The following is a 63,113-nucleotide window of genomic DNA, read 5'->3' on the forward strand; positions in this document are numbered from 1 at the left end:
TTGCAAGCAAAGGGTTCTCGCACGTTTTCGTCCTCGTCGAGGACAAAGAGGTACCTTGTTGTATCTATTTGTTATTATAATAATAATAATATAATATTCTGTTCTGTCACTGTCGTTTCCCCTCCTGAAAGTTCTATATTCTGTATGCGATTTTGTCTCTTTTTTCCCCCATCAAATATTCAGATAAGTTTTTAGAGTATTTTATTGATGGGGTGGCTATTCTTATGTCTTTCTTTTTGAGGGGTCTCTTTTTTTATTAGTTTGTTGATTTTCCTCTGTTTCCTTTCAGGGTAAAAGGTCAACGAATTTTGCATTGGTGAGGACTGGGCTGAGCTTATAAACTGGAGTTCAAGCAATGTTGGGTGTGAAACGTAGTGGGTTTAGTTTCTCTTCCTGTTTTCTTCATCTAGCTGAATGGCATCCTTTAAAATAACAGTGTTAAGCAGGGCTTGAAGCCCTTCTTTTTCTTTCGTATCAGGTACTATCTTCTTATTAAATCATTAAAAGTAGCGAGTACAATCTTATTTTGTGCCCTGATCCATGAAATTCTGGCAATCTGATTTAGCCTTAAACTGTTTGATGAAATCATACTTATTAGGATATGTGCTTTGGCCGTTTGAGGTGAATCAGATTAGTGCTGTGTATTTAGATTGGTGAGTGCTGTAGTTTGCAAAATGATCAGTTTCTGTAATTGTTTTGGGATAATCAAGAAAGGAAAAAATGAAAGGGCTAAGCAAAGTGTAAAAAAAATTTTCTCACGGGGACTGTTGCGTGGAGAAACAGATGATTTCTCATATAGTGGTGAGTTTACTAGTAACACCACCAGTGGAGATGAAAGTGACAGCCAGCCTCGAGCCAACCGATCGGAGGAAATTTTGAACTTGAGAGCAGAGAAGGACATGGCTTGTAGGCGGGTACCTGTTAAGGAGACCAACAAACTTGTTCGTGAAGAGGTGATTCATAATTGTGTGGATAGCTGCCTTTTTAGTTTTTTCTGTAATGTTGCTTTCAACGTATAGTCAAGCATCTTCAAGACTAAGTGTGCTAGTGAATGGTTGAGTTCAATAATGCTGAAACATGCGTTCACGCAAAATTTATCTGATCTTTTTAAGTAAAAGAATTCTTATCAATCTTTGATGAAGTGACACATGACAAATAAAGATTTTTTTTTTAAAATACTATTTTTACCACTTTTGGTAGTCTTGACATTAAGCTGAGGTTGAAACTTTGTAACCCTTTTGAGTAATTCCTTTCTTGATAAAATGATGTTGTTTGATCCATATAGCCAACCCCACCTACTGGGGCACGGCTTTGTTGTTGTTGTTGGCTTCTTCATTGATGGTAGTTTCTTTCTTCTTAGTTTTGTTTGTTGTTTGTTCTATGTTTCTTAGATTTTCAGAGTAACAGTTTTATATCCTGTCCATTATATATAGAGTTGAATTGCATGTTATTTGTGTTTGTCCAAACCCGTCTGAAATATGGTTAGTTATTTGATTTCTCAATTGTATTGCATGTCTCTTTTGCCAGTTTATGTCAATTGCTTTATTCTAATTATATTGTCCTTTCAGGATGAAGATGGGAACAAAATGATCAATGAGTATGTTCGGGAGTACAGGATTGGTTCAGGTAGTTATGGCAAAGTGGTAAGTGTGATGTTTGTGGAATTTTGATTTTTATGTTCTCAGTCAATAGTTCAATACAGCTTTTCTGAGCCTTTCCATTGTAAATATTGCAGGTTCTATATCGAAGTATTGTAGATGGAAAGCATTATGCAATTAAGGTAAGGATACCCTTTGGTATGGGCTGGCAGATTATTTCATGGTAACAAATATAGCTGGTTCTTTGAGGAGGAAATGGGAACTGGTCATTGTAGAGGGTAGTGTGTTGTAGATAGTTAGCTACACTAGCTAGTTTGACTCTGAAATTCCAGACTCTTTTATTAGGAGAATAGAAGAACTTATGCAACAACCAAAGGCTCACTGCCATGTGCATATGTACAATAGTATTATCAAGATAAGAGCATAGTTTCTCATTTATTGAGGTTGAATCTTTTTGAACTGCAGTCCTTTCATAAGTCCCATTTGCTGAAGCTTCGAGTTGCAGGCTCTGAGACCGCCATGTCTGACGTTCTGCGTGAGGTACATTTTTATACAGAAGAAGCATTCATATAGTCAGTTTTAGAAAATATATAGTTTTTCTTTTGCAAATGCTTTACCTTTTATATTAACAAATTCCCCCCTTTTCCCACAATTTTGTGTGCGTTTTTTCCATGATTGTGAATTTCTGGTTCGTTACATCCAATGACTTGATTGTTACAGCTTTTCTTTACTGTCCTGCAGTAAGTTAAAATGTTCATATTCATTATTTTCAGGTACTTATTATGAAAATGGTGGAACATCCTAATATAGTCAATCTCATTGAGGTGATTGATGACCCAGAATCAGATTGCTTCTACATGGGTACTCATGACTATTTTCCTTTTGCTTTTGTTACCGGAAATTTTCTTTCATATTTGAGCTTTAAGCTTGAAAATAAGAACTTGTTGACATTGTGTGTTTAATTGCTATTCTTTTCGTATGCAGTGCTAGAATATGTGGAGGGCAAATGGTTTTGTGAGGGTTCAGGTCGTGGTTGTGCCTTGGTGGAAGACACTGTTAGGAAATACTTGCGTGATATAGTATCGGGATTAAGATATCTTCATGATCATGTATGATCTCTCAACAAATCGTTTTTGGTTTATTTTGACTCAACTCCCCCCTGTTCCCCTCTGTTCCTCTCTTTTACTTGTACATTTTTTGCTACTTTGCTTTGGAAGACTATGTTAGTATGATGATTGTTTACCCTTTTTTTGTGTGTGAAAAACAGAATATAATACATTTGGACATCAAACCCGATAATTTGTTGATTACTCGTGAGGGTAAAGTCAAGATAGGGGATTTCAGTGTCAGCCAGGCTTTTGAGGTAATGTAAATTACTGAGCTTAAAGAATTATGATGGTTGAATGATATGAAAGCTGAGAAGTTTACAAGTCTTCGACATTACATTATGTGTGAAAGGTGACTTTGATACTTAAATTTTCTTCTAGCGAAAATATCAGGAGTTATAATGTAAGAATTATGCCTATCTGGGGGGCAGTACATATGAACTCAAAACGACTAATCAGTCATATATTGATGACATTACATGGTTGTTGGATACCCTAGAAAGTAATATTGAAACTTGTACTTGGTTTCACCATGCAGGACAATAATGATATACTTTATCGATCACCTGGCACGCCTGTTTTCTCTGCACCAGAATGTTGTGTAGGTTAGTTTACTTTTCGAGCTTGTAATATACTTAACACTATGGAAGCATATGATCTCATTGCAGTTATGTTGTTGATATAATGTAGGTGGTACGTATCATGGTAAAGCTTCAGACACATGGGCAGTTGGAGTTACTTTGTACTGTATGATAATGGGTGAATACCCATTTCTCGGAAAAACGCTTCCAGATACATATGAAAAAGTACGAATTATTTTTCATTATTCGCCACGTGAATAGATCCTCTCATTTCAAAATTCCACATGCTCTTATCTTAGGCAAATGTTTGCCGTTAATCAGGAACTAGAACATAAAAGCATAGAGCGAATTTTGCATGAAGAGAATCCCCTCTCATTACATACCGAAGTGGATTAATAGGCGCTAATCCAACTTTTTTAAAAGAATTCAATGTAAAGTAGATAGTTAGATATTTGATGCTTCATGTTTTCATCATATACTATAGAATCTCAGCATATTGTTTTCTTCATCCAGATAGTCAATAATCCATTAGTACTCCCGGATGACATTAACCCACAATTAAAGAACTTGATTGAAGGACTACTTTGCAAAGGTACACATGATCATGCATCATTTGTGTTAAATTCCTTTTGTGGGGTTTTAAACCTGTTTAAAGAGAACTACATAATATCCTATTTCAATTAAAATTGTGTGGTTGTGTGGCAGATCCAAAAGCAAGGATGACATTGAATGAAGTTGCAGAGCATAGCTGGGTTATTGGAGATGATGGGCCCATCAGTGAATACTTGTGTTGGTGCAAACAGAAGAGGCTTCTGGTGGAACAAGAACACCACCCTTAGAAGATAGGACCACTATGCTTTTGCCTTCACAGAAAGATAGGATTTTCTTTTTGTACTGTGAAAAGGCCAATATATTGCTAGTATACCCTTTGGACAACATGCATGAACTTTTTGTTATAGAGCAGAGCAAGTTTCCAAGGAATCCTTGTAATTTTAAGTAGCTAATCCTTCTGTTTTGGTACATAATTAATTAATTGTTTATTGAAAGTGATTGATTTTTATGGACACTTATTATACTCAAAAAGACCTATATATAGTGATCCAAACAATCCACACGAAACTTCAACTTTGATTTTGATTATCAAATTTACAAAGCTATTCTGATATGGTCCTTTATTTTTTCTTCCCACGGTTTTTTTCAATTCGATAGGACAAAGATTAATTAGTCGCGTATTAGAGTTTCACTTACAGGGTGTTTTGAAACCTTTTGGAATTCAATTCCAGTGTTTGAAACAAAAATGATTAAATTAGATTAGATAGAATTTAATTCAATTCTATTGTTTTTTCTCAAAATCAATTCCGACTCAAATAGATCCGGTTTGGAATTTTATTTTATTGGGATTTTACTTAAAACTTAAAATGTTTAAAATATCCTTATAATTTAATTACTATTTCTTAACTTTTATCACTCACATTCTTTTAACTTCTTAACTTTTATCACTCACATTCTTTCAACGCCTCTCACTTTTTAACATACTCTCTCTTCTCTTACCACTTTCATTCTCTTTCTTTTTCTTCAAGTCACTTAATATAATGTATAGGTCTACTATATAGATCTAAAAAAATTATCCACATGTATAGATTTTATATGTTTAACCTAGATTAATGATACCAAGCGTTGACTAATACGTCTGAATATTTTAAATGAAGTTGTGTCAATCATAACACTAATAAAAAGTGGCATAATTTTGCTCTATTTTAATTACATAAGTTAGTTGTTATAATTTATCGTTAATAACTAGTTTTATTTTACTTGTTATGTCATTAGACCACTCAACAAGTTGGTTCTTAGTTCATATTTATTTTCTGTTTTTGGTTTATCGTTAGAATCAAATATGAAGAACTATTTAATTTTTTAATTAATAATAATATTTTTTAAATTTAATATTTTTAGATTAATCTAATTTTTGTTTTTTAAAAGAAGTGAACACATTTTAGTTAATAACAAAATTTAGTTAAAAAATTTATTTAATATATAAATATATTTATTATTTAAATATAAAATTATATTAATAAAAAATAAAATTATCTATTATAAATTTTAATTCATTTGATAAATATTCTACTGAAATTTTATTTAATTCTATAATTTTATTAATTTATTCTAAACATTAGAATTCAATTTAATTTTATACTATTAAAAGTTTTAAAATAAGTTATTAAGAGTCTGTTGTTCATCAATAAATTACTGATACATAAAACAAAATTCTCATCAATAAATTGCTTATACATAAAATAAAATTTAAATTCTTAATATTTATTTAAATAGATGAGTAAACTAACCACTTATCAAGTCGGTTAATATGTCCTTTATTATCACAGTGCGTTACTGCCAACCCTGTCTCAAACCCAACTACCCAAGTGCTGCGTCACCAATTCAATTTTCCTTGTGTTAACACTTGCATGCTGAACTCACAGATACGTGTCCTTTTATTCCTTCCCTTTGCATTGCTATCAATTAATTAATTAATTAAATACTATCAAGTTTGCAAGGCAACTTTCAAGTTCTGATTGGGGCAGAGCTACTTAGCTTTGTACTTATTTTTTATTGATATTGATATAACTTTGGATCGAGAACTAAGCAGTTCCCTACTTATTAATTAGAAAGGAAAAGAAAAATGGGCATTGCAAAGCCATTATTCTAATGGGATAATGTATATACTCTCCATTCTTTTTCTATATCTTTAACCTAATTAATGTGTATCTATCTAGATATACATAATATATTATTACATCAATATTTTATGGTAAAAATTCAGGTGAAGTCGACTTCATGTAAAATTGATATCTTGAGAGCTATTAGATAAAAATTTAGTCAAATCAATCAAATCATTTAACAGTTCTCAAATATCAATTTTATGTGAAGTCGACTGCATTTGAGTTTCTACCATATTTTATTTGGGACAACTTTATGCAATTATTTTTTATATGTGGTACTCGAATATAAAAGTACTAATTAAGGAAAAGAAGTATTGTATTGATTTAATGTTATTAAGAGCAGTTATATATAGATAAATGAATTCAAAGTAGAGAATAAATTAAAGTGGTTATTGGTGGCAGTTGCATGAGTTTGTGGTTTTCGTGAACGCGTTGTACTCTTGAAAAGTCATATTCATGCACGCAAAGAGACAAAAGCAGATGCAGTTTTTGGCTGTGTATGTGTTATCATCACCACTCACCCCCTTTAATTTGTTCTCCTCCTCCTTTTGGTTTTTTTGACTTGAAATTTCAACTTCATCGACTAGGTAATGTAACTAACTTCATTCTTCAACTTCTCTACGGCTTTAATTTCTATCTAAGCCAGCCAGTAGAATGCATCAGACGGTGCACGAATCAAATTCTTGTAATTTAATTTTCTTTCATTTTTTGGTGTTAGAAGAAAACGTGCATCTTGGTTTCATAGAAAGTTTCAGTACCATATACAATGCCTTCTTTTTCCCTGCCTCCAACGTATAAGTTTCATACGTGTCACACCGCACACTGTCACATGCAATTAAAAATTATTCGGTGAAAATTTAATTTTACATGAAATTTATAGTTGAGACTTATTAGATGATAATTTAGTCAAATTCATGAGTTTTTATTAAATTATTAACGGTTAGTTATCCATAAAGTAACAAGAATATTCTTTTTTAGTTTAATTTTAATATATTGACAGTATAAAACACAATCGTCCAACTATATTCTTTCTTTTAGATGATTTTTCACGCGATCAATATAAAAAATAGTTATTTTTACTAATATGACATTACATAACTAAATACATATGTAAAATAATTTACATTAACAATGTATCAAAATTAAATTCATCTTATAATTATATTTTTATTTTTGTTTAAATTTTTTAAATAGAGTATTAAATTAGATAGCTTCCATATTTTTAGTATTTACTTAATTATATTATCAAATCAGTAATAATAATATTTACTTTTTATATTGAGGGAATATGATCATAAAAAATTATTAATTCAATTAAATAATTATATATTACATTTATGCTATTATTACATTAAAATCATTTTTCTTTTCATTAAGAAATAAAATTGTAAGGAACAGGAAATAATATCTGACCTTAGCTTGTGCCAGTGGAATCAAGATTGTGTCCACCAATCTTTGAGCTTAATTAACTATTTAAGGTTATCACTGTTGTGCTAAGACCAAGAAAGGATGTGAGTGTTCATTCTTAAGAGAATCATATTAAATGAAGGTTGAAAAATAAATATTTTATATATGTAATAAATATTTTATGCATGTATAAATAGGGTATGATTTGAGGTCATATATACACGAACAATTAATAAAATTTTCTCTTTCTCTTATACTGTTAACACATTTTTTTCTTTCTTTTATATTTCTTTATTTTATATTTGTTACCTCTTCTTTATTTGTTTATTTAGTTATTTTACAATACGTTATTAGTATAAGACTCTGATCAAATTTTAGAAAGACTCCAGATAATAAATTTTCATTATGTTAAAATTCTCTCATCTTGAATTTAATACTCTTGATATATCTAAAAACAATTATTTATCATGGATACTAGATGCTAAAATCCATCTTGATTCAATGGATCTTGAAGATATACCATTAAGGCTGAAAATAATACATGCCAGAAGGATAAAGCCAAAGTCATGATTTTCCTTCGTCGTCATCTTGACGTATGATTGAAAAATGAATATCCCACATTAAAAGATCATGCAGATCTGTGGAAAGACCTTGAAGAAAGGTACAATCATCAAAAGACGGTGATACTTCCTCAAACCCGATATATTAAAGAAAACTTTCTCGACCTTCCATGCCTTGAATGTGCTCCTACAGCAGCAGTATCGAGAAAAAAAGGATTAAAAAAATATATTCTGAGCTAATTTCTTGCCTTCTTGTTGTTGAACGCAACAATGAGTTGCTCTTAAGAAATTATGAAGTGCACCCAACTGGCGCCGTCCCATTTCCTGAAGCAATTGTGGCAAATCATAACCCCAAAAGAGGTAAATGGCAAGATTTTGGAAACAAGAAAAATTATGGAAGGAAAAGGAATTATGTTCACAAGAAAGGATCTCACCAAAAGTGGGATAAAGAAAAAAACAATGGGCAAAATAAATCAACAGAGGATAAGTGTTTCCATTGTGGTGGAAAGAGCCATTGGTCGCGTACTTGTCATACCCCAAGGCACCTAGTCGATCTTTCTCAAGCATCTTTAAAAGGATGATAAATGAAATGAAACAAATTTCCTTTCAAATGATGTTGAAAATTTCACCACTCATTATGATGTGTCTGATTTCTTTAAAGATCCTGAAGGAAATATTGGTCATTTGATCAATGATGGAATAGTTTAATATGTGAGATTGTTAAGTAATCCTGTGAATAAACAATGTAAGAAACTTCTTGTTAAGTTTTATGCATTTGAATTTCAAGTGTGATATATATGAATAATGTTTGATAAAATATTTTTGTTTATGAATTTCAAAATTACTGAATGTGCCAAGATAATAATAACAAATATTTTTAATATATGATGCTATGTACAGTACTTCTTAAAAAAATGATTTTAATTAAGAATATAATTTTACTGTGCATATACTTTTACTCATTTTATTATTATTATTTGTCTTTGAAGAGAATGACAAGGACATATAATGAAGATGTATGTCTTGCGGATAGTGCAAGTCCGCACACCATTCTCAAAAGTGATATATATTTTACCCATCTTGTGCCAAAAAAAGAATATATTAATACTATTATTGGCTCAGACAATGTGATAGAAGGCTCCGGAAGAATTATAATTTTGTTTATCGGAGGAACAAAATTCGTAATAAATAATGCACTATTATCTACCAAGTCTTTGAGAAACTTGTTGAGTTTCAAAGATATTCACTGAAATGGATATCATATTGAAACAATGAATGAGGAAAATCATGAGTACTTATGTATCACAACTCATGATTTAAATAAAAAAAATATATATTAGAAAAGTTACCCTCACTTTCATCTGGGTTGTATTATACCAAGATTAGTGCAATTGAATCACATGCCATTGTAAACCAGAAGTTTAGTAGCCCAAATGAATTCATAACTTGGCACGACCGATTGGGTCATCTAGGAACAACCATGATGCGCAGAATTATTGAAAACTCCCATGGGCATTCACTAAAGAACCAGAAGATTCTTAAATCTAGTGAATTTTGTTGTGCTGCATGTTCTCAAGGAAAGTTAATTTTAAGGCCATCACCAGTAAATATTGGGTTTGAGTCCCCTAAATTCCTAGAAATAATTCAAGGCGATATATGTGGATCTATTCATCTACCATGTGGATCTTTTAGATATTTTATGATCCTAATAGATGCATCTTCGATATGGTCACATGTGTGCTTATTATCTTCTCGGAACCTAGCGTTTGCGAGATTACTTGCTCAAATTATTCTATTAAAAACACAATTTCCAAAAAATCCAATCAAAGCAATTCGTCTTAATAATGCTGGTGAATTTACTTTCCAAGCTTTTGATGTTTATTGTATGGCTAATGGAATAAGTGTTGAACATCCAGTAGCTTATGTTCACATACAAAATAGGTTAGCAGAATGACTTATTAAACGCCTCCAATTAATTGCTAGACCCTTACTTATGAGAACAAATCTCCCAACCTCGGTTTGGGGGCATGCTATTTTACATGCCGCAGCACTTATTCGTTTGAGGCCAACGAGTTACCATTAGTTCTCTCCTATGCAATTAGTTTTTGGCCAACAGCCAAATGTTTTTCATTTAAGAATATTTGGTGTGCAATATATGTTCCCAATGTACTACATTCTCGCACCAAAATGGGATCCAAAGAAAATTGGGGATATATGTTGGATATGATTCTCCCTCTATAATGAGGTATCTTGATATACAAACTGGAGATGTATTTAAAACTCGGTTTGCGGATTGTTATTTTGATGAATCAAAATTTCCAACATTAGGAGGAGAGAATAAGCTTCTTGAAAAGAAACTTAATTGGAATACATCATCCTTGATGCATTTAGATCCTCGATCAGGACAATGTGAACTAGAAGTTCAAAAGATTATACATTTGCAAAGAATAGCAAATGAATTATCTGATGCATTTTCTGATATGAAAAGGATTACTAAATCCTATATACCGGCTGAAAATGCTCCGATTCGAGTTGATGTCACAGTCGGACAAATTGCCACCGAAGCAAATTCACGCCAGAAGCGTGGCAAGCTTGTCGGTTCCAAAGACAAAAATTCTCGAAAAAGAAAAAAGGTAAATACTATTCCTGTTGAAAAATACATAGTAAATACACCTACAGTTGTCCAAAATTTTGATATAATTTTAACGCCAAAAAACGTTCAGGTACCTGAAAATTGTGAAAATGATGAGATCTCGATAAATTATGTCTTTACAGGAGAGAAATGAAACCGAAATAAGACAATTGTCAATGGAATATTTGCATATATTGTGGCATTAAATATCATGCATGATAGTAAGTATCTTGAGCCAAGATCAGTCGAAGAATGTCGATAAGAGGGGGAGACTGTACTCTTTTTTCCTTGGTCAGGTTTTTTTCCCATTGAGTTTTTATTGACAAAGTTTTTAATGAGGCAGTCCTATCACAAAGGATATTGTACTCTTTTTCCTTCACTAAAATTTTTTTCCATTGGGTTTTTCTTTAGTAAAATTTTGACGAGGTATAATTCTAAATGGTCATCTAAAGGGGAGTGTTGTGACAAGAATAAAAGATATGGATGCCCATTTCTAAGAGAATCACATTAAATGAAAGTTGAAACATAAACACTTCATACATGTATAAATAGGGTATGATCTGAGGCCATATACACGAACAATCAATAAAATTCTCTCCTTCTTTTATACTGCTAACACACTCTTCTCTCTCTTTTATATTTTTTTATTTTATATTTGTTACCTATTCCTTATTTGTTTATTTAGTTATTTCACAAAAATCACATAGATTTATCCTCTCTAAAATGTATTGTATTCTAAATCTTAATCTGATTGAATCAGATTAAAACTTTTTAAACTAAAAAAATTATGAAAAAATCTAATCACTTTTGAATCAAAAAAATAATAAGACTCACATATGATAAAAAATAATAAATTTAATGATGATTAATCTTTTTACTTTAGAGAATATTTTCTATTAAAATCAGCTTGGATATCTAATTGTATTAGAGTCACGCACCAAAACAAATCATGACCGTGACAAAATGGTAGTTAATTACATATAGTACACCTTATATATAGCACACATTTGACTATCTAAGTAAGCCATCGATCGTTATCCAACACCAGGTTATCAGCTACTGCAATTTATCCTAAATTTTCAATGAAGTATAATGTATTCTTTTAGGATAAAGTAGTATGCTTTGACTATTTAAATAAATTTGACAAACTTAAATAAATAAATAAACATTTTATTTACCACTTTTAATTTTTTACTTAATTTATAGTTATATTTTATCATAAAATATAAAAATACTACACCATTATTATTAGCAACATCTTAATAATCCACATAAATGTTAAACCAAGGGCAACCCTAGCTAACACTTGCTCTAAGATCAACTTAATTTAGTTAAAACTTGGGGTAAAGTATCCTTCAAAAGTTCAAATTATAAGTTATTGGTTTCCTCAATATTAAATAAAACACGCATAGTACTTAAGCTGATTTCTAATTGATTTTTCAACTAACCTTTCATCTCAAATCTCTTGGAGTGTTTGTGGCCGTTCAAGTCATGAGTGAAATTATTAGTTAAAAATTATTAAATAATTTGATATAATTAATTAAATTATTATCTAACGACTTTTAAATATTAACTTCACACGAGTATTCGCTTTTTTTTATTGACAAATGTGATTAATTATTAACGTCCTTTTACTAACCTGACTAGTAAATCAGTAAGTAAAAATTCAGTTGTAATTAACTTCACGTAAAATTGATAATTGAGAATAATTAAATACTAATTTAATTAAACATGTCAAATCATTTAACGATTCTCTGTTAATTGTACCTAAGTTTTTATCATCAGATTAAATCAGTAACTAGTTTTAGTTAACTATTAGTAACTAATTATTCATACGCTAACTAGGTTTTTTTTTTTTTAAATCCTCAATTTTTATACAGTACAAAAGATAATTAATTATTTTTGAACAATTGAATATTAGCAAAAGATAGTTACGACATGGCAGTTGCAATGCAAGTTGCAAGAACGAAATGCAAGAGGTGTGAAATTAAAATTCAACCGAAATGAATCGACATTCGGCGCATGCAGCACAGAGGAACAATAATTTCAAAATTTGTGGATTTATTTATTAGGGAAAAAAAGAAAGAAAAAAAGAATAAAGTTGTAAGATGCTGGATTGATGTTGACGTGAAAACGAAAGTTGAAGAAAATTAAATGGAAGCATATGAAAACATGAATCATGTGGCGTGCAAACACCATGCTCTAATAACTACATTTAGCAGATAGAGGTTGGTGATAAGATTGTTTAATTGCCATAATTAAGTAGTGATATTTATATTTGACATTTGATTTTGATATATGATATGGGTCTGGGTTTTATTACAATACTAAATTAAATAGATTTTATGACCATATTTGTATATATAGTTTATATGAATGTAATTATTAAACTTTTGTTTTCACTGCTTTTATGGAAAATTTTTTCGTTAATTAATTTTTATTATATTTTTTAGAATTTAATTTTAATATATTGTGTTATATTTACATAAATTCAATCACATAACGTTACGTTAGCAAAAATAATTTTTATATTAATCATAATCATTTAAAATAATAGTTATAATTGCATAAAGGTATAAAACATTTTTCACTGTTACATAAAAATTAAACTCTACTTTCTGATCTCTAACCGTGATGAATTTCTTCTTGACGTGTTTAAGACCCTATCCGATCTAAAGCCTCATTCGAATTTGAAGTATAATTTTTTTAGATTAAATTTCTTATTTTTATTGAGTGTGATTTTTTCAATAAATGCAACCCATGCTTCGAGTAGATCAGATTCGACGCGGTCCAAAATTATATTTTCATTATATTAATTTAGTTACCATGTATTTGAAAGTTACATGTTAAATAATTAAATTTTTTTTATAAAAAATATGAAATTTAATTTTTAATGTATTTATTATGTATTTAATGAAATAAATAATTTAAAAAATTTTAGTTATTAGCTAAACTTTTAAAATATATATTTTACATTGAAATTTACAGTGAAACATTTTTTATTTATATTGCAATTTATATTTTTATATTATACAGATTTTTTTTAAATATTATATAATATCGTTAAATATAATCTTTACATATAAGATTTTATTAGTTCGTTATATAAAATTGTATATGCTAATTATTATGTATCGGGTTAATCGATCAACATGGTTTATTTGATATTAATGATGTATGTGTTAATACACAATTGAAAATTCATTTAGAAATTAAAGGTTTAAAAATTATTTTTAAGTTTCAAATTATAAAAAATCACAATATTCATATTTAGTATAATTTTTAAAATTAATTTATGATTTTTTAAAAAGTTATTTAAAGTATTTATAAAAAAATTAAAAAAATAAATTTGTCTATAATAAAAAACTAATTATCATTTTCTTTTTAAAACAAGATGCATTTTTATGACTAAAAATTAAATACAAAATATTTTATTTATAAATTATTTTTAATATAAGTCTTTATTATATTTTAATTTTTTTTCAAAAGATTTTAGTTAAGTTTTTATTCAAATTGACCTAAGTGTATGTGTAAAATGTTATATTCTCGCCAATGAGTTATAACTCAAATGACATAGTCTTCACATACTCAATTAAGAGGTTGTGAGTTCGAGTCTCCTATATTTGGTAAAAAAAAATAATGTTATATTCTCCGTGGATGAAAATTAAATTTACAAAGCTACATCGTTTGAGGGATTATGTAATATGAAAGATTAATGGAGAAAGATAATTATTGGGTGAATTTGAGCGTGTTATATAAACGATAAGACAAAAAAAAAAAAAAAACCATCATAACTAGTTGTGTGTGCCTATCAGGAGAAGGAAGAAACAAAATAGAAACGGAGGTTCAGATTTTTTTCTTAATAAGGTAGTCGTAGACTGATTCTGTGCTAAAGATTCTCTCCGGCAACACCAATAATAATAAGAAACTGATTCTGTTCCATATTTTCATATTGGAAATTATATTATGCCATAGGAATAAAAGATGAAAACTATTGCTTTCATAATGCGAATGAGACATTACTTTTTTTATTTTCAACTACTTGATAACCGTTACTTTATATTCCTTTCTTTATTAAAAAAAATAAAAAAATAAAGTGTCGTCTTACTCGTTTTTTTGCCAAGGAGAATATAATCCCTGAGTCTATTTTGTCACCTTTTTCAAACCCAATTATTGCATTTCAACATACTAAATAGTAAATAGTAATCATTTTTCATCTATATATATATATTCACGATGAAAATTCAGGTGCAGTCAATTTCACGTGGAATTAATAACTGAGAGTCGTTTGATAAAAAATTAATCAAATTAATCAAATTATTTAACAATTCTTAATTATCAATGCAACTTTACGTGAAGTTAACTACACTTGAGTTTTCACTTATGTTCACATGTAGCTGCCATTTTTTATTTATTTATTTTTTTCACATGTAAATTGCTCTCAGCTTGCGTTATCTTTGCTAATAAAGTAGATGTTGAATTTTCCTAGTTCAATAATATACCAATTAAAAAGAAAAAAAAAAGTGAAATTAAATTATGAATAAAATAAATAATTAATGATGTTATTGGCATGCATTAATCAAGTTGAAAAAACGTGGGAGGAATGGAGGGTAGATGTAAAGCAGAATTTAGGGTTTTCCTTTTCTGAAAGGGAATTGAGTTTGAAGAAAGATTCTTTGGATGTCTACTATCAGCATGGTTGGCAATGGAGTGGATGGAGACTGGAATATAAGAGGAAAGTGATAGCCATCAAAATAAGTCAAACTTTTCGGGCTCATTCATTGGATTCAATTGTTATCTTCTCCTATTCATCTCATTATTTTCCAATTATAATATTATAATTAGTACGATTCTCTCTCTGTAATTTTATTAAAAAAATAAATTTTATAAGAATTTTTTATTTGGTTGAATGTCACAAATTTATACCTTTTAAATTATGAATAATGGCATAAGATTTAAAGTTACAAATTTTGTTGGTTATTAATTTAAGGATTTTATTTTTTTATAGATGATATAAGAATTTAAATCATATTTTTTCGATTTATATGAAAATTTGTTGATATTCCTTTTATATATGGATATGTATTTAGTTATTGCTGCATTAAAATAAATAAATATATTTTACTATGGATCCAATGATATGAATGTTAATGCATGAGTAGCTAGTATACATATTCTTTTGTTTGATTTTTTTTTTTATGGTTTATTATGAATACAATTTTGTTACATAGTGAAAATTAGTAATTTTTATGTGAATATATGTAATAAGGATTCATAATATTATATGATTTATTATATATTGTGTCTTATTATTTTGTTTATTATTTTTGTGTTAAATAAACATTTGATTTTGTTATATAAAAAAATTAGTAATAATTTGAATTATAATACCTATTTATTTTATAATAAATAGGTTGAATATTATGTTATTAAAGTAGTATTTTTTGTGAAAATTGATTTATTTTAGAACTTATGAATATTGTGACATATAATTCATGTGAATATTAATCAACTAGTTCGCTTAAACAAGTGTCGAGGGTTCGAATTCCACCTTGTGCATGTAACAATAATCTATTGTCCAACAACAAACCCTTAAATGAAGCTCAGTACCGCGACGAATTAGTTTTTGACTTGCCAGATTAAGGAATACTGTGGAAAACAAAAAAAAAGTATTAATCTACTCGAAAGAAGGTTTATATTTGACAAAATTATATATACGTATTAACCGTAAATATATGTTTAGGTAACTAGTTAAAAATAAATCAATGCTTATTATTTATGTGAACAATAATAACTTTAAAGGAAGTTTATTGTTTACTACTTTAGTCAAATAATAAACATTGAACATTATGCTTATATTCTATTTAATTATATAATCACTAATTGGCCCAAAAATTGTTGGTATTAATTGATAAAAAATAAATGCATTAATAAAATATGTATAATTTCTAAATTTTCATGTAAATTAGGAGTCGATCTAAAAATAGACTTATTGTTTGACAGAATTTTATTGATAATATTTAGTAAGCCGCAAAAGAATTTGTGTACATAGTTTATGCAAGTGGATTGGCCTAAATGAAGTTTTATACTTAACCAAATTACATGTGTATTTGTGATAGAGTACTGTTACACATACAAGTCCTTTTGGCATACAAGTCACTTACATAACGCGCGCGTGAAATTACGTTGTTCCTCTTTGTATCCCGCGTTCCTCTTTCTCCTCCTCATCTTCCTTCTTCTTTACGTTTCTCCTCTTTTTTCTTTGCGTGTTTCATTTTCATTGTCGTTTTTTATTACGGTTGTTGTTGCTGCATTTTTTCCCTCCTCCTCTTTCTATTGATTTTGCAACATTATGTATTTTTTCTTCTTTGTTTGATTTTTTCCTCCCAAAAAGAATTATGAGAATATGAAATAAGAAGATGACGAAGAAGAAGCAGTAGAAGATGAGGAGGAGGAAGAGGAAGAGTTTCGAATTATGCAAAACTTATCAGCACACATACACCGAAAATCCTTAAACAATACATTCGAATATCTTCGTGTTACACCCAAATACAGAAAAATATTTCCTCTAATGCTGCATTTTTTTCTTCTTTTTTCCTTGTTTCTTTCTTTTTCATCCTCTTCCAAGTAATTTTGCAGCATTATATGTTTCTTCTTCTTCTTTGTTTGATTTTTTTGTTTTTATTCTTATTAAAAGAGTAAAACAAGAATAAATTTGAAAAGATAAAACAAGAAAAAAAGATGAATAAAAAAAATGATGATGATGATGATGAAAAAGAAGAAGAAGAAGCAGTAGAAGATGAGGAGGAGGGAGAAAAAGAGTTTCGAATTATGCAGAACTTATCAACACACATACACCAAAAATTTTTAAACAATGCACCTAAATATCTTCGTGTTACACCCAAATTTGCTGTAAATACAAAAAAATATTTTTTTAATGCAGAACTTTTATATTATATTCAATTCAAACCATCAATGATGAAACATTATTCACCTACAGAATTATAAACTACTAACAAAAAATTAACTAGAATCGAACTACACCTCAACCACTTGATTGGATTCAAAATAATAATCAATTTTGTTCTGGTTCAATTGACAATCTGAACTTAAATTATTCATTATTTTCAACAACGAGATAACTGATGATGGAGGAGAAGGAAGAAAAGGAAGGAGGAGAAGAAATTCCAATGAAAAAAGAAGGAGGAAGAGGAGGAGGAGAAAGAGGTGGTGTTGGTGATGACGATAGCGAAAGAGAAAATGACGCGTAAATTTACGGCACAAAGAAGAATGTGTACGCGTAAATATAAATGACTTATATAGATCAGACTTGTATCAAAAAATGACTTGTGTGTGGAGAATAATTATTTATGATAATAAATAAGTGATATAATTATTTGATTCCATGTGAATAATAAATTTATCTAAAAATAAATTTATTATTTGACAGAATTTTTTATCAATAATTAATTATTATATTAAAAATACCTCTTATAAATTAATATTTAATTTTTATCTAAAGACTAAATATTAATATTATGTTAAGTATTATTAATAAGCCTACTATTATATGAATTTTATTCTTGTATAAATATATTATTTTATTTTAAAATTTTATCTTGCAATATTAGTCTATTTTTTTAAATAGAAATTTTTTATGAGTTAACAACAAGTTAATAATATTTTTAAAATAAATATAACCCTTTACTTTTAAATATCGCATATAAATTAAAGTGACACTTGCGTTTTTTCTTTAAATATATATTTTAAAATGATTAATATTGTAGAATGAAAAATAGTAGTTATATATATCTCGATAAATGTCAACAAAATTTATTTTTATCTTTATATTTATATATAGTAGTCCAATTACACATCTAAACATTTTTGTATTTAAGTCTAATTAAATTGGTCCAAATTCAATAAAAACTACTTTTATCACACCAGCGTGTATCACACGTGCGTTTCAATAACGCAACTTTTTTGTCTTCGTCTTCTCTTTTTATTTCTCCGTTTTTTCCTACTCCTCCTTTTAAATTTGTGCATGTAGGTTCTTCTTTTTCTTCTCTTTCGTTATCGTAATCACTAACAACACTAACATTTTGCTAACAAAAACCAACATTTTGAATTGAATTTGAATTTATATAATGGACAATAATGTTCGGTTCATTTAGTATCATATAGTAGTTTCGCTTTGATAATATTTTTTGTTCATTCTAGATGCAGGTGTTTCTGAATTTGAATTTATATAATGGACAAATGTTCGATTCATTTGATATTATACAATGGTTTCGCTTTGATAATATTTTCGGTTCATTCTAGATGCAGGTGTTTCTGAATTCGAATTTATATAAGAAATAACATAAGTATCCAATAAAAATGAAGAAAAAAAACAATGTTTATAAAATAATAGTTGGTTTTATATTATGATGACAGTAGAGTAAAATTATTTACATATTCTCTCATTTTATACTACAATTAAAACCATGCATGACTTGAAGAATAAGAAACAAGTAGTTGGGAGACAAAATCTTAATTGCCGATATTAATTATAGTTATAGTTGTTATTAGTGTATAACTTGTTGTGAGGAAACTAATATTATTGACAGGTCATTTAATTTGTCAGCAGTTTTCTACACATTCATTCTCAATTTTTATTTCAAGCTTTCCTTGAAATTTGTGGAATCCAGAGTATGGTTGGGTGAGATTCATAAATCTGTTCGATTTATTTTGTATTATACAATGATTTCACTTTAATAATATTTTCGGTTTATTTGCAGTTCAGGCGTGTTATCGATGAATAATTTGTCCCAATGGCTTTCAAGACAAATTGAATGGAATGGAATGAAATTCGATACAATTCAATAAAGTGATAATAAATAATTTCATTATTTTTTACTAAAAAAAGACTCAATCATTAATAAAAATACATCGAATTTATTTTTGAATCCAAATGAATTTCAATTAAATTAAGAAATAAACTAAAATTACTTAAGGAATAAAAAATTTGGTCAATACTTATCAGCAGCATCAAGTGAACCTCAATTAACACACAAATGAATCGAAATAAATTAAGAAATGAACCGAAATTATTTAATGATGAGAAAATCAGAACTAATAAAGATGTTCGTAAAATGTTGGTATTGTTGATGATGATGATAACGAAAAAGAAAAAAAAGACGCAACATTAAAGAAAAAAAAAAAAGAAGAAGAGGAGGAGGAGGAAAAAATAACGAAAAAGGACAAAAAAAAAGAAGCACATAATTTAAAAAAATATTATAACAACTTAATTAAATTTAGTTAAGTATTTTATTTAAATATAGAGGTTTATTCTTATACATAATGAGATCCAACAACATGATATAACAGGCTGCAAAACCAAAAATAAACTAAATATCTTTTTCCTAACACTTGGATTACTGTTTTTTTGCATGAAATCACATCGTTAACAAATTATCTAATTGAGTTACCTAGAAAATAATATAATGAAAGGAGATACACATATTCCACTATCATATTTTCATTTATATGATTATATCCCAACCAATAAAAATTGAATATGTATTAATTTAAAATTTTTAACAAATATCTAATGTTTACTAATGAAACATAAAAAGCATGATAATAAAACATCGTTAACAAATATCTAATTTTAATATTTTATTAGTGAAACATAAAAAGGCATGGTAATAAAGAGTTTAATTTGGATGTGTTTTATATTATCATACAATTACATTCGTTTTTTTAAATAATTATTTAAACCGTTAATATAAAAAATAATTATTTTTATTAATATAATATTACATAAAATTTATTTTATACTAATAATATATCAAAATTAAACCGATAATTTGTATATGTATATGATTGGCCAGAAGCAAACGATATTGGTTGACATTATGAGTGCGTTAGTTTACTTAGATTGAGTCATAGATTGTCCTACGAAGTACAAAACTAAGTTATGTCAGTGAAAGGACTCATGTTAAGTGAATAAACAATCTGTTTAACCACTACAATCCCTGACCGTTGACCAATCACATTTTTGTTACTCTTCAACGACACGTGTCATCCAAATCCATTCACAGTTTCACACCTTCCAATTTTATCACCTTTACTTTTTTTATCTTTATTAATTTTTTTTTTTTAAAAAGCAACAAATCAAACCCACTAATGTAGTAGCCACTTCGATTTCGACTGTTGACCTGGTCGGATTTCAAACAACTTCAGAAGGTAGTTAACCCGGTCAAAGAAGATAAAATCTGTCAAAACTGGCATACTACGTGAACCAAATTGCATTCTTTTTATTTTTCTCTAAAAAAAGAAATAAATCTCATATATTATTATAATTTAGAAAAAATTTTAAGTGTATCAAAAATATCAGTATTTCAATTATTTTAACCGTTAATTTTAATTAATATATATTATATATATTTTTTATAATTCAGATCAACAGTTAAAACAACTAAATTACTGGTATTTCCAGTATATTTAAAATTCTTTCTATAATTTATTTGATAAGTGCATGGTCTAAATTATTATAAGCTGATATATATATATATATATATATATATATATATATATGCCTGTGCTAATTTAATAGATTTTGTGGTTAATTTGACCTTGTTGAACAAAACCTGACCATCATATATCCTTCCCATTGAACAGTTAAAATAAAATATTTTACCCTAAAAAATTATAGTAAACTCTTCTCTTTAATTTGAGATATTATATAAACATAAGTATAGCATCTCATGTAATATTTAAATTCTCAGAGCAAAGATAGGTTTTACTCTAATTTATTCAAGATGTATACATGCTAACATATTTATATATGGGAAAAGTTTAGGGGTCAGCAATTTTTATGTTTTGTACCTAGCACTTAATCATTAAGAGAAAAGTGAGTGATTTTTCACAATTAGATGTAATCTTACACCATTAAAAAATTATTAATGGTCAATTGATGGTTACAAAACACAAAATTTATTGGCCCCTAGCACTCCTCTTATATATGTATGGGTTTCATTAATTTTATGTGAATGTGGCTATAAAGTCTCCCTTTTTTTTACACTATATATATTTGGGTAGGCAAAAGATTAAAAGTTTGGTTGAAAGAAAGAAATTAACTTTGATTTACTGTTGATATAAAAAAAATTATTAACCATACCCATTTTCATTTATAACACTATTAAAATAATGAGTGGTCAAGTCAATAGCTTACTAATATATTACAAATACCTTTTTCTTTCTACACGTATACTCAATAATAATTAATTTAAATAAGAATTTAGCTAAAAAATTATTATATCCTTAAAAACATGTTAAGATTATTAATTTAAAAAGATTTTATAAAAAATATATAAATTTTAAAGGATAAAATATATATATTTTTTTGTTTTTGAAGTTTGTTAAAAATTTTAAAAATACTCTTAAATTTTATTTTATTCCAAAAATTTTTTATTTGCATAAAATTTATTTCTAACGGTTAATTTTTCAAAAAAAAATTATGAGCAAGTAGGCAATAATTTTATAAAAATAATCTTCAACACAAGTAAATTGGACATAATTATCAACTTATCATGCATTATTGTTGAATTGGTTTTAATTATTTGAAAATTTAGTCGTTAGGGGTATATTTGATACAAATAAAAACTTTCTCGGACAAACTTAATATAAAATAAACCTTAAAAATATTTTTAAAATTCTTGATAAATTTCAGGGATAAAAAATATGTTATCTCATTTTAAATTTTTAATATATTATCATATATTTATTAAAAGAAAAAAATTATTTATTTTCTACTAATATTAATGTATGTCTTAAAGACATATTTTAACTAAACTCTTTAAGTTAATAATGGCAAAGAAAGTTTTGTTTGTTAGACATCCATTTACTTCAATATCTTGTTAACTTAATTCTAGAAATAATTACTTAGGAATAATTTATTCTCATATTTGTTACAAGAGTCATAAGATATTCATGAGTACAACTTGACAAGGTGTTCTCAAAAATTAATTACCCATGTTTAAATATGACAGAGAAATTATAAATATAATTTAGTATTATTGAGAATATTAAAAAAATACTAAATTGTTTTAATTATTATAAACAAAAAAGTTTTACCCCAAAAAAAAAAAGAAAAATAAAAAACCCCAAGAATAATAATATTCATAAATTGACCATTCCAATGCCAACCCATATTATTCCTTTAAATTTTGAAAGGAACACCCATGAAGGCATATTTTAATTAAATTTAAGAATTCCATAATTGAATTGAATAACAGTACAACACTAATAAAAGAATAGTTGGAAAACATAACAGAAGTGAAAATGAAATTAGACGATAATGGAAGGACAGAATAGCAAAATAAGAAGATTTGGAAATTAAAAGTGTAAGTTATGTTTATTTATTTATTTATAAGTCACAACTCACATAAACACATTAAGACTCAATTTTTTTTCTTTTTTCCTTCGCTGTCCAAAGTCGCAAGTTATCTTTGTCTTTCAGCCTTTCACCTCCGCCTCCGCCTCCGCCCCTTTCCGGGAACTTGCTTTGACGCCTTCTCCGTTCAATTCTGTCTGAGATCTTCTCTTTTCTTCCAGGTACATAAGTCTTCTGACACATTTTTATTTTCACTTATTCCATTTTTCTCAAATCAAATTCCTTTTTTTATTTGGATCCGAATCTTGTCGCTGCTCCTTGAATTGGATCAGAGCATACCCTTTTGCTCAAATTCGGTTTTTTCATCATTTTTTTTTCTGTTCCGAGAAAAGTTTACTCCTTTTTTCTTCTGTTCATTTCTTATCCTGCTGAATTTTGCAGGTGATTCTGTTTCCATAGCGGCAAATCAGACAAGCAAGTTCTGCTAGGAGTTCTTGTTGCTCCTTTGTGTTATTTTCCAGACTTTCAAATCAAATCTCGGCCCTGATTCATTAGGTATTGCTCTTGAGCTTTATTTACATATTTCTATCAGAGATTTATTGTTTTTTCAGTTTTATGTACAAATTGGGAGGAGTACCTAAAAAGGGTGGTTTTTCTTTTCCATTATTATATAAGTATAAGGGTATAACGGATTCCAAAAGTGAAGTTCCTAATTGATAGAAATAGTGAATGAATAGAAAGAGATTGGTTGCATGCTAATACTAGAATGGTTTTATTTTATGGGTACAGGCTGCAGCATATGAAGAAAGTCTATTTGTGAAATAAGGGTATTCTTGTTGGGATACAGTGAAGAAGATTCCTTGATATGACAAAGAAGAGTCGTGTGGATTTCTCTTTAAATGAAGATGGAAAGAAAGTGAAACTCAGCACAAGAGAAGGAGTGAATGATGGTTCTTCAAGACATGGGCTAAATGATTCACTTCTTCCTGGTCTTATTGATGATGTTGCATTGAATTGTCTTGCTTGGATTAGTAGATCAGATTATGCTTCGCTATCGTGTATAAATAAGAGGTACAAGAAGCTGATTAGTAGTGGGTACCTATATGGGTTGAGGAAGGAATTGGGGGCTGTCGAGCATTCGGTTTATTTGGTTTGTGATCCAAGAGGATGGGAGGCCTTTGACCCCAATGTAAATAGATGGATTTCATTACCTAGGATACCTTGTGATGAATGTTTTAACCATGCGGATAAGGAGTCGTTGGCTGTGGGATGTGAATTGTTGGTTTTCGGCAGGGAATTGATGGAGTTTGCTATTTGGAAATATAGCTTGGTTTTACAAGGTTGGGTGAAGTGCCAAGGGATGAACCGCCCTCGCTGCTTGTTTGGATCTGGCAGTGTTGGTTCCATTGCTATTGTTGCGGGGGGAAGTGATAAAAATGGTAATGTTCTGAAATCGGCAGAATTGTATGACTCTTCAACAGGAACTTGGGAACTGTTGCCAAACATGCACACAGCTCGTAGATTATGCTCTGGATTTTTTATGGATGGCAAATTTTATGTGATTGGCGGGATGTCAAGTCCAACTGTTTCATTAAGCTGTGGGGAGGAATATGATCTTAAGACAAGAAGTTGGCGGAAAATAGAGGGTATGTATCCTTATGTTAATGGGGCTGCTCAAGCGCCTCCTCTTGTGGCAGTTGTTGATAACCAGTTGTATGCAGTTGAGCATCTAACTAACATGGTGAAGAAATATGACAAGGAAAAGAACACCTGGGATGAATTGGGAAGGCTTCCGGTCCGGGCTGATTCTTCTAATGGTTGGGGACTGGCTTTCAAGGCTTGTGGAGATAAACTTCTGGTTGTGGGTGGACAAAGGGGTCCAGAAGGGGAAGCTGTTGTGTTGAATTCATGGTGTCCTAAGTCAGGGGTCGTGAATGGCACCATCGATTGGCAGATACTCGGTGTAAAGGAGCATGTTGGGGTTTTCGTGTATAATTGTGCTGTAATGGGTTGTTGAGATACTTTTAGATTAACTCAACTGAAGACAAAGATGCTGGTATATTCAATCTGACAGAGCCTTGAACTTGAAGGGTGGTTCCATGTGTTCAATCAATGTGGGATAGCTTTTCCTGCTTGAGAAGTTTGTTTCTTTCATTTTTAACATGGTTTATTTGAATGTATTTTTCACTGTCATGATCCATAATTTCAAATTGCTTTTGAGGTTAGGCTTTTACACAGATAAGTTCTGTTATCTTTTTTTCTTAGCCAACTATGTAAACCAATAAATCAAGTATTTTAATTGTTCAATGCTTTGATGCTCATTGCTTCTTCAGTCCAAAAGTGTATCCTATGTATTGATTTGTGTCCACTATTCATGCCTAGAGTGTTGTGGAAAGGGTACCATAGGTGTATGAAGTAGATAATGTAAACAAGGTTGGAAATGTTAGATCTTAGGCATAGGTGAAAAACAAGGTTCCCACTTTCCAACATATTTGAAATCATTTTCTTCATAATATATCAAAATGAGGTCCCCCTCAAGAGTACAATGTGTTTGTTGTGGAACATGTCCATGCTTCCAGCTGTAGTTCCTGCATTAAGGTCTATAATTTTGTCTTCCTATTTATGTTTAGTACATACTTTATAGACAATGTGGCCTAAAAATAATTTCTTTTTTTCCTTTAATTAGGAAGAGCAATTGGGGCCAATCTTCACTCTCCTAGTAGTAGACTTAGCAGAATCCTTTTTTCTCTGCTCTTGTGGCCCCATTTTTTAATCTTTCACTCTATTATATTATATGCAATTAATCCCCAATTACACCTATGAGCAAATAATGAAAATGATTTTCAGTATGACAAGGATGAATACAGGTAACTATACGGGTTTATTAAGAATGCTACAAAACAGTTTTAGTCCTTCAAGATTGGAGCAAATATTATTGTATTTGATGGACTAATTTGATTCTGAAACTTTAAATGGTACACTAATAGCAGTAAAGAACAGCTTGCTCAAACAAATATGAATGCCCTTTCAGCAAGGAATTGGTATGGAGTTTTTCCTCTTGTGCTGAAGGCAAAGGCTCAACGATTAAACCATAGTTTATGGAAACCTCAATTCTCAAATTACATTGCCATGTTCACTACTGGTAATAAAGTTACTCATGATTTGACAAAGGTTATGGTACAAAAAATAGGAATTAGAATTTTATTTAAATTTAGATACTTGTTTAGATAGTTTAGTACTCGTTTGGATTGTCTTTTTTTGGAAAAAAAAAAGTATTTTTTATATAATTATAAGGATGTTTGACTACAATTTTTAAAATTATTTTTGTTAAAAGAAAAAAAAAATTCTTTTATTTGAAGCAAGTAATATGCTGCTTTTTAAAAACCGAAATTTTAAAAACATTTTAATGAATTGTTTACTAAAAAAGTACTTCTTATATTCTCTATTCAAACATAGAATTAATTTTTTTAATAAAAAAATAATCTTTAACTTTTTTTTTTTAAATTCAAATCAAATTCACTTAGTCTCTACAAGCATGTTAAGTTATTTGAAACATTATATTAGTGTATTTTATATATTTTTTTATAAAAAAATATGGAAATACTAATAAGTAGTAAGAGATAATTTATTTCTTTTATTATCTCTAATAATTTTTTAATTATATTTTTATTATTATGTTATCCTTCCTAAATTTTGTGCGAAAAAGAAAACTAAGGTAAATTAAAATTTTTCTAATTTATTATATCTTATAATTTTTTTATCACCAAATAAAATATAAAAATATTAATTTTTATTTGTTTTATCTTTTATATTATATTTTTAATATCCTATCTAATTCTATTCTCAAAATAAAAGGCAACCTATGAAATCACTGTCTTTTGTACTTATACTTTATACTATTGATTAGTAAAATACGTCTCTTCTATGGAAAAAAGAAAAAAAAAGTCTTTCTTTTCCTGAAAAAAAACATAGTTGTTTATTTTTTTTTTTTTTTTGGTCAGTGAAAAATAGTTGTTTAATCTAAGGATATGAACTTTTTGTTTTCTATGGACTTTTCTTTATGAATGGAATGGCTACAAAGAGTCATTAGCCCATTACATTTTGAATGGAGCCCACTACAATTTTGGCCCATATTCATTTGCTTCTTTTAGCCCATAATTATTGGATATAGGTGGTCTATTTTAAGATATTAAATATCCATCGTCACCCTAACAATTTAGTAGATAGCTCACTAATCCAATTAAAAAATATAAAAATTCGAATCCTCTTTTATACATATAAATTATAATTCATTACCTAGGAAAAATTTTTTAAATTGAACTCAGAGTCACAATAAATTTATCATTAACCTGTAAAACTAGAGAATACTACAAAAAAAAAAAAAGAGATCCATCACCCTCAATACCAAAAAAAAAAAAAAAGAAAAAAAAAACATAGATATCCATCACCCACTGTGGTTAATGGCTAGGTACAAAATAAGACAAAGATTTCATATTCCTTATGTCCTAACTCTTGAACTTGTTATGTTGGGTAGACCGGAGTCTATGTTATCTTATATATATATAAACTAAAAGCTCATATGATTTTTGTTTTTCATTTTTCAAATTGAATATGAATGAAGCATTATCTAAATAAGTGAATGTTGTCGTGTTTTGTTTTTAGGGGGGGCCATAATAGTAGCCTAATTAAAAATTGAAAGTGACACAAGATTATCCTAATTTGTGGCCATGGTTTTTATTGTCAATTTATGTTGACGGGACATTGTGGCTTTGTCATATTGCTTGACCTCAACACACGGTCACTACACTAACTTTCCAAGTGTCACTTGATTTGATACGTCAACATTTTATTTTTAGCTTGCTTCCTCTGGATTCTTAATTACATTAAATTAATACTCCATTAAACTCGTGGTTTGAGTTACCATTTCAATTTCATAAATTGTGGACATTTTTAATTGGTCAAAATCATAATAATGTCTCATTAAGCACTTATTGGACCTGAGTCCATTCAATAAATTTATTAGCTTTTGTCTAATTTACTAACCTACCTCTATTTAATTTGCTATTGAAACTTAATGATAGACTTTCTAGAAGCAACATAAGGTAATTATATACTAAAATTAGTTATTAAAATTAATTATTAATATAAAATATATATTAAAAATAAATTAAATAACATAAATATATAATAATTAATTTTAATATACAAATTATATTTTTGAATTAAGAAAATGTTCAAATTTCATTTGATTAATCTATAACATATAACATTACAATATGGCATCCAACATTAGTTTCTTACTTATTATGGTGGTCTACTACTAACTAAGATGTTACTAGGGGTGGCAATATGTACCCTATCCGCGGATACTCAACCTGACTCCACCTGATCGGGTAGGGTTGTCAATCCGATCCGTAGCGAGTAGAGTAGGGTGTGGATAAGGTTCTTGTGTGGGTTGGATAGGGTGCGGGTTGAGTCTCAACCCTATCCGATCAACCCGTACTCTATATATATTTATATTATATACTTGTATAAAAAAATGTTTTAGGTGAATGTTGAATCAAAGACTTCTCACTAAATACAAAAGATCCTCAATCAATAAAAGAAAATCATTAATTGATAATTTAATATTTTTTTACATAAAAATCAATTATATTTTAAATTATCATCAAGTTATATAATAATATTGTATATTTTTTGTAACCCGCGGGTAGGATTAGGGTTGGGATATTCTCAACCCACGGATAGAATAAGGTTGAGTTTATATAAAAATCTCAACCCGCGGGTAGAGTTAGGGTTGGATCCAAACCCTACCCTACCCATTGTCACCCTAGATGTTACATGTTATATATGGCCACTAATTAAACTAGTTTACCTTTCTTAATTACCAAATCCCAAATTTAACGATTTATTTTATTTAATATATATATATAACATTATTCGGTAGAGTAACCATATGTCATTTGCAACAATGCATAGCAATAAATAACATGATCTGATTCACCAAAACAAAGAATAATATATCCCTCTTCATGTGGGAACGAAATGAAAAAAATCCTTTTTGTTTTTGTTGTTTTTTATTTTTATATTTTGAAATGATAGATGCATTGGATCAACTATAGTACTAGTAGATCGTTATTTCCTTGTCACGTAAATGAATTGAGTCGGTAGTGGTAGCTTCGTCTTTTGCCATATTTTTCGGTTTTCAATTTGTCATATAATTAATATAAAATGACATGGCGAAATTGGGAACACACAAAAAAAAAAAAAGTATACTAACTTAATTAATGAAATTAAATAAAAATAGATGTCAATTTTAATCTTGTTGGACTCATACACATCGAATCTGACCCTTAGAATGTAATGTGTCGTCTTCATCACGTAATCAAATCAAGGTGGTGGTTGTTAGCTATAACTTTTGAGAATGACTTTTAATTTAATTTCCGAAGGAAAAAATTGAGGGTGCTACTCTTCAATTCTTTTTTAATTTCGTCGCATGAAAACCAAAAAGCCCCATATATAGGTTGTAAGCTTCCCGTGAGAAAAAGAAAAAGAAAAAAAAAAAAGCTAAACAAATTAAATGTGTTTGATTAAACTTTATGATAAAAAAAAATCATATGGTATCATCGCATGATCATATATACTTGAAATTCCTATGCCTAGCACCATGCATGTTTTATGCTTTTAATCCACAGCTATGTGGAACCAATTAAAGTATAACAATAATCATGAATGCGTGTGGGCCTATAAGTCTATAACTTTTCTCTTAACTATCGTTTATCTTCTTTATTGTATAAATAATGGATCAAAAAGGAAAAAGAAAACTAATGAAATAAATTAAAATTGAAAATAAAAAACACGGCTGGAATATGGCCATGTTAAAATCATTGGTTCATCATTAAATTATTAACTACTAATTATTCTACCTCAATCCCGTTATGTTACCAACAGTATTTCTGCCAACTTCTATTTATAATTATGTTTAATGGAAATGAATTTAGTAGATCTTTTTAGGAGGCTCCAATGACCATAGATAGGACCTATCCAATTTTTACAGTACGATGGTTGGCTGTTCACGGATTAGCCCCAAGACGTTGGTCTCTAACTAGAAAAGTAAATGCTTGAGCTTGAGAAGCTTCTGGACCAGTGGACCCGTATTCTGGTCATTATTTATTAATGTTAATAAATCTATTAAATAAAATCTTTTTTTTACTTTTTGTTTTCTTTCTCTATTTTAATAATTCTAATATTATATTTTATTAATATATTAGAATATATATATTTTATATGTACAAAAATCCAAAAGCAACTCTTATTTTTGCTATTCAAATTTAGGCTTTTTAACGACGGGTCTAGCAAACGAAAAATTTGGATAGGATCCAACCAATGGATCAACGCAAGAAAAGCATTTCGAATTGTTGATTCATCGCCAGAGATGATGTGTCTAATAAAAATATTTTTTTATGGCTGTATTTAATAGAAGTGTCTTTATAAATATATTTTTTGGATGTGTCTCTTTATATATGTATTTAAAATATAATAATTAATTATTATTGACAATAAATTGACAGATAATATATTGGTACTCTATACTTTTCCATTCTACTTACCATCATCATGATGCACTAAAAATAAAAAACACCCATGATCTAAATTTTATTTAAAGATTTAATTTAATTGACGAATAAATTTTTATACACACAAAATAAAATTTAAACTCTCAGTATTTATTTAAGTGGATAAGTGAGCTGATTATTCGACTAATTCAAATTAATTATTTAATTTAATCTTTGTAGTTAGATGAATAGGTAGTTATTCTAATTTGGTGTTGAATTGATGCGGAAAAGTCTAGGGGGCAGCAACTTTTGTATTTTTTGTCCAACACTTAACCATCAAAACATATCATTAGATGTAATCTCATACCATTAAAAACATTATTGATGGCCAATTAATGATTACATAACACCAAAATTACTGGCCCCTAGCATTCCTCAATTGATGCTACTAGGACACGTATAAATTGGCGCTGATTGAATTGAAAGAAGAAAGTTATGTTATTGATTTATATGATAATGATATTGTTGAATGTGAAGTTAATTAAGAAGAGAATAAACTGATTTGGGCTTATTTTGTTTCCAATACAAGTATGAGGAAAGAGCAATAATGAATGGCACTGTGTTATTCTTTCCCCACATTTTTTACCTGATAACAGGAACAAATGTATGGCACAATAATTGCGTGAAAGAAAAGGGGATTTGGTGAGTGATCCGAAATAATAAATTAAAGAGGCAGAAAAAGAAGGCATAGTAGTGCATTATTCATTCATGCATCATCATCATCCCACATTGTGAGGAAGTAGTGGAGAAGCACAAGCTTCTTAGTGTATGAAATGTGATCCAAAGCTTCTTCCTTTCTAATTTTGTGATTGCCATATATGCATGCAATAAGTGAGTGTGATTGATATGTATTTTAAAGGCAAGTATTAGTGGTTGTGAACTAACCTCTATAACATGCTAAAGTTCAATAAAACACACTTTCTTCATTCATATGTATACATACTCTTTATTTCATACCACTTCTCCACCCTCCAAAAAAGTGGACCTTACCTTACCTTCCAAAACATAATTTCATACATTTCCGTTGTGTTTATGAATTTCTAGTACTAATAACATCTAAAATTAAATAATGAATTTCAAAGTGAGAACGACATAAATTTTGACCATAGTATTATTTTTCATATTTTATTAAATTTTATTGGTTATTTATAATTTTTTTTCTAGATGTTAAGTTGATATTTTTTATTTTGATATTAGATTGACAATGCTATTTTTTTGGATTATAGATTGTTGGGGTGTTAATCTCAAATGTAACATCGTTTAATTTGGGATAAAAAAACAGATCCTTCAATTTCTTGAGAGATACAAAAATTAGACCGTTTAATTTCTGTTTCAAAAAGATTAAAAAAATTTGAGGTACAAAAATCAGATCCTTTTAAAAAATACTTTGCATCCATATTTTTTTTTACCAAAAATAGAGAAATTCGAACCTTCGATCTCTAGATGAGTATGGAAAAATTATGTCATTCAAATTATAGCTTGTTGGCAATTTGCACCCATATTTACAAACATTTTACACACAAAAAAATATATAACTTACACCTATATTTATCAGAATTTTACACACATAAATCAATACAGTTTGCATCCATATTTTTCAGAATTTACACATATAAATTAATAAAATTTATTTATTAAAGATAATTTAATATTTATACGAACCAAATAATAATAAAAAATAAAAGTTATTAGGCCACAAAATTTCTGATATTTAGAGAAAATCCTTTTTTATATCATAGAATATATGTGTGGAGAGTGAGAATGAGTGAAGAGAAGAGAGTGTTTAAAAAATGCTCATAAAAACTTTAATGATAAACTTTCACTTCCCTGCTTATCTAACTTGCCCAATTTAAAGCCTTCTCCTTATTTGCCTCTCTCACATGTCACTAAAATTTATTATGCACTAAGAAAACACACAAACTAGTCACAAAAAAGTGTTATATATATATATATATATATACAGAGAGGCACCATCACATATTCACATGACTATGATTCTTGTGTTTGTTGCCTTCAACCACTGAAATTTAATTTCCTTTATTTGCTCTTTCTTTCTCTCCTAAGTTTGTTTTGTCACCACCAAATGACTATTCAGAAGAAACATGATGCTGCTGCAGAAACTCTTTCATGCAAACGAACACTTTCACTTCCACTTCACGGGGTAATTAACTAACTAATTACTTTTCTTTTCTTTTCTTTTCTTTCCTCTTAAATTTTGCTTCTTTTCTGCTTATTTCAAGCTCACAAGTTTCTTGTTTAGTAAAGTTTTAATGGTGTTGCAATCTTGAAGCACTTTGATGGCCTGCTGAATTAATTGATTCTTTTATATCCTGTGATATAGTTTGATGATTCAATGGGGTTGAATGAAGAAACCACAGATGTTCATGATTGGAAAGAACAGAATCTTGTGGCGGATATAGCATCATCAAGAACATGTTCATCATCAGAAGAGGCAAAATCTCAGGATTATGTAGCCATAAAGATGCCATTGACACCAAGTCCAACTCCAACTCATAAGAGAGTCAATTTTCTTGTGACTTCTCGTTCTGTTGATGCCCCAATAAATACTACTTCTTCTTCTTCTTCATCATCTTCTTCAGGACCCTCATCTAGAACTAAATCATCATCATCATCATCATCATCATCATCCATAAGAAACATATTGCCAAAATTCACCTTAAGGAATCATAGGACACCGAATTCGGATATCGAAAAGGCTAATATTTTAGCTCCAGAATGTTCCTCTTTAGATCATCATCAAGAGAAAGACAAGTCTTCTTCAATCTCAAGATCGGTGTCCCTCACTAAGATGTTCACAACTAAGATCAAGAGAACTTCATCATTACCTGTAGAAGAATTGGGTCATGCAAACACAGATTCTGTTCAGGCTGCAATTCTTGGTGGTTCTCCATGTGTAAGATTCTCAGCCACTATAGTCCTTGCTGAAATTCCATTCAATTCAACTTCTGTTGTTGTTCTTGCAACAATAAAATCTAGACTCTTTAACCTCTTAGAAACATTTGCAGAGGGTAGAGACTCAGGGGATGATAGCTCGGTCTCGTTCAGTACCTATCAATACCAAAGAAAAAGGCCATAGGAGAATGGATTCATTCTTCCGTGTTGTTCCTTCCACTCCTCTATTAAAAGAAGGGAATGATTGGTTAACCAAGTACACAACAAAAGATACTGGTATCTATCTATCTATCTATGTTGCCTATGCATTGATGAAACATGATAGAACTTGTTATTAAGGCATTTTAGTGTTTCTCTTGGTTCAGAAAATGGAGATGATGATGATGATGATGATGATGGAGAAGATATAGCTGAAGAAGAAGCTGTGTGCAGAATATGTCTGATTGATCTGTGTGAAGGAGGGGAGACACTGAAGATGGAATGCAGCTGCAAAGGTGAACTTGCTCTTGCTCACAAAGACTGTGCCATTAAATGGTTCACTATCAAGGGCAACAAGACCTGTGATGTTTGTAAGGAGGAGGTTAGGAACCTTTCTGTCACCCTCTTACGCATTCGAAATGTTCAAACTCAGAATAATCCTGGAGCAAGCTCTCAGCACCATGATGATTACAGGCATGTCTAGTTTCTTTTGTTTTGATGCTATGATCCATGATTGTTACAGTTTTAATATGTGTGCTAAATTATGCAACAGGTTTTGGCAGGAACTGCCAGTGCTTGTGATTGTGAGCATGCTTGCCTATTTCTGTTTCCTTGAACAGTTATTGGTAAGAACTAAGAACAACACTCCTCTAACTCAGATCTACCAAAGTTACATACTTTTGTTTTATATATAGTCTCACATATTCAACTCTTTGCAGGTTGGTGAAATGGGGCACAATGCAATTTCCATATCTCTTCCATTTTCTTGTGTATTAGGCCTACTGTCTGCCATGACATCAACCACCATGGGTAGATTTGCAAAACAGCTTTGATCAAGATACTTTTTTTCTAAGAAACTCATCAAAGTTTTTGTGTGTGTGTCTATGCAGTGAAGAGCAAGTTCACATGGGTTTATGCATCTGTCCAATTAGTTCTGGTGGCTCTCTTTGCACACATATTTTACTCCCTGGTAATTCATTTCTCATATTTGTTACATTAAACCAATGAATCATATAATAAGAAATAATCAGATGAAAACTGACTTGAGTGGATTAGAATGGTCAATTTCAGGTTACCAAGAGAGCAATTCTGTCAATAATTCTTGCAACATTTGCTGGGTTTAGTGTGGTGATGAGTGGAAGTTCAATTATTGGTGAGATTCTTAGATGGAGGAGAACTTGGCAGCAACAACAACAACAACAACAAAGTGGAGGAGTGCAAAATCAACACAACTCAAATCACACCTGAAACTGAAACTCCCATGTGGCTTCTTTCATAGTGTTGATTCTTTTTTATTTATTTTTGGTGAGCTCATATTGTTTATTGTTACACAAGTCTTGATTGTACAGCTTATTATATGGCAGCAACTTAATGTGTAACATAGTAATATCTGTATAGTAATTTGGACCATAGATTATCTTGAATATTAGTTGTATATATAATATAAGCCCATCATAATTACAGGGCTTCGGTAACAAGAGCAAGATGATGAGACTCCTAAAATGGAATTGTTGAGTTGTATTTGTTGCTTCTTGTCTCTTCCAACCTGCAATGTTACATCATGTCATGTGCCCATTGTGTTCTTAACTTTTGTTGTCATATGTAGTTTTTTTTAAAAGAAGTTATCACCATAATATCACAAAATTTAAACTGTTTTAAGAATACAAGCAACCAAATATAATGGTCAAAATATTTAGACCAAAACCCAATGCAGGTGTGTTTTTTTGATAGCACATTAGAATCCCATAACCACTATGGACATGGTTTATGTAGGAAAGTAAAATGCACCGAATTGTGTAATATAATTTTGGAAGAGTTTTAAGAGTATCAAAAATACCGGTGTTTCAATTGTTTTAACCTGTGATCTGAATTATAAAAAATATATATAATATATATTAATTAAAATCAACTATTATAACAACTAGAATATCGGTGTTCCAGTACACTTGAAAATTTTCCTTTTCGAGTCTACAACCACATCATGTATTTAGACATAGGTGGATCATCTTGTGCACAAGTTTTTGGTTTACCCAAACGGTATCCCCAACCCGATAGGTTAAGGACTAATCTGTCGTGAATTTGAGCTCCATTTAAGGGTCTGCCGCTGGCCAATGAGTTGCTGCATGCAACAAGTAGGATTCAAACTCCCAACACTTGCTTAAACGGACGAATGAGTTGACCACTCGACCAATCCAAATTAGTTTAAAGTTAAGTATATTATTAACTTCTTAGGTAACAATGATTGATATATATATATTTTTTTTGGTCTTGAATGATTGATAATTGTTAAGTAAGAATCAAACAACGAATAATCCGTGAGACCGTGACCAAATATATATTATCAAACAACTATCCAATATTTTTTTTTGTTTAGAGGAAGAACTGGAAGCCCAAATTCAAGAGACTAATAAGCCCAAATAATCCTTTGATTAGGCTTCTTTTTTTTGTAAGTAACAGAAGATGGAGGAGTAGAGTTATTCGAGTGTTATTAACCAAAAAACAAAGTGTGATTCGAGTGTTGTGCTTGTGCATACCGAGATCTAAAATAATTACAATATTCAATAATCTAATGAGATTTTAGTGTTATAGTTTGATATTTATATATTATTAAATAGATTTGATTTTTATATAAATAAAAATATAATATTTTTTATTAAATATTTTAATTTAATGATTAAAGATTTTTTATATCAAAAAAAGATTTTTGATTCAATACTCATCCCTAATATATTTTTAATATAATATATAAGTGTGGGTTACGAATAATTTTGAAAATATAAAAAGTATTCTGGTGGCATTGTTAAGAGGATAAAAGTGAAAATTTGTTATTTTTTCAACGTATTTAATGAATATAAAATTTAAAAAATTTATATTTGACTTGTATTTTTATATAAATTTTTTAATGATAGTACTTTTAAAGTGATTTTTAAAACACACGTTGACAATTTTTATATTTCAATATTTATTAAATACATGTTACGTTAAAGACTTCAAATATATTTACCAAAAAAAAATGTTAAGGAATTAATATTTTTTATTAATATTAGTTAATACTTTAAATTAATATTTTATTTTTATACTATTAAAATTTATAATTTAATATTTAAAATGCTTTAAACACTTGGTATAAAAACCCCTTAAAATTTTAATTTTATCACTCTTTTTTTTTTTACCTCAATTTGCAATTGAGGGTTCCTATTTCCTAATCTATCTGTGTTCGTTGGATTGTGCGTGTGTTTCCAACACGCATCCCCAGTATTCAATCTTCAACGTTGCCTTTATTATTTTATTACTAATAATAATAATCCTTTATTTATTTGGATGTCGTATAGCATTGGAATATTCCACCAAGACATTCTAAGTCTAAATAGACGGATAAAACTAAAAAAGAGAACAAAGAAAAAGAAATGTGAACACTTAAAATTAATTAATATATATTGTTTTATGCGAGATAATTTTTGTTGTGAATATATAACATGATTGTGAAAAAAAGATAGTAGGACAAATCATCAGAAGGTGGTCTACATTTTATTATTTTAAGAATTGTTTGAGTTTTTAATTTGACTCTTTAATTTCCTAATTATGTTGAAATGACTTCACTGTCCTTCTTCCTTGACCACCAACTCACCTAACCACCACGTTACACCTAACCGCCCTTCCCTCCAATTAATTTCCGCTGCAAAACCAGGGGTCATTCAGTCAAACATAATTTGCTACTTGGCCCCTTGCAATTGATTAATTATGAAATATTTAAATCAATATATTTTTTTTTTCAAATATAGAGAGATTTAAATTCGCAATTTCTACATGAATATGGAGAGACTATGTCATTTAAATTATACGGTCAATATATATTTACTTTTAAGAAAATTTATTATGTATTTGTATTATCTATCACTTGTTGTTCATAAAAAATGTTTAATGCGTGGTTCACTAAAACTGAAAAAATTAATTAAAAAATAAAGGGTAAATGCGCAAAGTTGAATTTCTGGCTGAGGATAATGTTTCTTTAGATGCTGATTTGGTGTGTAAAGCTAAGCAGACAATTTTGTTGTCTTGTTCTGAGTACTAAGAAAATGTACCCCCTTTTTTTCTTGACCTTGTAAATCTAATTCATTTCTTCATGCTCTAATAAATACACATTCAAATCTCGGTGCCTTTGAATCTGAGAAAAGAGGCACATAGAAATCAGAAAAAAATAAAAGATCAAAAGGGCAAAAAAAAGAGACCATTGAATATTGTTTTACACTTTCCAGTTTCCACCACCAATTTCACTTCTTTCTTCACACTCTCCAGACCCTTCACTCTCTCCATCAATCACCTTCATTTTAACCAGGTAATCCCATACTTGAAAGCACTCTTAAATTCAACTCTCTCATTTCTTCACAACCCACTTTCCAAAACTCTTCCTTTCTCAATTCCCAGCACTCTTTAGGTACAGATTCAATATATAAACTTGTTATGTTAGCTTATGCTTTCTATCTGTTCCTAATTTGAAATTCATTCAGAGAGAATTCCTTGTTTTTTTTTTTTTTTTTTTGTTAATTATGACATGTTTGTACTTGTTTCTCATATGCCCAAAGTTGATTTGAGTTTTGTTTAATGTGATCAAGGTGAGGTGAGGTGCTGTTACTCTTTGAAAATGGCTGCGGGTGCAGGAGCTGTGCCAGCCTCTTTTTCTGCCCTCAAGACCAGAGATTCCAGCTTGGGGTTTGCAAAAAGTATGGATTTTGTGAGAGTTTCTGATTTGAGGAGATTCAAGTCTGGAAGAACAAAGGTTTCAATTATCAGGAACTCAAGTTCTGGGGGCCAGGATATTGCTGAACTTCAACCTGCATCCCCAGGAAGTCCTCTTCTAGGTATGATTATTGATGCAGAGAGACACTTGAAAACTGATTTCTATATGATGCATGCAATCAAAGCAAATTGTTCTATGTGAAGAATAAGTTCCATACCTCAAATCCTCCTCTTTATTTTCAAATTGAATTTATAGCTTCAGTTGCCTTTGTTGTCCATCAATTTCACAACCAAATGTATATGTAATCTATGGAGCCTAATTGGTATTTGGAGTGTTTCTGCTATGTGGTTATCTATTCATTTTAGCTTTCTCTGAGGCATGGTTAATAATTTCAATGTAGTTCCTAGGCAAAAATATTGTGAATCATTACACAAGATGGTTAGGAGGAAGACAAGGACAGTGATGGTTGGTAACGTGGCTCTTGGTAGTGAGCATCCGATAAGAATTCAGACGATGACTACAACTGACACTAAGGATGTTGCTGGGACAGTTGAACAGGTTTTACATCTTTTCTTCTGCTTTCAATTTACATTACAAGCTTCTATTTAAGTTACATCGTTTCCGCTATTTATCTGTGTTTCCTTTTTTTCTGTTGAAAAAGAAAAATAACTATTGATGGAATTGGTGGATTATGTTTATTTATCTGTTGTTTATTGGCAGGTGATGAAAATAGCAGATAAAGGAGCTGATATTGTGAGAATAACAGTACAGGGAAAGAAAGAAGCTGATGCATGTTATGAGATTAAGAACTCCCTTGTGCAGAAAAAGTAAGTATTAATGTGGTTATTCTTGAGATTTATTAAAAAAGTTGATGCTGTAAGTTGTAAGTTCATCTTATGTTTTCAAATTTTTTATTTGTGTGTCCAGCTACAACATTCCTTTGGTGGCTGATATTCATTTTGCTCCATCCGTTGCTTTGCGAGTGGCTGAATGCTTTGAAAAGATCCGTGTCAACCCGGGAAATTTTGGTATGTGCACCTCTTCAAATTGTTATTTGTCAATCTTTTTTCCCCCTTCATTTGTTTTAATTGTTTGCTTATATTCTGAATCCATGATTGTGGCCTTTCGCAGCTGATAGACGGGCTCAATTTGAACAGTTAGAGTACACTGAAGATGACTATCAGAAAGAACTTGAGCATATTGAACAGGTAAAGACCATCCCCTTCCCTTGTCCACTTCTTGTTTTCCAGACAAAAATCTGAGCAGGGTTTCACCGAAGCAGAATCCATGTCCAAACAAGGCCTTATTTTTGTTTGCTAGAATTGTTTTGTTCACTGATGTTTAAAAACTTTATTTCCTTCTTTTTACTGACTTACTTTAAGCTTTATTTATTGCCAGGTATTCACACCATTGGTTGAGAAGTGTAAGAAATATGGGAGAGCAATGCGCATCGGGACAAACCATGGCAGTCTTTCAGATCGTATAATGAGCTATTATGGAGATTCTCCAAGGGGAATGGTAAGCAGTACTTCCCCCTCCCATTCTGCTATATGTCTCTGGTAATTTATGTGATTTTCAACAGAGAATTTTCCTTCTCATAAACAATGATTGCAACAGGTTGAATCTGCCTTTGAATTTGCAAGGATATGTCGAAAGTTGGACTTTCACAATTTTGTTTTTTCTATGAAAGCAAGCAATCCGGTTATCATGGTCCAAGCATACCGGTTACTTGTAGCTGAAATGTATGTCCAAGGCTGGGATTATCCGTTACACTTGGGAGTAACTGAAGCTGGAGAAGGTGAGGATGGAAGGATGAAGTCTGCAATTGGCATTGGTACTCTTCTTCAGGTATGGATATAATAATGTATTGCTAATTATTAAAAAAAAGGATATGTTCATTCAGCTTCTTACCATTCATTATGGTGTACTATTTTGATATGTCTTTGTTCAGGATGGGTTAGGTGATACAATAAGGGTTTCACTCACTGAACCACCAGAGGAGGAGATAGATCCTTGTAGAAGGTTAGCAAACCTTGGAATGAAAGCAGCTGAACTCCAGAAAGGAGTGGTATGTGATTCAAATGAATGCCTTTGTTTGAAATCCTAAGTCAACTAGACTCTTCTTACATTGACAAATACCAAGGAATTCTGATGGATCTATTTCTACAGGCACCTTATGAAGAAAAGCATAGACATTATTTTGACTTCCAGCGCCGAACTGGTCAATTGCCGGTGCAAAAAGAGGTAAAGTATAAACTTGTGTAACAAACTTAACCAAAATACATACCACATGCAGACAATTAAGAAAAGTTTTCCATGTTTTCCTTATGGAACTCCTCATACATTTGTAACACATTTACAATGTAATACAGGGTGAGGAAGTGGATTACCGAGGTGTCCTCCACCGGGACGGTTCTGTTCTCATGGCAGTAACCTTGGATCAGTTGAAGGTAACATTTTGGAACATTTTCGATTTGCAAGCACGGGTACATTACATCATTCTAAAATTTATTTCCCCTAATATTTTTTGCAGATGCCAGAGCTTCTCTACAAGTCACTTGCGGCCAAACTCGTTGTTGGCATGCCATTTAAGGTTTCTGTTACTTTTTTACATGTCAAAAAAGGGGTTTCTGTTGCTCTTTTTGTTGAATGAATATCTGATGGATTTAAATAAGAAATTATTGACAGTATACTGTTATATATATGCAGGATCTGGCAACAGTAGATTCAATCTTGTTGCGGGAACTTCCTCCAGTAGATGACCATGATTCTGTAAGAACCTTTACCAAGGCACCATTACCTGTTCTGCCTCATTCCTCATACTACTGTATTTTTCAATCAATTGCAACTGATGGCATGGTTTGTTCCCTCTTTCCCATTTTGGATACTGTATCAGCGGCTAGCTCTCAAGAGACTGATAGATATAAGTATGGGGGTTATAACTCCTTTGTCAGAGCAGCTAACAAAGCCATTACCCAATGCCATAGTTCTAGTAAATCTTAAGGAACTATCTACTGGAGCGTACAAGCTTTTGCCACAAGGTACTACCCAATGACTATCCTTAAGGTTTAATGACATTTTACACTCCTTGTGAAAATTACTTGTTACTTTGAATTTTTGACATGAGCTAAGGAGGATATAAGTTTGTTAACAAATTTATATGCTGAAATTTACAATTTGCTATGATAACATCTTTATACATGCACTTCAAAGTTCATATGTGATCTTAGGTGACTTTTTGGTTCTGTTAGGTACACGGCTGGTTGTGTCTGTACGAGGTGACGAGCCATATGAAGAACTGGAAATTCTCAAAGGTGTTGATGCTACTATGATTCTTCATGAGCTGCCTTATACAGAAGAGAAAATTAGTAGAGTTCATGCAGCAAGAAGGTGACAATGTTACTCATGATTAACTATTTGTTGCATCAATCTGGCTGCATCAATGCAATCAGTATCAATCCTAGACCCTCTTTTCTTGGCTCCTCTCTCTAAATAGTAATAAATGACCCACTTAACACTGCTACCTGCATGTGTATATGATTATGGTAATCCTGATTTATTAACATTGATGTCAGGCTATTTGAGTACCTCTCTGAAAATTCTCTGGACTTCCCTGTCATCCACCACATTCAGTTTCCACATGGGATTCATAGGTAATTCAAAGTTATGGTATTTATTGTTCAAGATTCGAGAAATGCAGTCCTTGTGAAACCAAAGTTCTTCTACTTACAGGGATGACTTAGTCATTGGAGCCGGTTCTAATGCTGGAGCACTGCTGGTTGATGGGCTTGGAGATGGTATCCTCTTAGAAGCCCCAGACAAGGATTTCGAGTTCCTCAGAAATACATCTTTCAATTTGCTGCAAGGGTGCAGAATGAGAAACACAAAGACAGTATGTTGTTCAACCCTTTAACAAGACATACGTTGAATTCGAAGGAATAGCATCTGTGATCTTTACTTCTATGTCTAATGTGTTGCAGGAGTATGTGTCATGCCCATCCTGTGGCAGAACATTGTTTGATCTTCAAGAAATAAGTGCACAAATTCGGGAAAAGACATCACACTTGCCTGGTGTTTCGGTAATCACCTACTCCTAACTCCTTTCCTCTGTAAACCACGCATCTCGCTCTTGTAACAATGCACTATGGTTTGCAAAGTTGCATAAAACAAGAAACTCTGCTGTTTTTGTAATGTGTTGTTGTCTCCTGCATCAGATTGCAATCATGGGATGCATTGTAAATGGACCCGGAGAGATGGCTGATGCAGACTTTGGTTATGTGGGAGGAGCTCCCGGAAAGATTGACCTTTATGTTGGGAAGGTAACATATTCTTCATTCCCAAATTACTAGCATCACACCTAACAAAAAAAAAGAAAAACCAACTTTTAGTTTTCTTTGGTGAGTGAAGTTTGAAACTAAGTTCAATGATATTATAATTACAGACTGTGGTGAAGCGAGGAATTGAAATGGAGTATGCAACCAATGCATTGATTGATTTAATAAAAGAGCATGGAAGGTGGGTAGACCCTCCTGCAGATGAGTAAAGGTTAATGGATCCTGAGTGAAGAGTTTAGGGTCCTGGTGTACATGTGATGTTCTAGTATTGAAATTTACTTTCAACGTAGTCAGAAAATTTTCTTGTAATTGAAGTCTTGATTTCAAAGTTGAAGGGGGTGGGGGTGCTCCACAGCTGCATGAGATATAGAGTTACAGACCACAATGTATTTTGCTTTACCCCCATCAGTAAAAATAAATAGCAATATGTGGAGAATGATGGGTTGGAAGTTGGAACAATGCCCTGTAATATTATCTTAAGAAGGCTAAGGTTGCATGTTTAACAAATTACAGAAACAAGAAAACCACTCTCATGTTTGTCACCCAATATGCAAAAAATAATTTAAGTTTGCACAAATTGTTTATCGAATTGTAAGAATCTCGTTTGTACGCCTTGGCTTATTGTCTGGGTTTATTAGCTTAAATAAAAATATTCATTAGAATAAACTAAAATTAAAAAGTCATGTTACACATCCAAATCTTTTTTACAATCAAGTTCAATCAAATTGGTCAAATCAGTCTCATTAGTGAGAGTGTGAATACACCTCCAATTACTTGAACGTTCCTGTGTTCCTCTTCTCTTCCTTCTTCTTCTCCTTCTTCCTGTTTCTCCTCCTTTTTTTAGCGTTCCTTTTTCTTTGCGTGTTTCCTTCTCGTCGTTCTTCTTTTAATTTTATTTTTGTTGCTGCTTTTTTTTTTCTTTTCCTCCTCCTCTTCCTAGTGATTTTGCAGCATTATACATTTTTTCTTCTTCTTTACTTATTTTTTTTATTACATTTTTTCTTCTTCTTTACTTATTTTTTTTTATTCTTGATAAAAGAGTAAACCAGAGAATAATGAGAAGATAAAACAATAAGAAAAAGATGAAGAAAAGAAGATGATGATAATGATGAAAAAAAAGAGGAGAAATTTTGAGTTTGATACATTCTAGATTTAATTTCGGTGTATTTTGAATTTAAATAAGGTGCACTTTTAGTTTAAAATTGTTTTAAACTAAGGGTATTTGTGTGCCGTCATCATTAAGGAATTTCGCTGCATTACAGATTTGAACTTAACGATGATGATAATAATTATGATAGAGGAGGAGGAGGAAAAGGAAGGAGGAGATAAAAAAAATTCAAATAAAAAAAGAAAGAGAAGGAGATAGAGGTGGTGATGTGGTGGTAGTGACGACGAGATGACGAAATAAAAAGGTGAGAAAAAAAGAGGAGGAAGAGGAGAGGAAGAAGATGATGATGACAATGAAGAAGGAGAGGAAAAGTTGGGTTATCATTAAATTTCGGTGCATTCTAGATTTAATTTTGATGTATTATGGTCTGAATTTGTTTTAAACTGAGTTTATTTGTGTATCGTCATCGTTAAGAAATTTCGGTGCATTCTGAATTTAAATTGATATATATATATAAGAAGAAGATGACGATGATGATAATAACGAAGAGATGGAAGTGTTGGTGACGATGATAAGAATAGAAAAAGATGAAAAAAAAAAGAGGAAGAAGAAAAAAAGAAGTAGCAACATTAGCGGGAAGAGGAGGAGGAATGCAAAGAAGGAGGAAAAACGTGAAGGAGAAGGAGAAGGAAAAGAAAAAGGAGAAAGAGGAGAAGAAGGAGAAGGAGAAAGAAGAGAAAAAGAAGCGCGAAATAGTTATAATAAGTTAGTTAGACTTAGTTAGATATTTTGTTTAGTTGTAAAGTTTTATTCAAAGCTAAATCAATCTTAGACTTGACATCAATTGCACAAACTTTTTTTTCACATGAAATGTCTTACATAATTGTTCTGAATCCAAATAAAATATAAAATATAAAATTATTATATACTGAAGGCATCGAAATTAAATTTTTTTGTCTTAATTAAGTTAGGAATTTGCTAAGAAAAATGTTTTATTAAAAATTATTGAAATAATAAATATTTTTATATTTTTAATGTATTAAATGTATTCAAAACTTAAAAAAATTATATTATTATTTTCTTAAAATATACTTTTAGCATACAAAATAACTAAATCTTAAGTGTAAATCATCATTTTTCTATTCCCTTTTCGTTTTCTTTACCTACAATAACAATATTAGACCGAAAGTGTAGAAAACTACAAATCAGAAGTGAAGTAAAATAATATAAATTCCCCACAACCTTTATTTATTATCACTATTACAGCTAGCAAATAAGAAGATCTGCAAAATGATGATGATACTCTTAAAAATGGAAGAAAGATGTTTCAATCATCACATGATGACCAACAAAATAAAGAATCAAATGGAATCAACATAGTATCCGCCACAACCAATAATAATGGAATGAATAATGAATCTAGCAGCTAGAAAAATATTGAATCTATGGTATAATAGCAAAAACAAACGTGTGTTACATGTTAACGTAGTTGTACGTATAAACCTACTACGTATATTACAGAAGCCCTCCTCTGGCAGCGGATCCGTACTGAGAGCGCCGTATATTCTCCTGCCGCTTCTTGTACACCATCCCTGCCAGTGCAACCACGGCGGCGGCAACGATAACTCCGATCACTATCCCGGCCTTCTTGCCGCCGCTCATTCCTCCTTCTCCGGATGCAGTTGCGGTCTCATCCTCGGGGTCCAAACCGGCGCGGCTTAGTGAGCTTCCATCCGCTGGTGAAGGAGATGGAGATGTAAATGGAGAGCTCTCCGGCGAAAAATCAGGACTCTGAGTTTCCGAATAAGGCTCCGGCGGCGATGAAGCGTCTGGCGAACTGGCCGGAGCAGAGTTTGGAGCGCCAACGCCAGGAGCAAAAGCCAAAACAGAAGGAGAAAGTGAAGGAGATGGAGATGGAGATGGAGATGAGGATGACTTTACCGGTGAGCTTGCGGGCGAGTCAGCTGGCGATTCCGGTGACGGAGACGGCGGAGACTCTGCTGAGACAGTGAGGTGATGGTGCAACAATAATAAGGAGAGTAGAGCGAGAAAAACAAACAAGGATCTCGCACTCGCCATTGTTATTGGTTCAGAGAAGAACAAAGTGGAGAACAGAAGAACGTAGATCTGAATTTGAAGTTGAAATTGAAAATGAAGAGGAACGAACTATGAAGACTGAAGAATGTGTGTGAGAAAGTGTTTGAATCGAAGCAAAAAGGGAAAACCGGTAGATCCGAGTGTGTGAGAAGTGACAGCTGATAAAACGGTTAGGTTAGAGAAGATCTCGAGATTTTGGAAAATAATCGAACGGTCAGCGGGAATGGAGGCACGGGATCCGGACACGTAAGCGTTGGGAAAACGGAAAGAGGCGCGAATTAGAGGAAATAATTTTTCTTAGTCGTTGAAGATTAATAAGGAAGAAAAGATCATGTGAAATGCAAAACAACCTTGTTTCGTGGAAAAGAAACTAGTGTTTTTGAGTTATAAAAATGAAATTGAGCTGAGATAGCGTATATAAACTATATATAATATATGAAGAGTAAGTTATTTAATTTTAATTTTATGAGAGTTACGTGCTTATTTGTGGACATATTATTTCACATGTATGTACAGATGGAGACAGAGTAGACGTATATGCGGAATTGCATGGAACCAGGCATACCGCACTCGCATGTTTCAAGTAATTTTTTATGTACTTGGAAACAGGCATGTACATTTTTAATGAAGGGAAAAGCTTGCTTTTCATGCAATTCAGGAGAGAACTTTATATTTTCGTAGGGGTTAATTGTACTTGTATGTCTACGTTATGGCGGTGCACACTGTTTCTATGTATTGATGGAATGATAGAGTCAAGTTGGTTAAAAGTTAAAACAATAGTGTCTATCAATGATGAGACATACTATAATATATTTGTCATATTCCGAACACTTAAAATGCCATTATAGTTTTCAGTTTCAAGTATTTAAGGCTCTTTTCATGGCAATAAGGATTCATGATGACTTTCATGATTAATTTCAAGTTATAAATTATAAACACATCAAAAGAGGGGAAAAGAAAGGTTACTTAAACGTGATTATATTTGATTTTCTGAGATTTCCCTTATTTAACACATCCTCCCAATTACTTAGGCTGGAACGATTGACGCTTTTAATAATAATAATAATAATAAAAATAATGTGAGTTTCATATAATTGACTTATCGGCATTTAAAGGCATTAGTAGTTGTATAATGTTTATCTCAATAATAACAGGACAAGGCTCAATGACAATGGAAGGATATCAAATGTTAGGCATTGCTCCCTTGCTACTATTATATTTCAGTTTAGCAGGTGATAATCAAATTGATATAGAAGTCGTCATATAACCCACACAAAACAGAAACAATTGTCTTCCAGACTCATGAAGATATAAGAAATTCCTTATTAAACAATCAACATTTGTCAGGAAACCCAAAGATTATTTGCCCCTTAATTATTCCTGTGTTCATTTATAATATCTCCTTGCGTTAAATATTTTTTCAAATAATTACTGGTCGAGCAAAATTTATTATTGGTGAGCTAAATAAATAAACTAAAATATAAGTAATTCTTTCTTTAACGAAGTCTAACCAAAATTCTAAAATATCCAAAAGAAAAAGTCGAAAGAATTAAAGATGATAGTAATACATATATTGGCCCCCATTTTATCCCACTTTCTTCTCTGGGGAAATATTCTTTTCTCCTTTTTAGTTGTGCTCAGTCGTCTTTGCCTAATCATGCCTCTTTGTAAATATAAATATATATAACTTAATTCACCTTATAATTCATCCTTCAAGTCGCTACTGCTACTCTTGCTTTCCTTGACGTCAGAACTCTCCTTGGTAACATCAGTACCCTCAGGTTTAGAAGTCGAGGCCGAGGCTGGTTTCTGGAGCTTGAATGGGATTGATGCATGTTTCTTGAGGAACTTGTAGAAAGCTACCACTGTACGATCTGTATCAACGGTAATCTGCAGACACAATGAACCGATAGCATGTTTAGACAAGGACATACATATCTTCCATGTAAAAGAAATGATCACGAGTCGGATCTAAAGTAAATGAAATATCAACGTACAGGGTCAAAACTCTTGTTTCCTGCTGGGAAGAAGAGTAGTGTGGGGAATCCATCAGACTGCAAAGTGAATATGAATCGATTAATTCTTGAATCCTATCATGACTGCATACAGATGTATTCATGAAAGGCAAAACAAAGTGTTTTTCTGCATCCTTGAAAATTCAAAATTTAGAATGAGTCTAGTTTAAATTTATATTGTTTACCTTTGCCCTAGGATGCTCATTTGTTGTTCCATCCATCTTGGCTATGACAAGTGAGTCAATACTGCGAAGATGTTTTGCAAGTTTGTTGTATATTGGTTCCAGTGCTTGGCAGTGACCACACCAGGGAGCATAAATCTGAGATTATGACAAACATTAAACTAACATGTCCAAGGTACAGATACAAATGTAACACCAATCTAGTGGGTTCAATTATACCTCTAGGAGAACATCCTTTGATTCATCCAAGACAATTTTGTCAAAGTTATTCCCAACAACTATTTTCACATCACCATCATTCTGTCACCAAGATAACAAAAGGTTACACATCATCGACTGATTCAATAGAATATGATTCATGGCTGGAAAAGAAAACAACTCACACTTTCTGGAACTGGATCCGACTTGTAGAAAGGTTTTAGCTTGTCTTGAAGGAAATCTTCCCCAAACGCCTGATATAGAATAAAGATTTGGAATCTTTAGCCAAAATACAGTTTTCAATTTAAACCTTGTTAACTAACAGAATTCAAAACTAACATCCAAGATCATCCCACAACTTGGTAGCAACTTCTAACAGAACCCCTTGCAAGAAGGCAAACAGAATACCTTTATTTTGTCAATAGTCATCTCCCCATCAAGCACAAATTTTCTTCCATCATCATTACCAGTGTATGCAAGTACCTGCATTGAAATTCCAATGGTTACTTAAATTCATTTCATGTAATATGTGAAATATCATAACTTTCAAACCTCAACCTCTTAAATAAATTTGAAAGGGAAGAAGGACTAATTACATTTGGACCATCCCCAGATATACCAAAGTAATCTGAAACCGGCTTTCCAACATCTTCATTATCCACTTGCACATACACAAAGATCAGCTGCAACAGATAAAACATACAATTATTCATTAACTCAATGTGACTCAACTAAATTTCATCAACTCCATCCTCCCAGTCTACTTTCATGACCCATACAGCAGTACCCTGCACCTGAATTCTGAGGTATAGCATGTATTGTATTTAAATAGTAGTGTTCTGAAATACAAGTCATATACACATTCGTCGACGCTCTAAAGAGAAAAAAAGTTATAACATATAGAAAGCCAATAACAGCCTGCAATGAAACATACCTTCCCCTTGAAAAATTTTGCTGCATCTTGAAATACCGGGAGGAACTTTTCCGAATCGTTTGAGGTTGCAAACAACAATATCTAAATGTTCAGTTTAAAAAACATAACACCATTAGAAGGATAATGTGGTGTCATTTCTAAAGAATATCTCAAGATTACAATATAATTAGATAGATAGATGCATATGGATAATTACCTGTTTCTTGATTGGATTTTCAAAAACTGATGGTGCGCTTTCTCTTGTAAAAGTTGTTACCAAGGGAAGCTTATTGGCGAACACAAAGTCTGCTAGTTCAGACTTCACAAATTGACCATCTGCAGAGATGGGGGGAAAAATACATCTTTACTGTAAACATCATGTTAACTAGCAGAAGAGGGAAGAATAAGATAGAAAACAAACCAAAATGGTTCAGTTTTTCCTCTTCTCTCTTGATCAGGATCAAAGTTGGGCGCTTAATGCTCGGGTCAATATGGAAAAGCTTCGCCACATCAGGATTCACAGTTTGATAAAAGGTGACTTCATCCTCAAGTCTTGATGCAGCAGCTAGCTCGTCACTCTCCGGACCCTGATTTTATGACAGGGTTAATGAAGCATAACAACCAACATTTTAAATATACAATTATATAGGTTTGCTTAACCCTATCATATAATCCAGATAAATGACAATAACATATCGTGCAGCTTCATCAAGGAGAAATTTGTTGACTGGTCAATTGGGAAACATAGACTTGCTACGACAAGATCAAGTTATCATGATGAATATCATTAGTAACCATCAATTTCAAAATCCATGTTAAAAGGTACAAAAAAAAAAGAGACAAATTCCACTTCACTTTGATACCGGTCCTACCAGATCTAACCAAACAGGCGATTGTAGCTTGACGAAGACATATAAATACTTACGACTAAAGAGTTAAGGAATCCCAAAACAACTTTGCTTTCGGAGGTCAAAATGCGTTCAGCATCCTCCACTGTGGTAATGTTGTAGATACCAGGTCCTATCTTCTTCTTAATCCAGCTCACTATAGCATCTCTGCATCCCAAATTCAAAAACAAAGTAAAATTCAGATCCAACAAAAGCAAGAACTTGTATACAAAACACAACGTGACATCAAATTTCAGCTTGGATGCAATTACACCGCTGAATTCTAAATCTGTCAAACACATAGTTAGAATCAAATTCCACAGAGATAGAGAATTGAGAACGAGATAGTTACTTGTTCCTGAGGCCATTGTAAGTCTTGTGAACTCCATCAATGAAGAAGTACACGGTGGGAAAACCCTGTATATCGTACTCCTGCGCTAATTCGTTCTCCTCCGTTGCATCCACCTTCGCCAAAATGACGTTCTCGCCCTTCAGCTCAGTGGCGGCGGCGGCGTACTCGGGAGCCAAGGCTTGGCAGTGACCGCACCAAGGCGCGTAGAACTCAACCATAACGTAGCGGTTGTTCTTGACAACGTCGGTGAAGTTCTTATCCTTCAAAATGACGACATCCTTTTCGTCCACTTCGGCTTCTTTGTAGGCGTCAGGATTGAACTCTGTCTCGTCGAAGCCAGTGAAGTCGTCGAGATCAGCGTCGTCGATTTGGTCGGGATCCGGGTAGTGACCTTCGTACTGGTGATGATGAGAGGAGGAGGTGTCATCGGCCTCTTCGAGGAAACTGAGATCTTCATCGTCATCAGCGGCGGCGGCGGCGGCGGTGGTGGCGGAGTCCTTGCAATAAGTAATTGAGAAGGTGGAGAAGAGGAGGAGAGTGGTGAAGGAGAGGAGAACGAAGATCCGCATTGTGAAGCAAGTGACAAATCCAGAAACCGAAGATCGAACGGAAGTGAAAGAGATCTGAGTAAACAGTGAAGTTATGTGAAGCCAAGTAGCTAACACTGACTTTGTTGACTTTCCGGTTTCCAGGGTAAAACAGAATGAACCTTCTTCTCTCTCTCTACGGCGTCGTTTTGGGTCAAAAACTGTCTTAACAAAACTCACTTGCTAATTACAATTAACAAGAAAATCTACCATTAACCCATGTCCTTTCACCACCCAAAAAAACTGTGTCCTTTACTTGCTGTTTTCGGTTATTTTTCTTTCTTTTGTCACCCTTTTTCTTTTTAAACAAATGCCTCTTAGAAGATATCAAACTTTGTTCTATTAGTTACACCAGCTCTTTACCATAACCCAAATACATCCAAATCCAAAGTACTTTGATGTGGATACCCCTTTTTGCACTATACCAATAATCCAAGGACCTATACCAGAGGAAATGATGTGGTATATCTGGGCTCTGTCTTCCCTATATCCATGTGCTATCATAATACCACTCTTCATCAGAAAATGGCATGGACCAGATCCATGGGAATTTCTCATAGTGGAAAAGGGACTCAATGTTATAATGCTAAGTTTTGCTCGGACCCTTTGATCTCACTCGTTATAATAGTTGAAAAGAGTGATTGGGATAAGCAAATGATGCATTATCTCATTGTCATCCTGAAGTACTGGAGATCCACCCCTGTGGTATCAGAGCCTCAGGTTGATAAGAGGAAGAAGAAGGTATTACTAGTAAAAGCAAGTAAGAGAGAATCACTAAATATAATCATGAATATCACAGACTCATCAAGCTCTTCTCAACCTATACATCACTCTACCCCTCTGAGCATAGACCGATTACCCTCCAGTTTAAAGAAAACTCTTGGAAATAAAATTGATCAGTTGGTAGAATTCACTCATGTTCCAGAAGACTCACGTACCCCGGCCACTGAATACCCTCTCATAAGTCCTTACTCTTTCTACCACAGACAAAAGAAATCAACCCTCATTTCTATTCGCCATCTCATCCATAGAAACCCTTCTCCTCCTCCCAAAGAAGTCATCCAGTCCTCTAATCTCCAACAGTGTGGTTTAAAAGCCACTACTGCTGAACAATACATAACCTTAGAAATCCCACAAGAACTCATCGAAAACTACCAAAACCAAGGCTACACTCATATGCATCTAGGGGCAGTCAGGCTCATTCTTACCCTTCATGGAAGGAGATCTCTTCCGGTAACAGCCAAAGTTGCTCTTTTAGATACTACTTTCAAAGAATACCAACATGCCTTGATCGGAGCATTAGTAACAACACTCTCAAATGGAAGTGTCATTCTTACTATAGCTCCTAATTTCACCATGAGATTATCAGATCCTACGATAAGTCAAAGGCTGAAAATCCAAATACAATTGGTAGGAGTAATTCAAGACTCTAATGCTGAACAGGCCACCTTACATCACCAAGTCCTCTACAGAGTCCAAGATCATGCTCTTGATCTTAATCTCCCAAACACTACTGGAGAAGCCCTATTCATGTTCACAGACAGTGCTGGAGGACCTGCAATAGTAAATATTCCAAGGATGATCACTACTGAAGAACTTTCTTCTATCATTCCGTTGGAATGGATTACTGATTATGAGAAAGCTTTCCCAAAAGAACAGGTTGATGTTCATACTACAGCACCTCCAACTATTACCCATAATAGTGATGGTACAGTGACGACTGTCTTTCAGAAACCTGGAATGACCAAACAAATTTCACTGCGAAGATCATCCTTCAGAAGGATCAATATGATCTCTCCTGTTCAGGTGCAAACAACTCATGATCAAAATGATCCACCAGTGCATTTCTATGAGAATGGAAAACCTGTTTACGTCTCTCACGTAAATGGCCACTTCATTTGGGATGTTGATCCCTCTATGTGTGATTCTGACTGTGACTGTGCTAATCAATGGAGTGACACTGATGATGAAGATTATACTAGAAGACGGAGGAACAAGAAAAAGAAGAAAAAGTCGTTACAAGCCCCATGCTCCTATAAAAGACCTGAGCCTCCTGATGATGCTGAATCAGCTCCAATGCTCAGAAAGAAACCAATGATCAAGAGGACAAAACTGTCTAGGAAAAGCTTCGCAGATTATCCTTTTCAGCCAGTCGATACAATCCCATGTATCGCCACCCTCAGATCTTATGAGGAAGAATTCCCACCTTTAGTGACCCAAACTGATGAAAAGAAAATCACAAGGAGACCTTATGTGATACCTCAAGGAATCACTCCACATGGACATCAAGCAACAACTCCTCAAGAAGAGGTGCTCAATTGGCATACAGATAATGCAGTCAGCCAAAATAAAGTACTGCTCCGGATAGATCACACTCTTGATACTCTTGTAGAGAAAACTGAGGGTCTCTCAGTACAATTAAGTTCTATGGCAGAACAAGTGGCTGAACTCAAAGATCGACTTTCTGCACAAGCTTTTCAACTTGATCAAGAACTCAAGGCCTACATTGACAATCGCTACTTTGGCCCAGAATTCCAAAAGAAGAACAGAGAATTGGATCAAGTCAAGGCTCAACTTCGACAAATTGAGATGGACAAAAGCAAAACGACTGTACCCCAGACGCTGTCCATAGACCCATTATCCATGTATGCCAAACCATACCCCTCATATTCACCTGTCTTATTCCCTTCCACATATTCACCACCAGAAACCCCAGATTATGACTCCATCTTCAAATCCACCTACCATTTGGCCAGGCAAGCAAACACTAAAAGATCTATTTCTCCTCAAGGACGGCATCATTCGTCCTTGCCTAGGCCACAACAACCTCAGCCATCCCTCCAATCTAGACCTCATCCTCCTTGGAAGCCAGGAAACTTTTTTAGAGATGAGACATCTTCCAATGTCCCTATGAAAGATAAGGGCATCAAAGAAGGGTCGCCTGCTCCAGGACGATCAATTTATACCCTTACTCTGGATACTCAATCACCCAGTGAAGAGATTACTGGAGAATCAGAAGATGAGACTACTGAGACCAGTGAACAAGAAGATGAGGAGTCTGAAGGAGACTATGAAGCAGATCTTTCAGCAATAGCCATGGTCAACCCTGTAGAAGAAGAGGAGGAAGAGATAACTTCTGAAAGAGATGAACCAGAAACTTCAGCAAATCACGATTATATAAGCCCAATTGAAGTTAAAACTCCCAACAAATGGTTCACTTTTGATGATGTCCCACCAGCAAGGTACAGAGAAAGGTTGAATGAATTTAGTGCGTGGATTCAGACCAACATGGCCAACCCAAATCTCACAAGCAGACAAGTCCTTGCAGATTTCATAAATCGGATGACTGGCAATCTCCGAGAATGGGCAACTAACCTTTCTGAGTATGAAAGACTCCAGCTCATCAATGGTACCTCTTCACAATTTCTGGGGATAATACATCAAGAATTTCTAGGAGACATTGCAATTATCCAAAAAAGAAATTCTCAAGAATACTTTGAGATGAAGTGCTGTTCCCTCAACAGAAAAGACTTGGAAAAACACTACAAAAAGATGGCTGCTAAATATTATCCTCTTGGAGGAAATAATAATCCGCCACTTAAGCAAGTCTTTATAGCATCCTTGCCAGATGAGTTTCAGCCTGAAATACAGCGAATGATGATGACTCTTCGCAAAGAAGTGGCTACCACAACCATTGGAGAAATATACCAGTTAGCCCTAGCTGCCTTGGACAAGTTGTGTGAACAACAACAAATGTTCAAACAGCTTAACAAAAACTCAGGCAAACTCAAAGGAGCATGCAGCAAATCCCATCTGAAAATTAAGTGCAAAGAGTCAAGTATGTGTGAATGCAAGCCAAAGAAAAAGACGCATTGGCGATCATCAACCAATACATTTCATCAGAAAGCATTCAGAAGGAGAAGAAGCAAGCAAAAATATCGTTACTTCAAAAGGAGGAAACCCCATACCAAGTCAAACAAATGCTTCATTTGTGGAAAACAAGGACACTTTGCTAAGTCATGTCCTCACAAGACAAAGAAGGAAATAAAAATGCTCCAGTCTTTAATGGATGCTGCCTCCATTGGTGATGAGGAAGATCTAGAGTCAGTACTTGAGGAACAGAGAAGCAAAGATGATGAAACTGAATACGTTTTCCAGGACTCTGACTCAGAAGAGAATAGTTCAGAAGAAGACCTCCCACCAAAAAGGTCTATCTTTATCATATCATCTATTGCTTCCATCACCACAAGAATTCCTAAAGGAACGAGTATGCCAGAAGAAGAACTTGGGTATCTCGGATCTTTAGGAGTAAAACAGATTGATGGTACTCCTAGACCTCATTTTGATCTAAAAGTCAAGACATCTGTCTATGATAAACCAATAAAGGCCGTTGCATTAATGGACACTGGATCTTGTGCTACTGTTGTAAAACCACATGTCTTACCAAAAGAAATGTGGGCACCTTTTTCCAAGAAATTCGCAGCAGCTAACAGTGAAGTCTTCACCATCAATCTCATCTCCAAAAAACCAGTTGGACTGGAGATATTTGCAGGCCAGACCACTTGGCTTAGAGTGCTGGGAAGCTACCTCCCTGACAAAGATGTTTTGTTCGGATTCGATGCCTTCTTCCGAACTCATGGGCTACATATCAAACCCACTGGTCTGAGTTACAAAGGGCAGTTTTTGCCTTTTACAGGGATACAAAGTATCCTTGAAATCCAAGAAGCTCCAGAAGAATATAAGGAGATCCAGCAGCTACTCCTCAGTGCTTGCTGTGATAGTCATGATCAATTCAACCACCCTGCTCCTTTATGGAAAAATCCAGAATTTTATGTCCGACTTCCCTTCAAAAAGAATGAAGACATCAACCCTACAAAGGCCACGCATTCAGGAATGAACCCTGAAGATCTTAAGTTGGCAAGAGCTGAATGTGCAGCCCTTCTTGTTCAAGGACTCATTGAACCAACCAACTCCAACTGGGCATGTCAAGCATTCTATGTTGAAAAAAGAGCTGAGCAAAATAGAGGGAAAAAGAGACTTGTCATTGATTATAAGCCACTTAATGTCTTCTTACAAGACGACAAGTTTCCTCTACCAAGAATCTCAGTTATTACACAAAGATTAAGTGGAGCAAAAATATTCAGCAAGTTTGACTTGAAAGCTGGATTTTGGCAAATTGGGCTCCATCCTGAAGATAGGTATAAAACAGCGTTCTGTATACCTGAAGCCCAATACCAATGGACAGTAATGCCATTTGGACTCAAAGTAGCCCCCTCTCTCTTCCAAAAAGCAATGACCAAAATCTTTGAGCCCATACTACACTCCACACTCATCTACATTGATGACATCTTACTGTTCTCAAAAGACAGCGAAGCCCACAAGGCACTCCTGGCCCAATTTACTCAGATCATCAAAGACCAGGGAATCATGCTATCAGCAAAAAAGAGCTCTATTGCTAAGACAAAAATTGAATTCCTTGGGATGATTTTCGAAAATGGATTTTTCCAACCAGGGGATCACCTTGCCAAAGAATTAATCCATTTTCCTGATGAAAACTTGACAGTCAAACAAGTCCAACAATTCTTGGGAATCGTCAACTACATCAGAGACTTTATCCCAGATGTGACCAGACACACCAGCCAGCTGTCAAAACTCCTAAAAAAGAAGCCCCCACCATGGGGACCTGAGCAAACCACAGCTGTCAAAACCCTGAAGAAGATAGCACAAGACCCCCCACCTTTAAAGATTCCCAGCACAGGAAAAAGAATATTGCAGACAGATGCTAGTGATGAATTCTGGGGAGCTGTGCTACTTGAAGAGATTGATGGGACAAGACACTATTGCGCGCATGCTAGTGGACAGTTCAAAGAATCTGAAAAACATTACCATGCCACTTACAAAGAGATTCTTGCTGTCAAAAGAGGGATAGAAAAATTCAATTTCCACCTCAGTTCTTATCATTTCACTGTGGAAATGGATAACACCTCTTTCCCATCAATGCTAGAAATCAAGAAAAAAATCCTGCCAGACTCTCAATTGCTAAGATGGAAGGACTGGTTCTCTCGCTATAAATTCGAGGTAAGACACATCAAAGGACATCAAAACACACTTGCAGATTTCCTATCCAGGCCAACCAAAGAACCACCCCCCAAACCAGTAGAATCACTTCCTAAACCAATCCATTACATTTACACCATGAGCACCTACAACCCTTCATACACCATTCCATTTCCTGATTGTCCACCCCACAATAACCCATACAGAAGAAAAATTGGCCCTTTTCCTTTCAAAGCAAGACCCCAGACAGTGTTTCAAATAGTCTGTCTAGCCAGGCAAACTTTGTTCTATTGGTTACACCAGCTCCTTACCATAACCCAAATACATCCAAATCCAAAGTACTTTGATGTGGATACCCCTTTTTGCACTATACCAATAATCCAAGGACCTATACCAGAGGAAATGATGTGGTATATCTGGGCTCTGTCTTCCCTATATCCATGTGCTATCATAATACCACTCTTCCCAATATATCACATTCTGTGTAACAGTACTCAAGCCCAGTCTCATCTAGTCAAGTTATTTGCTATGTATGCACCACTTGGGGCATGGAGAGGAATGTTATATAACATGATCGAGCAGCACCAATTATGGGATAAACCCTCCAGGACAAAACGGAAATTCTGTTGTTTTGTCACCCTTCAGAGAGATTACTTTGCTGGATGTAAAGCCCATAATGAGAAGACACATACCAAGAACAAGGTCGATATTGTTGGATATTCTACCATATGGCCCACAGATGAAAAAACAGTCCTAAATGCCTTGGCCAAATACCTTTGTCAACTTTGGCAACCTGGACTATATGGAGAAAAAGATGTAGTTGAAGGACTCCCATTTCAATCAGATGTACCACCAATAACTCTCCAAGAGTTTCAGTCCAGATTCATAACTTCAGGGATAATCAACCAGTTTGGACAATACTCCTTTTATGCTCCAACAGACCTACCCAGTACGTCCACACAAGCTCCAAGCAGATATTCTGGAGAAGATCTGAATTCTGAAGATCCAGGTGGAAGAGTGTATGCTTTACCACCAAGCCCAACTAGAATTGATGCAGGAATACCCGATGATGCTGAAGGCCCAAAATCAGACCCATATGACCCATATCTGCAAGATGCCCAAGATCCAAATGAAGAAAACACTGAAGACCCGTTTCTCTACCTCCAAGACCCAGATACGGATTTCAGAGCTGTCAATCTAGCTTCTGATTCATCCTTCTCAGACGGTGATGGGACCCTACCAGAAGACTATTTCAAACCGTCTCTTTATTAGAACACTGTTGTTCCCACTATGTATAATTATGAGTGTGCTAGAATAAAGTGACCTCAGTCACATGCTTAGAAAATGCCAAAAAAGATAAGGCTTATCCTTATCCTCCAGGTGGCATTGTATGATAGGCTTGTTTAGATTTCGCTTCTATCTAGAGGCCTCTATATAAGGAGGTGCTCACCCCAGTTGTAATCAGATCTCAAGAAACATTGTAATATATCCACTTTTCCTATCTCTCAATATGTTCTAAGTTCTCTTTCTCTCTCTGAAAGCTTAGCTAGTATTATTTCCTTCTTCCTCAATCCAGTGCCATAACAGTATGCTCTGAGCTTGCCTCTTTTAAGAGGATCCTGCTCATCAGAAAATGGCATGGACCAGATCCATGGGAATTTCTCATAGTGGAAAAGGGACTCAATGTTATAATGCTAAGTTTTGCTCGGACCCTTTGATCTCACTCGTTATAATAGTTGAAAAGAGTGATTGGGATAAGCAAATGATGCATTATCTCATTGTCATCCTGAAGTACTGGAGATCCACCCCTGTGGTATCAGAGCCTCAGGTTGATAAGAGGAAGAAGAAGGTATTACTAGTAAAAGCAAGTAAGAGAGAATCACTAAATATAATCATGAATATCACAGACTCATCAAGCTCTTCTCAACCTATACATCACTCTACCCCTCTGAGCATAGACCGATTACCCTCCAGTTTAAAGAAAACTCTTGGAAATAAAATTGATCAGTTGGTAGAATTCACTCATGTTCCAGAAGACTCACGTACCCCGGCCACTGAATACCCTCTCATAAGTCCTTACTCTTTCTACCACAGACAAAAGAAATCAACCCTCATTTCTATTCGCCATCTCATCCATAGAAACCCTTCTCCTCCTCCCAAAGAAGTCATCCAGTCCTCTAATCTCCAACAGTGTGGTTTAAAAGCCACTACTGCTGAACAATACATAACCTTAGAAATCCCACAAGAACTCATCGAAAACTACCAAAACCAAGGCTACACTCATATGCATCTAGGGGCAGTCAGGCTCATTCTTACCCTTCATGGAAGGAGATCTCTTCCGGTAACAGCCAAAGTTGCTCTTTTAGATACTACTTTCAAAGAATACCAACATGCCTTGATCGGAGCATTAGTAACAACACTCTCAAATGGAAGTGTCATTCTTACTATAGCTCCTAATTTCACCATGAGATTATCAGATCCTACGATAAGTCAAAGGCTGAAAATCCAAATACAATTGGTAGGAGTAATTCAAGACTCTAATGCTGAACAGGCCACCTTACATCACCAAGTCCTCTACAGAGTCCAAGATCATGCTCTTGATCTTAATCTCCCAAACACTACTGGAGAAGCCCTATTCATGTTCACAGACAGTGCTGGAGGACCTGCAATAGTAAATATTCCAAGGATGATCACTACTGAAGAACTTTCTTCTATCATTCCGTTGGAATGGATTACTGATTATGTGAAAGCTTTCCCAAAAGAACAGGTTGATGTTCATACTACAGCACCTCCAACTATTACCCATAATAGTGATGGTACAGTGACGACTGTCTTTCAGAAACCTGGAATGACCAAACAAATTTCACTGCGAAGATCATCCTTCAGAAGGATCAATATGATCTCTCCTGTTCAGGTGCAAACAACTCATGATCAAAATGATCCACCAGTGCATTTCTATGAGAATGGAAAACCTGTTTACGTCTCTCACGTAAATGGCCACTTCATTTGGGATGTTGATCCCTCTATGTGTGATTCTGACTGTGACTGTGCTAATCAATGGAGTGACACTGATGATGAAGATTATACTAGAAGACGGAGGAACAAGAAAAAGAAGAAAAAGTCGTTACAAGCCCCATGCTCCTATAAAAGACCTGAGCCTCCTGATGATGCTGAATCAGCTCCAATGCTCAGAAAGAAACCAATGATCAAGAGGACAAAACTGTCTAGGAAAAGCTTCGCAGATTATCCTTTTCAGCCAGTCGATACAATCCCATGTATCGCCACCCTCAGATCTTATGAGGAAGAATTCCCACCTTTAGTGACCCAAACTGATGAAAAGAAAATCACAAGGAGACCTTATGTGATACCTCAAGGAATCACTCCACATGGACATCAAGCAACAACTCCTCAAGAAGAGGTGCTCAATTGGCATACAGATAATGCAGTCAGCCAAAATAAAGTACTGCTCCGGATAGATCACACTCTTGATACTCTTGTAGAGAAAACTGAGGGTCTCTCAGTACAATTAAGTTCTATGGCAGAACAAGTGGCTGAACTCAAAGATCGACTTTCTGCACAAGCTTTTCAACTTGATCAAGAACTCAAGGCCTACATTGACAATCGCTACTTTGGCCCAGAATTCCAAAAGAAGAACAGAGAATTGGATCAAGTCAAGGCTCAACTTCGACAAATTGAGATGGACAAAAGCAAAACGACTGTACCCCAGACGCTGTCCATAGACCCATTATCCATGTATGCCAAACCATACCCCTCATATTCACCTGTCTTATTCCCTTCCACATATTCACCACCAGAAACCCCAGATTATGACTCCATCTTCAAATCCACCTACCATTTGGCCAGGCAAGCAAACACTAAAAGATCTATTTCTCCTCAAGGACGGCATCATTCGTCCTTGCCTAGGCCACAACAACCTCAGCCATCCCTCCAATCTAGACCTCATCCTCCTTGGAAGCCAGGAAACTTTTTTAGAGATGAGACATCTTCCAATGTCCCTATGAAAGATAAGGGCATCAAAGAAGGGTCGCCTGCTCCAGGACGATCAATTTATACCCTTACTCTGGATACTCAATCACCCAGTGAAGAGATTACTGGAGAATCAGAAGATGAGACTACTGAGACCAGTGAACAAGAAGATGAGGAGTCTGAAGGAGACTATGAAGCAGATCTTTCAGCAATAGCCATGGTCAACCCTGTAGAAGAAGAGGAGGAAGAGATAACTTCTGAAAGAGATGAACCAGAAACTTCAGCAAATCACGATTATATAAGCCCAATTGAAGTTAAAACTCCCAACAAATGGTTCACTTTTGATGATGTCCCACCAGCAAGGTACAGAGAAAGGTTGAATGAATTTAGTGCGTGGATTCAGACCAACATGGCCAACCCAAATCTCACAAGCAGACAAGTCCTTGCAGATTTCATAAATTGGATGACTGGCAATCTCCGAGAATGGGCAACTAACCTTTCTGAGTATGAAAGACTCCAGCTCATCAATGGTACCTCTTCACAATTTCTGGGGATAATACATCAAGAATTTCTAGGAGACATTACAATTATCCAAAAAAGAAATTCTCAAGAATACTTTGAGATGAAGTGCTGTTCCCTCAACAGAAAAGACTTGGAAAAACACTACAAAAAGATGGCTGCTAAATATTATCCTCTTGGAGGAAATAATAATCCGCCACTTAAGCAAGTCTTTATAGCATCCTTGCCAGATGAGCTTCAGCCTGAAATACAGCGAATGATGATGACTCTTCGCAAAGAAGTGGCTACCACAACCATTGGAGAAATATACCAGTTAGCCCTAGCTGCCTTGGACAAGTTGTGTGAACAACAACAAATGTTCAAACAGCTTAACAAAAACTCAGGCAAACTCAAAGGAGCATGCAGCAAATCCCATCTGAAAATTAAGTGCAAAGAGTCAAGTATGTGTGAATGCAAGCCAAAGAAAAAGACGCATTGGCGATCATCAACCAATACATTTCATCAGAAAGCATTCAGAAGGAGAAGAAGCAAGCAAAAATATCGTTACTTCAAAAGGAGGAAACCCCATACCAAGTCAAACAAATGCTTCATTTGTGGAAAACAAGGACACTTTGCTAAGTCATGTCCTCACAAGACAAAGAAGGAAATAAAAATGCTCCAGTCTTTAATGGATGCTGCCTCCATTGGTGATGAGGAAGATCTAGAGTCAGTACTTGAGGAACAGAGAAGCAAAGATGATGAAACTGAATACGTTTTCCAGGACTCTGACTCAGAAGAGAATAGTTCAGAAGAAGACCTCCCACCAAAAAGGTCTATCTTTATCATATCATCTATTGCTTCCATCACCACAAGAATTCCTAAAGGAACGAGTATGCCAGAAGAAGAACTTGGGTATCTCGGATCTTTAGGAGTAAAACAGATTGATGGTACTCCTAGACCTCATTTTGATCTAAAAGTCAAGACATCTGTCTATGATAAACCAATAAAGGCCGTTGCATTAATGGACACTGGATCTTGTGCTACTGTCGTAAAACCACATGTCTTACCAAAAGAAATGTGGGCACCTTTTTCCAAGAAATTCGCAGCAGCTAACAGTGAAGTCTTCACCATCAATCTCATCTCCAAAAAACCAGTTGGACTGGAGATATTTGCAGGCCAGACCACTTGGCTTAGAGTGCTGGGAAGCTACCTCCCTGACAAAGATGTTTTGTTCGGATTCGATGCCTTCTTCCGAACTCATGGGCTACATATCAAACCCACTGGTCTGAGTTACAAAGGGCAGTTTTTGCCTTTTACAGGGATACAAAGTATCCTTGAAATCCAAGAAGCTCCAGAAGAATATAAGGAGATCCAGCAGCTACTCCTCAGTGCTTGCTGTGATAGTCATGATCAATTCAACCACCCTGCTCCTTTATGGAAAAATCCAGAATTT

At 33.0% G+C, this 63,113-nt stretch overlaps 6 protein-coding genes across 10 annotated transcripts in view; 4 read left to right on the top strand and 2 right to left on the bottom strand.

Moving 5' to 3' along the window:
• LOC112771090 (serine/threonine-protein kinase GRIK1) overlaps nucleotides 1–4,351 on the top strand; it is a 4,900-nt gene extending 549 nt beyond the window's left edge. Inside the window, exons 1-14 of one of the 3 annotated variants that reach the window (XM_072224066.1) lie at nucleotides 1–50; nucleotides 290–478; nucleotides 599–653; nucleotides 784–953; nucleotides 1,569–1,643; nucleotides 1,736–1,780; nucleotides 2,064–2,138; nucleotides 2,372–2,459; nucleotides 2,583–2,707; nucleotides 2,866–2,961; nucleotides 3,243–3,309; nucleotides 3,395–3,510; nucleotides 3,799–3,877; nucleotides 3,991–4,351. The exon at nucleotides 1–50 is cut by the window's left edge and continues 455 nt beyond it. In XM_072224066.1, coding sequence (XP_072080167.1) covers nucleotides 900–953; nucleotides 1,569–1,643; nucleotides 1,736–1,780; nucleotides 2,064–2,138; nucleotides 2,372–2,459; nucleotides 2,583–2,707; nucleotides 2,866–2,961; nucleotides 3,243–3,309; nucleotides 3,395–3,510; nucleotides 3,799–3,877; nucleotides 3,991–4,124 — 954 coding nt within the window. In that variant the 5' untranslated portion in view covers nucleotides 1–50; nucleotides 290–478; nucleotides 599–653; nucleotides 784–899 and the 3' untranslated portion in view covers nucleotides 4,125–4,351. Of the gene's footprint in view, nucleotides 51–289; nucleotides 479–598; nucleotides 954–1,568; nucleotides 1,644–1,735; nucleotides 1,781–2,063; nucleotides 2,139–2,371; nucleotides 2,460–2,582; nucleotides 2,708–2,865; nucleotides 2,962–3,242; nucleotides 3,310–3,394; nucleotides 3,511–3,798; nucleotides 3,878–3,990 lie in introns of all 3 variants that reach the window. The other 2 variants (XM_025815699.3, XM_029295119.2) reach the window with 2 other exon arrangements.
• An 18,473-nt stretch (nucleotides 4,352–22,824) lies between these two features.
• Nucleotides 22,825–25,312, top strand: LOC112770640 (F-box/kelch-repeat protein At5g60570). The gene is made up of 3 exons (XM_025814965.3): nucleotides 22,825–23,201; nucleotides 23,422–23,535; nucleotides 23,770–25,312. Exon 3 carries the CDS (start codon nucleotides 23,846–23,848, stop codon nucleotides 24,995–24,997), a length of 1,152 nt encoding a protein of 383 aa, XP_025670750.1. The 5' UTR covers nucleotides 22,825–23,201; nucleotides 23,422–23,535; nucleotides 23,770–23,845; the 3' UTR covers nucleotides 24,998–25,312.
• A 7,030-nt stretch (nucleotides 25,313–32,342) lies between these two features.
• Nucleotides 32,343–35,228, top strand: LOC112771346 (uncharacterized). Of its 2 annotated transcripts, none has more exons than XM_025816062.3 (8): nucleotides 32,343–32,757; nucleotides 32,938–33,510; nucleotides 33,623–33,785; nucleotides 33,875–34,181; nucleotides 34,261–34,333; nucleotides 34,427–34,517; nucleotides 34,598–34,677; nucleotides 34,764–35,228. In XM_025816062.3, the coding sequence occupies exons 1-8, from the start codon at nucleotides 32,680–32,682 to the stop codon at nucleotides 34,953–34,955; spliced, it is 1,557 nt and encodes a 518-aa protein (XP_025671847.1). In that variant the 5' UTR covers nucleotides 32,343–32,679; the 3' UTR covers nucleotides 34,956–35,228. The 2 variants fall into 2 exon arrangements, with proteins under 2 accessions (XP_025671847.1, XP_025671848.1); XM_025816063.3 differs by having other exon boundaries at nucleotides 34,779–35,228.
• A 2,399-nt stretch (nucleotides 35,229–37,627) lies between these two features.
• Nucleotides 37,628–43,303, top strand: LOC112769151 (4-hydroxy-3-methylbut-2-en-1-yl diphosphate synthase (ferredoxin), chloroplastic). 2 transcript variants are annotated; one of them, XM_025813588.3, is made up of 20 exons: nucleotides 37,628–38,043; nucleotides 38,321–38,566; nucleotides 38,846–39,003; nucleotides 39,166–39,272; nucleotides 39,373–39,473; nucleotides 39,577–39,653; nucleotides 39,844–39,963; nucleotides 40,063–40,293; nucleotides 40,397–40,513; nucleotides 40,615–40,689; nucleotides 40,818–40,895; nucleotides 40,979–41,038; nucleotides 41,155–41,217; nucleotides 41,342–41,486; nucleotides 41,697–41,835; nucleotides 42,021–42,098; nucleotides 42,178–42,337; nucleotides 42,426–42,524; nucleotides 42,660–42,764; nucleotides 42,887–43,303. In XM_025813588.3, the coding sequence occupies exons 2-20, from the start codon at nucleotides 38,350–38,352 to the stop codon at nucleotides 42,986–42,988; spliced, it is 2,232 nt and encodes a 743-aa protein (XP_025669373.1). In that variant the 5' UTR covers nucleotides 37,628–38,043; nucleotides 38,321–38,349; the 3' UTR covers nucleotides 42,989–43,303. The 2 variants fall into 2 exon arrangements, with proteins under 2 accessions (XP_025669373.1, XP_025669372.1); XM_025813587.3 differs by having other exon boundaries at nucleotides 37,696–38,142.
• Nucleotides 43,304–45,099: 1,796 nt separating this feature from the next.
• Nucleotides 45,100–46,376, bottom strand: LOC112773265 (uncharacterized). The gene has a single exon (XM_025818345.2). The coding sequence runs from the start codon at nucleotides 45,964–45,966 to the stop codon at nucleotides 45,403–45,405; it is 564 nt and encodes a 187-aa protein (XP_025674130.1). The 5' UTR covers nucleotides 45,967–46,376; the 3' UTR covers nucleotides 45,100–45,402.
• Nucleotides 46,377–47,453: 1,077 nt separating this feature from the next.
• LOC112770927 (protein disulfide isomerase-like 1-4) lies at nucleotides 47,454–51,427 on the bottom strand. The gene is made up of 12 exons (XM_025815411.3): nucleotides 50,532–51,427; nucleotides 50,218–50,347; nucleotides 49,714–49,879; nucleotides 49,510–49,628; nucleotides 49,314–49,394; nucleotides 48,976–49,062; nucleotides 48,788–48,862; nucleotides 48,565–48,633; nucleotides 48,401–48,481; nucleotides 48,185–48,319; nucleotides 47,982–48,038; nucleotides 47,454–47,874 (listed from the first exon to the last, which is right to left on the bottom strand). The coding sequence occupies exons 1-12, from the start codon at nucleotides 51,098–51,100 to the stop codon at nucleotides 47,683–47,685; spliced, it is 1,761 nt and encodes a 586-aa protein (XP_025671196.1). The 5' UTR covers nucleotides 51,101–51,427; the 3' UTR covers nucleotides 47,454–47,682.
• Between the last annotated feature and the right edge of the window lie 11,686 nt (nucleotides 51,428–63,113).

This window comes from Arachis hypogaea, chromosome 18 (genome assembly GCF_003086295.3).
Source record: "Arachis hypogaea cultivar Tifrunner chromosome 18, arahy.Tifrunner.gnm2.J5K5, whole genome shotgun sequence".
In the NCBI taxonomy this organism is placed as follows: Eukaryota; Viridiplantae; Streptophyta; class Magnoliopsida; order Fabales; family Fabaceae; genus Arachis; species Arachis hypogaea.

Bases quoted from the DNA above. Each gene is read 5' to 3' on its own strand.
- LOC112770640 (XM_025814965.3), top strand. From the start codon at position 23,846: ATGACAAAGAAGAGTCGTGTGGATTTCTCTTTAAATGAAGATGGAAAG.
- LOC112771346 (XM_025816062.3), top strand. From the start codon at position 32,680: ATGACTATTCAGAAGAAACATGATGCTGCTGCAGAAACTCTTTCATGC. The intron at 32,758-32,937 runs GTAATTAACTAA...CCTGTGATATAG, and splicing joins TTTCACTTCCACTTCACGGG to TTTGATGATTCAATGGGGTT. The intron at 33,786-33,874 runs GTATCTATCTAT...CTCTTGGTTCAG, and splicing joins GTACACAACAAAAGATACTG to AAAATGGAGATGATGATGAT.
- LOC112769151 (XM_025813588.3), top strand. From the start codon at position 38,350: ATGGCTGCGGGTGCAGGAGCTGTGCCAGCCTCTTTTTCTGCCCTCAAG. The intron at 40,690-40,817 runs GTAAAGTATAAA...AATGTAATACAG, and splicing joins AATTGCCGGTGCAAAAAGAG to GGTGAGGAAGTGGATTACCG. The intron at 41,039-41,154 runs GTTTCTGTTACT...ATATATATGCAG, and splicing joins TTGTTGGCATGCCATTTAAG to GATCTGGCAACAGTAGATTC.
- LOC112773265 (XM_025818345.2), bottom strand. From the start codon at position 45,966: ATGGCGAGTGCGAGATCCTTGTTTGTTTTTCTCGCTCTACTCTCCTTA.
- LOC112770927 (XM_025815411.3), bottom strand. From the start codon at position 51,100: ATGCGGATCTTCGTTCTCCTCTCCTTCACCACTCTCCTCCTCTTCTCC. The intron at 49,629-49,713 runs GTTTGTTTTCTA...CCATCTCTGCAG, and splicing joins GGAAAAACTGAACCATTTTG to ATGGTCAATTTGTGAAGTCT. The intron at 48,320-48,400 runs GTATAATTGAAC...TCATAATCTCAG, and splicing joins CAAAGGATGTTCTCCTAGAG to ATTTATGCTCCCTGGTGTGG.